General features: G+C 47.2%; 1 protein-coding gene across 8 annotated transcripts; it reads right to left on the reverse strand.

The window, feature by feature from the left end:
- Positions 1 to 4,838: 4,838 nt before the first annotated feature.
- LOC136518442 (uncharacterized) lies at positions 4,839 to 37,269 on the reverse strand. Of its 8 annotated transcripts, none has more exons than XR_010774495.1 (7): positions 36,891 to 37,269; positions 36,620 to 36,801; positions 35,823 to 35,901; positions 35,345 to 35,456; positions 34,762 to 34,826; positions 32,619 to 32,665; positions 4,839 to 5,817 (listed from the first exon to the last, which is right to left on the reverse strand). XR_010774495.1 is itself a non-coding variant. In XM_066512100.1 (5 exons), the coding sequence occupies exons 1-4, from the start codon at positions 36,246 to 36,248 to the stop codon at positions 34,804 to 34,806; spliced, it is 264 nt and encodes an 87-aa protein (XP_066368197.1). In that variant the 5' UTR covers positions 36,249 to 36,310; the 3' UTR covers positions 34,570 to 34,680; positions 34,762 to 34,803. The 8 variants fall into 8 exon arrangements, 1 of the variants encoding a protein (XP_066368197.1); XR_010774492.1 differs by lacking the exons at positions 36,620 to 36,801; positions 36,891 to 37,269 and adding an exon at positions 36,199 to 36,310 and having other exon boundaries at positions 4,839 to 5,205; positions 5,713 to 5,798; XR_010774493.1 differs by lacking the exons at positions 36,620 to 36,801; positions 36,891 to 37,269 and adding an exon at positions 36,199 to 36,310 and having other exon boundaries at positions 4,839 to 5,621; positions 5,713 to 5,798.
- Between the last annotated feature and the right edge of the window lie 34,820 nt (positions 37,270 to 72,089).

Here is a 72,089-nt window from a genome sequence, read left to right on the forward strand (position 1 = left end):
ATTGATGAAATGAAAATCTAGCATGCATAGGTTATCTAGTGATTTCGTTTCCAAGTGTTTCTAAGTGGTATCAAGCTAACCATGGTGCTAAGGATGGTATAATGGTGCACTCCGATTGATATCATGCTTCAAAGGTCCATCCTTTATACCTTAGCATCATTTGGTAGACATTGTCTCCTACATTTCCTATCTAAGGGCTGCTTTTGGAGGGTGCTTTTTCAGAAGCAGCTACTTTTCCGTAGTTCATTTTTGAAAGCTGGTTTGACCCTGCTTTTGGCTTTTGGCTTTCTGCTTTTCGAAATTGGTGGAATAAAAAGCTCTTCCATAGTTGTTTCAAGAGAGATAAAGATAAAAGGTATATTTTATACTTGTTTAACCAAACAACTTTCAGCTTTTCTACAGCTCACAGCCCACAGCAGCTTTTCCACAGCTCACAGCCCACAGCAGCTTTTTCCCACAGCCACAGCTCAACCAAACAGGGCCTAAGCATATGTGCAAGCTTCAATCCAAACTCTTAGCACATATGTAGGGGGAGAAATTGCTACCATATGGGATTCATGAAACATGTCCATATCCTTTTACACATGGTAAATATGCTTGGACAAGCAACATGGATTCAATAGAATTTCAATTCACATCTTTGTGAAAGGGTTGTCATCAATTACCAAAAAGGGAGAGATTGAAAGCTCTAGTTTGGTTTTGATGAATTGATGAAACCCTAAGTGCTAACCTAGTTCATCAAGTGATCCTGAAATAGGTAGCACATTCCAAGTGGTGAAGCAAATGAAGATCATGACATGATGATGGCGATGCCATGGTGATGATCAAGTGCTTGGACTTGAAAAGAAGAAAGAGAAAAACAAAAGGCTTAAGGCAAAGGTATAAATGGTAGGAGACATTTTGTTTTGGTGATCGAGACACTTAGCGAGTGTGATCACATTTAGGATCGATAGCCATACTATTAAGAGGGATGAAACTCGTATCGAAATGCGGTTATCAAAGTGCCACTAGATGCTCTAACTCATTGCATATGCATTTAGGATCTAGTGAAGTGCTAACACCCTTGAAAATGTTTATGAAAATATGCTAACACATGTGCACAAGGTGATACACTTTGTGGTTGGCACATTTGAGCAAGGGTTAGGAACTTCACTGGCGGAGTATCCGTCCATAGAGTGCGGACAGTCTGACGGTGCCACCGATGCCCTAGACAGAAAAGACAGATGTCACTGTAAGTGACCGGACGCTGGCCTTAGTTGGACCGGCGCGTCCAGTTAGTAGAAGCTACAAAGACACTGGCGTCGGTCTCTGACCGGATGCTGGGTCACTTAGTGATCGGACGCTGGAGGGGTGCGTCCGGTCCTGCTAACGTGGCAGCGCATAGAGGAGTCACCGAGTGACTGGACGCTGGGTGTGTCCGATCGAGCATGACCGGACGTGTCCGGTCGTGAAAAGTCGTCTCTGGATGCTTACTGGAAACAACCGGACGCTGGGGTTCAGTGTCCGGTCACTTTGAGCTGCTACGTCCGGTCATCACTTGACCATTGAGATCGGGTGATCGACATTTGAAGAGAAGGCACATGTGGCACGCATCGCGTGACCGGACGCTGAGGTCTAGCGTCCGGTCAATATGACCGGAGCGTCCGGTCACCCCGCATTGTGCCCAATGAAGGAGTACAACGGCTCTATTTTGTGGGGGCTTCTATTTAAGCCCCGTGGCCGGCTCAAGCTCACTCTCTTGGCCATTTTCATTGACATAGCAACCTTGTGAGCTTAGCCAAAGCCCTCCCACTCATCTCCATCATTGATTCATCATCTTTGTGAGATTGGAAGATAATCCAAGTGTATTGCTTGAGTGTTTGTATCTAGAGGCACTTGGTGTTCGTGTTTCGCTACGGGATTCGCTTGTTACTCTTGGTGGTTGCCGCCACCTAGACGGCTTGGAGCAACGAGGATCGTCGAGCGGAGGTTGGTGATTGTCTCCGGCTCCAATCGTGGTGATTGTGAGGGGTTCTTGACCTTTCCCCGGCGGAGAGCCAAAAGGTACTCTAGTGAATTGCTCGTGGCTTATGTGATCATTATCTTGTGTTGGTTGTGCGGCACCCTATTGAGGGTTTGGCGTGTGATGCTAATTAGCGCGTGAACCTTCGAGTGAGTGAATCGCCACAACGAGGAGTAGCTTGCCGGCAAGCAAGTGAACCTCGGTAAAAAATCATTGTGTTCATCATTTGATTCCGAGGTGATTGGTCTTCATTGATATTGATTCTTGTGATTGATTGGTTCACTCCTCGACACGGCGGTATAACTATCTTGCTCTCTCTCTTTACATTACCGCAAACTAGTTATCAAGCTCTTTAGTGTAGCTAGTTGTGAGAGCTTGTTAGTTTTGGTTAGTGTGGCTCTTTAGTTAGCTTTTGAGAGCACATTAACTTAGTGTGGTGTCATAGCCATTGTGTGGATAGAAACTATAGAAACTAAAATTGTGGTAGGTGGCTTGCATTTTTAGTAGGCTAGCGCAACACTTGCTTCGCCTCATAATTGTCTAACCAGTTTGTTAAGTGTTGTTGTATAATTTTTAATAGGCTGTTCACCCCCCCCTCTAGCCATTAGGACCTTTCACAAGGCTGAACATGTCACTCAGTTTATCAATAATATCATACGCACCTTGGTATTTCAAGCCTCTATGCCGCCAGAATATTGGGCTGAATCTCTTCGCACTGCAACTCATTTATTTAATCTTCACCCCCACCAAAACCCTTCAAAACCGCACTCCCCATCAAGCTCTTTTTGGAACCCCACCAACATATGATCACCTCCGTATCTTTGGGTGTCGTTGTTACCCTAATCTTTCCGCCACCATGCCCCATAAACTCGCACCGCGCTCTACGGAGTGTGTCCTTCTTAGCTTTCCCGATAACCACAAAGGATATCGTTGCCTTGACCTCTCCACCAATCATGTTATTATCTCCCGTCATGTGGTCTATGACGAGCAACAATTTCCTTTTTCGCGTAACTCACCGGCACCATTGAGTATGATTTTTTGGATAATACAGATGTTGATCAGTTGATACCTGCCCCCCTCCCCGCAGCGGTCTCTGGCTCCGCTGGTCCTTCAGTGGCACCCAGTCCGGGACAAGAGTTGGCCCCAAGCGCCCCTGTAGCTAGTCTGGGACATTAGTCCAGGGATTCTGCTAGAGGACTGCCCCACTATCGGCCTCCGGTTACGCAAGTATACACTCGCCGGCAGCAACCACCTGCGACGTTGCCGGCCATCGCAGCGCTGCCGGTTTCCGAGGCACCACCCGCTGCTGCTGCTCCACTAGCGCCATCACCTGCGTCCTCCGGCTCCACCACAACTATCATCCCAGCTGCTATGCGCTCATCCAAAGCGCCTATTGTGCCTATCCCTCCCACCATCAACCAGCATGCCATGCAAACTAGGGGCAAGTCTGGCATCAGCCAACCACAACAACATGACGGTAACGCATACTGCAATTTGTCCGTGGATTCCACAGATATTAGCTTGCTTCCAAAAACATATTGGGGTGCTCTTTCTGATCCGAATTGGAAGCGTGCCATGGAGGAGGAATATGGTGCCCTCATTGCTAATCAAACATGGGACCTTCTGCCACCGCCGCCACATGCTAATATCGTCTCAGGAAAATGGCTATACCATCACAAGCATGATGCTGATGGCTCTCTGGCTCGTTACAAGGCTCGTTGGGTTGTGCGAGGATTTTCACCCTTCCATAGAGTCACCAATTACTAGCTTAGACACTAATATATTGTTTTTGGATAATATATTGTTTTATTAGTGTGTAAACATACAAGGCTCGTTGGCTCGTTACACCCTTCCATAGAGTCTCAACAAACATTCATTTCAAAATCAAGTTGGGTCATTTCCTTCATAAAAATTAACGATTGTGTCTGTACTTGATACGTGTCTTTTATGTATGCTAACACTGAACAAAGTAGCATGCTCACAAGACATTTGAACTTGCAGGTGGCCTTGGCAGTGGGAAGGGCACTCAATGTTAGTTTTTTTTTGAAAAACTCACTCAATGTTAGTTTAGTTTCATCAATCTGAGTGCTAGTAATTTTGTGCTTGAATAAGCTAAATAGGATATTGAAAAAAGATGACATCTAACATTCTAACCCCTTCTTCCATAGTGTTCCATATTTTGTTATTTGATTAGCACATACATGTATGTATGCAGTATGTTTTGTGGAACCAACTTATTATCATTCTAACATATATGCATCTATTTCTGTCTCAGTACAATGATGGATAATCTTATGCATGAAAAGAAGCTTTGCAGTCTCAACTCATTGACAAGCATGGAAATAATAAGTTCCTTGCTGATGGATTTCATCAAAATGATGAGCACTGTAAGCCTGTTTTTGCTACTATCTGACTTGACGAATCGGACAAACCAGTTTACATATTTTTTGAGTCTGAACGCACAAATGCACAGTTCGATATGTATGAGTTTGTTGTGGTAAATAAATAGTGCTACTTAAGTCCCCTTGAGACCGATGGAGCAGCGTCTAGCAGGATGCGGGTCCAATCCCAAATAAATTAGAGCACATGAAACAATCTTGAAAAATCTTCGAGCCACAACTCGTCTATTAGATAACTGTACAAGTTATGATGTTTGCATTTTTTTTTTAAAAAAAAAGGAAAAAAAGGTATAGAGAGTCGGCCTTATATAAGATAACATGGGTTTAAAGTACACAATAAATTTCATTTAACATGCAAATACATTACACATACAGATTTGCAAATATATTACACATGCAGATTTGCATACACTAGCGAGCTGTTTGGTTCACGGATTTGTAACGTCATCCGATTACATTGGTATTAGATAACGTGTGATCGTGTTTGTTTCAGTCCAACCGTAATCCAATCACGCCATAATCAGATACCGCCCTATAGGAATTTGTTACCCCTGCTATAAGAGCGTCAATCGATACCCGTGGCGCGTCCACTCCGCTCCGCTTCTTCTGGACGAGGCGCATTCAAGCAAGAGATGCCGCGTGCATGCATTCATGAATGGAATGGAATGGACGTAGACTGGCTGCATGTCTTCTCCACTCCAGATCTTCCAGGACGCGGGCCCCGCTCCAGATCTTCCCTTTCCATTCCCGTTACCGTGGGGGAAAACAAACAAATCAAGTGATCTGTTACTTTATTAACGTTACCTGTGTTTTTTTTATTACGTTAGCGTTTACGTTTAGGTTTGTGAACCAAACAGCATGTAGATTCGGGTGTCTATCACATACACACACATATATTTAGATGTCTATCGCATACACACATGCATAATGAGAATGTACAAGCTGGAGAAACAAAGGATACAAATACTATCATCTCTTTTTACTAACTACTCCCTCCGTTCTAAATCATTAATTATTCTGGCTTTTCTACGTACACAAATTTTGCTATCCATCTAGATATACACTTATGTCTAGATACATAATTTTTATGTTGTATCTAAAAAGTCAGAATGATTTATAATTTAGAACAGAGAGACTTAGATGTTGAGCTGCCCCCTGTCTACTAACTCAGAGCACGACTGGCTGTAAATCGTCTCTATTTTCTTCACCCTTTTGACCACCTTCTATCCTTAAATGATGCAGAATTAAAACGCTGAGAGCTCAACAGAAGAATAAAATAAGTATTCTTTTTCAGATAAGAATTACACTCACCTGCGAACCTCATGATCACCTCTTCTTGTGGTCCTGTATATTCAGGATCAAATACAGCATAGAACACTTCATATCAGGCATTAGAGCTGGGGGCAAAGCAGCAACCTGTAAGTATCTTAGTGAAATGCAAATTTTAAACTGTAAGTATCTTAGTAATTTTACCCCAGCAATTGTATCTAAGATTCAAAAGCAGGACGAGGAGCTTGATGATGAAACCAGAAAACCGTGTGAATAGCAATCCGCAAGGATGAACGGGGATGCAAACACAAAGCTGTTCTAACTTCATGCTCGACACAGGACGAGGAAGAACCTAATTATGGTTGCAGATGGGCATATATATACCAATGAGGACAAAGCTAGAATTGTTGATGACTTCTATGAGGGCCTGCTTGGGACTTGCATGGATAGAGCGCACCTTTAATCTGACAGAGCTAGGTCTCAATGCTCTAGACTTGGCTGACCTTGAGCAGCCATTCACAGAAGAGGAAATTTGGGCAACAATTAAGCAACTCCCTTCAGACAAAGCTCGAGGGCCAGACGGGTTTACAGGTCGCTTTTACAATCCTGCTGGTCAATAATCAAGTCTGATATCATGGCTGCTGTTTCGGCGATTTGGAGCAGAAAATTCATGAATTTTGGGATTCTCAATACGGCCTATATAACTCTCCTCCCCAAAAAGGAAGCTGCTGACTTCCAGCCAATAAGCCTAGTTCACAGTTTTGCCAAGCTAATTACTAAATTACTAGCGAATCGTCTTGCAGGTTACCAAATGGTGTCAGCAAACCAAAGTGCCTTCATAAAAGGCCGTTTCATTCAAGATAATTTTATGCTGGTACAACAGACAGCAAGATTCCTGCATCAACAGAAGCAACCGCGTGTCCTCCTCAAGTTGGATATTTCTATAAGCTTTTGACTCGGTTTCCTGGCCCTTTCTCCTTGAGGTTTTGCAATCCTTCGGCTTTGGGCAGATCTGGAGGGACATAATTACTGGGTTACTATCTACTTCTACTCAAGTGCTTCTGAATGGGATTCCCGTGGAGCATATCCCTCACCGGCGTGGGTTAAGGCAAGGGGATCCATTATCCCCAATGCTATTCATCTTGGTGATGGATGTTCTGGGACAAATGATTTCTAAAGCTGCCAATGAAGGTTTGTTGCAGCCACTCTCGACACAGCCGTTACAATACAGGATTTCATTGTATGTGGACGATGTGGTTCTATTTCTTCGACCTGATGCCAATGATATTGCCATCATAATGGATTTGATAAAAATCTCTTTGGAGAAGCTTCTGGTCTTAGAACCAATTTCCAAAAGAGTAATGTTCTGTCCATCAGTTGTGGTGAACAGCATAGTTATTAAGGCGGTAAGGCGAGGTGTGGCGAGTCACCCCCTTCCAGACGCCTAGGCGTTTAAGGCGCACGGCGAGGCGAGGCGATGCCATACAAACTGAAAGGATCAAGATGCCCAAGAGGGGGTGAATTGGGCTAATTCTAAATTCTTGCAATAATTAAGTCCTACACTTAGCCAATTTCACCCCTTGTGCCTAGAATGTGTTTTTATTGTTCTCCCGCATAAAAATTTTACACCCTAGGTTCCAATCCTACTCTAGCATGGCAATTCTAGAAATGTAAAGACATGAAATAAATTGCTCAAATGTAAATGGTCAAAGTAAAGAGAGGGAAATGAACACGGCGATGTTTTCCTGAGGTATCGGAGAGTCGTCACTCCCCACTAGTCCTCGTTGGAGCACCCGCGCAAGGGTGTAGCTCCCCCTTGATCCACGCAAGGATCAAGTGCTCTCTACGGGTTGATTCTTTGACACTCTATCGCGGTGAATCGCCCACAACCGCTCATAGCATAACTTGGGTCATCCACAAGCTCCGTCGGATGATCACCAAGCTTCCAATTGCCACCGAGCCGTCTAGGTGATGGCGATCACCAAGAGTAACAAGCACAAACTTTCACTTGACCAAGACAAGCCTGATGAGAAGGGTGGATGCACACTTGCTACTCCCTATGCACTAATAAGGTCCTTAATCTTGGATTATCAAATCTCAATCACCTCACTAGGCTCTTGCTCTCCCTTGCACTCCAAAGGTGTTTCTCAGCTGAACAAATGGGCAAGAGACCTCCTATGGACGAGTGGAGTAAGTATTTATATCCCTCATTCAAAACATAACGTTTGGAGGCTGAGTCACCACTCTGCGGGCTGACCGGACGCTCCGGTCAGTTGTGCCTGCCACTGTCAGACAGAGCCGTTAAGCTCTGACTGGACTCTGACCAGCGTCCAGTCAGCACCAACCGGACGCGTCCAGTCAAGAAAAATCCTTTCTGGAACCTTATTGGAGTCGACCGGACGTAGGCACCCTAGCGTCCGGTGCTCCCCCACTCAACGTCCGATCAGTACCAGATGACTGCAGTTGATTAAATCAACTGACTTGACTCTCCCTCCAGCGTCCGATCACAACCAGACCAGCATCCGGTCAGTACCAGACGACTGCAGTTGATCAAATCAGCTGACCGGACTCACCCTCCAACGTCCGATCACAACCAGACCAGCGTCCGGTCAGTTATTTGACCCTCCATTCACTTTCAACTCGAGATCCTATATGAATGAAGTTGACTCCAATTGATCTTAGGGCTATTCCTGAGCTACCTAGTGCTAAGTTTGATAAGTGTGCACCACACTGTCGATGCGGGACCCACAGGATACCCCGCAAGGAAGAGAGAAGATCTAGTCTAACTAGAATTCTTTTCATGTAATCCTAGTAGTAATACTACCATGTAATCCTACTAGGACTCTACATTGTAAACCGATTAAGACTCTGGTCTCCTGACTATATAAAGGAGGGCAGGGCTCCTTGGATCGGGAGTTGAGAGAACAACAACTGTACGACACTTAATCAATCCAACGCAAAGGCTAAGGCCGACTGGACGTAGGGCTATTATTCGATCACAATCGAAGGCCCGAACCAGGATAAATCGACTGTCTCTTGCGTTTATCGTCGAGTTCAGCATACGCCAAAGCCCGAACATACTGCCCCGGGTACCCCTGTGGCAGGCTATCGGTGGTGAAACATCGACAGCTGGCGCGCCAGGTAGGGGCTTTCGGTGACTTTGCATCCGAGAGCTCGACGGACCTCGACAACATGATTTTTTCGAAGGGATCAACCTTCATCTTCGGTTCGTGGATCTGCGAGGCAGGCGACGATGGCAAGCTCCAAGGCCGTCTCCTCGAAAATTCGGATCATCATCAAGACCTTTCCATTTCGGCGACAACGACAGATCAGCTTGCCGGAAGATTCGCGCAGCTCGTGATGTCCAATCCAACTTTAGATTTCACGGCTTCACGCATCCGATTCAAACTCAGGCTCCGCTTCCGAGACGAAGTCTTATCCGAGTTCTTTTGGAAAACCGAGTTCTTTTCCGACAAGGCTCCGGAACACGACATCAACCTATCAAGAATACAACTCGGAGTACACTCAGAGTACTTTAAAGAAGACGGGTCCTTTTTCGTTCGGTCTCCGCAACATGGCAACGTCTTATCAGGCACAGCTCGAAAGATCTCTTAATCTAGTGCTTGGAATATCACTGACAGGAGCTCAGGAAGGTCTCGTACTAACCGTAATATCTCAAGACTACATCATCCACTGGCCAGGTTCTGTTCCTGAAGATAGCAGTACCCGGCTAGTTGACACAACAACGACAACAGCTCTACCCTACCAAGAAGGAGACTCGATCTGCGACCTTGAAGCCTCTACTGAAGTTATCAACAACTCTGACAGTACGGAAACCAACGCCGATGACAGAACAACTCACGCACGAGAAGTATTCATGGTTCGCCGTCCTCGATCACCATTAGCCCTCCCAGAAGCACCCAACATCAGGTCATCGGATGAATCTGAGTCCAACATATCACCCTTTATCCAAGGGCACGATGGTGAGACCGAAAATCAAAAGCAAGCCAGAGAAAGAAAAAACAAATTGAAACAAGAACGCCAACGTCGTGCTAGGCAGCGCAAGGAAGCATGGATCAGATATGAGTCAGATCTAGCTGAGTACGATAGAAGAAAATCAGAACAAGAAGTCGAAGAAAGACGCGCGGCAAATACACCCTACGACAGGATCCAAGAAGCACTAGAAGAACTCAGAGCAATCTCACATCCCAGTGAAAAACAGGAACAACTCCGGAACTATCTCCGGTCAACAGCCCTAAGGACGCACGACAGAAGAACCCGTTCAAAACTACCTGCCAGATCGACATCTCATGCGCAAGAAGATCAAAATCAAAAGAAGTCCGCTTTCGAGAGACTTGGACCAAGTGGAAGTCACAACGGGGAAAGTAGAAGAGACCATAATCAAAACTACCGAGTCGAACAACCAAGAAAGATCAGAAGCAAAGTACCCATTCAGACAGCCACGCAGAACTACTCTCGACAAGACGACAATTGGCTAGAAGGAGGTGGCGAATCAGAATACAAAGAAGCCGGAGCGCACGATAGATTCCCCCGTTTTGCGAATAGACTTGCTTCAATACGACTACCTCACAAGTTCAAGCCGTCCAACCACTCTAAGTATGATGGCAAGACCGAACCAAGGCAGTGGCTCAGGATCTACTCGCAATCAATCGAACTAGCCGGAGGAGACGACGACATCAAGACCTTATTCTTCCCAATGGCCCTAGAAACCATGCCCCTCCAATGGTTCGACAAATTGAATCCAGAGTCGATCAGAAATTGGGAAGACTTGCAAAGCTCTTTCTGTGAAAATTTCGCAGGTATCATTACGCACCCCATCACCCACGCAGAATTAAAAGACTCAAGCAAAAAGGAGGCGAAAGTCTCAGAAATTACTATCGACGATTTGGCGAACTACGTGCTCAAGTACACGACATCACTGAACGAGAAGTAATCGAAGCTTTCTCTCACGGAATCATGGCTAGGTGGCAATTTCAGGATTTTTGCAAAGAACACCCGAGAAACAATGAAGAATTCAGACGCACAGTGGAAAGAATGATTACTGCAGAGAAGACACGAGAAAGGTTCTCGGATAGAAACAACCAAGACAACCCGGATAAGCGAAATCATCGAAACAACAGACATCAGGAAAGAAAGTGTGGACCAGACAACACCGTAGCGACAGCTGACAAAGCAAGGAAGTTTTCCAAACACAGGAGGTATGACGACATTGAAAACATGCAGTGCATCTAGCACCCTAAATGAAATCATAGAATCAGAGAATGCTACACCTTCAAAAATCGATACACGGGAAAAGATAGTAAGGGGAACAATAAAGAAGGCAATCAGAAAAAAGATGAAGACAACCACGAAGACAAAGGATTCCAAAAATCCAGGGGAACAGTAGCAGTAATCTTCGCTGGGGCCCCAGATTCTAGAAGCAAACATCAAGAATGAAGAATTCAGACGCACAGTGGAAAGAATGATTACTGTAGAGGAGAAGACACAAGAAAGGTTCCCGGATAGAAACAACCAAGACAATCCGGACAAGCGAAATCATCGAAACAACAGACATCAAGAAAGAAAACGTGGACCAGACAACACCGTAGCGACAGCTGACAAAGCAAGGAAGTTTTCCAAACCCAGGAGGTATGACGACATTGAAAACATGCAGTGCATCTAGCACCCTAAATCAAATCATACAATCGGAGAGTGCTACACCTTCAAAGATCGATACACGAGAAAAGATAGTAAGGGGAACAATAAAGAAGGCAATCAGAAAAAAGATGAAGACAACCACGAAGACAAATGATTCCAAAAATCCAGGGGGACAGTAGCAGTAATCTTCGCTGGGGCCCCAGATTCCAGAAGCAAACATCAAGAAAAGCTAGCTCTACGAACCATCATGGTAGTGGAACCGACTACTACAAGATATCTCAATTGGTCACAGTATCCAATCCAGTTTTCAAGAGAAGACCAATAGACTAGCGTAGGAAACGCAGACCATTACCCACTGGTTCTAGATCCAACTATCGCCGGTATGACTGTCACAAAAGTACTAATCGATGGGGGAGCCGGACTCAACATCATATTTTCAGAAACACTAAGGATGATGGAACTACAACTCACCGGGATGATTACACCAACAAGCACCCCTTTTTATGGGATAGTACCCGGCAAGGTGGCCATGCCACTTGGGCAAATCACTCTACCGGTTACTTTTGGAACTCCCTCAAACTACCGTACAGAGTTCATCAAATTTGAAGTTGCAGACTTCGATTCATCATATCACGCAATCCTCGGGCGCCCAGCACTAGCAAAATTCATGGCAATACCGCATTACCCATACCTATTGTTTAAAATGCCAGGGCCTAATGGTGTTCTTTCCCTTCGAAGTGATTTGAAGCGCGCTTTTGACTGCGACATTCAAGCAATCCAAATTGCAGCAAAAGCACAAACCGCCAGTGGAAGAAAAGAAATAGCTACTATTGCCGCAGAAATAAGCCCAGAAGAACTAGAGATACCGGCTAAAAAGCCCAGCATCCTCGCACCACCAAAAGAAGCCGACGTTAAGCAAATCGACTTGAGCACTGGTGATCCCTCCAAAACGGCAACCATCAGCGCCCACCTCTTGACAAAATAGGAACTCGCGCTCACCAACTTTCTTCGAGACAACAAAGATATCTTTACCTGGAAGCCGGCCGACATGCCAGGTGTCCCAAGAGAGTTGGCTGAGCACGGAATCGATGTCAACGAAGGCTCCAAACCTGTGAAGCAACGGCTACGACGGTTTTCACCCGACAAGAAGGCAGCAATTAAAAAAGAAATCATAAAACTAATGGCAGCAGGATTCATCAGGGAAATCCTTCATCTAGATTGGCTAACAAACCCAGTTCTAGTACAGAAAAAGAACACGGATGAGTGGCGCATGTGCGTTGACTACATAGATCTCAACAAGCACTGCCCGAAAGATCCATTCGGACTACCACGTATTGATCAGATAGTTGATTCAACAGCAGGATCTGCCCTATTATCCTTTCTTGATTGCTATTCAGGATATCACCAGATCGTATTAAAGGAACAAGATCAGAGCAAGACATCCTTCATCACTCCTTTCGATACCTACTGCTACAAGACCATGTCGTTTGGACTCAAGAACGCTGGTGCCACTTACCAAAGAGCTATCTAAACATGCCTTGGTGAACAGATCGACGAAAACGTAGAAGCATACGTGGATGACGTAGTAGTAAAAACAAAGAACCCGGATACACTAATTGAAGACGTAAAGAAAACCTTCGAAAACCTGAAAAGATGGAGTTGGAAATTGAACCCAAACAAGTGTGTATTCGGAGTTCCATCAGAACAACTACTCGGATTCTTAGTCAGTCATCGGGGAATCGAAGCCAGCGCCAAGCAAATTCGAGCCATAACAGAGATGGAACCTCCTCGAAGTGTCAAAGATGTGCAGAAACTAACAGGCTGCATGACGACCCTCAATCGTTTCATATCAAGACTCGGCGAAAAAGGGCTACCTTTCTTTAAACTACTAAAGAAGACAGACAAGTTCGAGTGGACAGAAGAAACAGACCAAGCTTTCAAAAGACTTAAAGAATACCTCACCTCCTCGCCCATCCTCACACCTCCAAATAAAGACGAAGACATGATGCTGTATATTGCGGCTACTTCTACTGTGATCAGCACAGCAATAGTCATGGAAAGAGAAGAAGGGCGCGTATATAAAGTACAACGTCCCGTATACTACATCAGCGAAGTACTATCAGAATCAAAAATCCGGTACCCGCATGTGCAAAAACTACTCTACGCCCTACTGATCAGTTCACGCAAGCTTCGCCACCATTTTGAAAGCCACAAGATTACCGTGGTGACGGATTTCCCACTCGGAGACATCCTACACAATAAAGACGCAACAGGGCGCATATCTAAGTGGACAGTTGAACTTGGTGCTCTCAATATCAATTTCACACCACGGAAGACAATTAAATCTCAAGCCCTTGCCGATTTTGTTGCCGAGTGGACAGAAATTCAACAACCTATGTCAAATACCGTCCTTAACCATTGGAAGATGTACTTTGATGGATCACTCAAGTTAGGTGGCGCCGGCGCAGGCGTCCTCTTCATTTCTCCAGACGGAAAACAACTCAAGTATGTCCTTCAGATATTGTGGCAAGCTACAAACAATGAAGCAGAATATGAAGCTCTCATCCACGGACTCAAAGAGGCAATTACCCTCGGAATCTAGTGATTACTTGTATATGACGATTCGGCAGTAGTCATCAACCAAGTCAACAAAGATTGGGACTGCACCAAAGAAAACATGGGCGCTTATTGTGCTGAAATAAGAAAGCTCGAAAAACATTTTCAAGGATTAGAAATTCTACATGTCCTGCGTGACTCCAATATTGCAGCAGACATCCTCGCCAAACTCGGATCAGACAGGGCGAAGGTCCCACCAGGTGTGTTCATAGAGGAGTTGTTAGCTCCATCTATCAAACAACCCGATGAGATAACCCCTGAACTCCAAGCCAAAGGCGCACAGATTCTGGTGGTCACAGCATCATGGACCCAGGTCTTTATTGATTATATCAAAGAGAATAATGTAGAGAGATAATACAGCGCACACCCAATAAGGGGGGTGGCCTTTCATATATATAGCCGAGAAGGCTTGGAGTATAAGTAATATGAAGTACAATATAAGTTAGGCTATACATATCTATTTATATCTCTAATAGCCGCCCGCAGTCGCAGCGGGAGGATCTCGGACGCAAAGACTGGACCTAAAATCAGTAAACAACTGTACAGGCAAGCCTTTGGTCATAATGTCCGCGAACTGATGGGATGAAGGGACATGGAGGACCCGAACCTGTCCTAGAGCAACCTTGTCGCGAACAAAATGAATGTCAATCTCTATATGCTTCGTGCGGCGATGATGAACAGTATTACCCGTCATGTAGACTACACTGACATTGTCACAGTATACAATCGTCGCCGAAGTAAGAGGAGTGTGAAGCTCCTGAAGTAGCTGACGAAGCCAACAAGTCTCAGCAACAGCATGGGCGACAGCACGGTATTCAGCTTCCGCGCTGGAACAAGAAACTGTAGTCTACCGTTTGGAGGACCAAGACACTAGATTGTCACCAAGAAAGACAGTATCCAGACGTAGACCGCCGAGAATCCGGACAGCCAGCCCAATCAGCATCCGAGTATGTTGTGAGAGTGTCAAGAGACCCGGTACCGAGGTGAAGACCGGTAGACAATGTACCCTTGACGTATCGCAAAATCCGCTTGAGCAGCGCCAGATGAGGTTCACGCCGAGAATGCATAAAGAGACAGACCTGCTGAACTGCATAGGCAATGTCGGGACGAGTCAATGTGAGGTACTGTAAACCGCCGGCGAGACTCCGGTATTGTGTTGGATCGGCAACTGGTGAGCCATCAGTGGCTGACAGTTTGGCGCGTGCATCGACTGGGGTGGCTGTAGAGTGACACTCAATCATACCAGCCCGCTGGAGAAGATCAACTGCATACTGCCACTGTGACAGGAAAAGGCCGTCAGCAGAACGAGTGACAGAAATCCCGAGGAAATGATGAAGGTCCCCGAGATCAGTCATGGCGAACTCTGAGCTAAGGCGCTCAGTAATATGTCGAAGAAGAGCAAGCGAGGATGCTGTGAGGACAATGTCGTCGACGTAAAGCAACAGGTAAGCAACACTGGTGCCCTCCTTGAACACAAAAAGAGAAGTATCTGACACTGAAGCGACGAAGCCCAAGGTCTGAATGAAGGTAGCGAATCGCTGGTGCCATGCCCGAGGTGCCTGCTTGAGCCCATACAAAGACTTCTGTAACAAGCAGACATGGTCAGGTGCAGCCGGGTCGACGAATCCAGGTGGCTGCTGGCAGTAAACAATCTCATTTAGATGACCATGAAGAAAGGCATTCTTGACATCCAACTGATGAATTGGCCAGGCACGAGACGCAGCAATGCTGAGAACAACCCGAATCATTGTTGGCTTAACAACTGGACTGAAAGTCTCTTCGTAGTCGATGCCATACTGCTGAGAAAATCCTCGAACAACCCACCGAGCTTTGTGACAAGCAAGAGAGCCATCAGAGTGATACTTATGCTTGAAGATCCACTTGCCGGAAACAATGTTGGCACGAGGAGGCCGTGGTACGAGTCGCCAAGTGCCATTGTCAACAAGTGCCTTGTATTCATCCACCATCGCAGCCCGCCAATTTGGATCAGCAAGGGCGCTGCGATAATTGGCAGGAAGCGATGAGGCATGCGTGGCGGAGTAAGTCAGGCGTTCCGGCGGAGGCGGGAGCATTCCAGTCTGTTGCCGTGTCACACGGCGCAATGGAGCAGCAGGGACCGGCTCAGGTGCATGAGCCGGCTGAGGCGCCGGTGGAGGAGGCGTGACCTGTGCCTGGGGCACAGATGACGGTCGAGGACGCCGGCTGTACTGGAAGAGCACCGGCGGTCGTGATGCAGCAGGAGCCGGCAGACGTGCTGCTCCCTGAGCCGGTCGTGATGAAGCAGGAGCCGGCAGACGTGCTGCTCCCTGAGCAGCAAGCAGGATGTCAGCAGCAGAGGACGCGCCAGGGGCTGCCGGTGTAGGGCAGCAGTACCCTGAAGGACCGGACCATGTCAGAGGATGGCCGGGTCCAGTGCCAGGGTGTCGTCGTCGTCGAAAGTCGGCCGAGTAGAGAGCCGGACCGGAGCGCCAACAGGAGGAGCTGGCACAGGTGCAGGAAAACGATCCTGTAATAAAAAATCAAGTGACTCCGTAGGTGGTTTGGCAACCGCAAACAGAAAGTGAGTCATCAAAAATCACGTGACGGGAGACGATGACTTTGCGAGTGGAGAGATCGAGACAACGATAACCCTTTTGTGAAGAGGGGTACCCGATGAAGACGCAAGCGGATGAGCGAGGAACCAATTTATGAGGTGTCGTGGCACTAAGATTTGGGTAGCATAAGCAACCAAAGACTCGAAGCAAGGAGTAGTCAGGCATCTTGTGATAAAGGAGGTGATAGGGAATACCATTATTGATGGAGGAAGACGGGCGCCGATTGAGTAGAAGAACGGCGGTGGCTAAAGCTTCGGCCCAGTAAGCTGAAGGCATGGCGGCATGAATCAAGAGGGTGCGCACGATATTGTTTAGCGTGCGTAATATCCGTTCAGCTTTCCCATTTTGAGCAGACGTGTAAGGGCAAGAAGTGCGAAGAAGAATGCCGCGGCTAGCAAGAAAGGTAGACGTGGCATTGTTGATGAACTCAGTGCCGTTATCCGCCTGAAAACACTGGACAGGCAGGCTGAATTGGGTGTAAGCATAATTAGTAAAATCGACAATATGTGCATGAACCTCTGATTTATGCCGAAGAGGAAACGTCCAGCAATAATGACTATAATCATCAACAAGCACAAGATAATATTTAAATCCAGACACGCTAAGAACTAGAGACGTCCAGACATCACAATGAACAAGTTGAAAAGGTGCTGAACAGCGAGACGATGAACTAGTAAAGGGCAGCCATGTGTGTTTGCCAAGTTGACAGGCATGACAAATACCACGGGCTGCATTATTACAAGAGATAGCTGAAAGTTTATTAAGTGTGGCTATGGCTGCAGGTGCTGGATGACCAAGACGTGAATGCCACAATGAGGATGGCGGCGACATGACAGGCTGCAGCAGGTTGACTGGAATGTGGAAGGGTGTAGAGCTCCCCGCCACTATTGCAACGCAGAATCTCGGTCTTGGTCTGTAGATCCTTAACAGAGAAGCCAAAAGCGTCAAACTCAATGGAGCAGTTATTGTCGTGAGTAAACTGACGAACAGATAACAAATTTTGAACAAGATGTGGAGCGACAAGAACATTATTCAGTTGAAAAATATGATCAGCTATAGGAAGAATGGAAGTGCCACAACTAGAAATTGGAATGGAGGACCCATTGTCGACTGTGATGAAGGACGGTGAATGAGGTAGATGGGAAAGAAGTATACCGTCGTGGGAGGACATATGAGATGTAGCTCCTGTATCGAGGACCCAGGGGCTGGCGCCTCCCTGCAGTGCCATCTGGATGAGGGAGGCAATGAGAGCGCCCTGATCCCAGCCACCGGACGTAGAAGGCGGTGCGAAGGACGTGTGGGCCTGCGGCAGAGGTGCCATTGGAGGACGCCACTACGGCTGAGGAGCCCACGGAGAAGGACCAGCCCACGGGTTCATGTAGACCCAAGGACCAGTCGGCTGGACGCCGGGGCCGGGACGCCCGCCCAGGAGGCCAGGGGACGCCGCGGGTGGCTGTTGGTGGCGGCTGCCACCGCCGTTGTTGCCTCCACGCGCACCGTAGCCGCCCTTGCCCTTGCCCTTGCCCTTGCCGCCGCCTCCACGTGCACCATAGCCGCCGCCGTTGGGGTTGGTGCCGGAGGGCGAGGAGCGGCAGGAAGGGGAGGTGCAGGCCGTAGTCGCTGAAGTCGTGGACGGGGCGACGGCAGTAAGGGCGGTGTCGGAGGAGACCTTGGCATCGTTGGCGAGGTGGAGCTCCTTGAGCCGAAGGGTGTTGTGGGCGGAGATGAACGATGGAAGAACCGCCGCATTGGCGATGATGTCCGCCGTGTTGGTGAAGCGCGGATTGAGGCCGCGAAGAAGGTTGAGGACCAGCTGGGGCTCAGAGACGGTGTGGCCAACGTCACGGAGAGCGTCAGCCGTGTGCTTCATGCGCTGGGCGTAGGCGTCGATGGACAAATCACCCTGGGTCATAGAGTGGAACTCTTGACCTAGGACGACGGCGCGTGTCTCCTGGTTTGCCTGAAACAGATTGGTAATGGCAACAAAGAGATCACGGGCAGTCTGCTCAGGTTCCATGGCGAGGTCGAGGACGCTGTCGTCGATGCAGCCATACATCCAACTCCGGACGCAAGCATCTGGCTGGGACCATGTGCGATCAGTAGGGCGTGCCGGGATGGAGCCGTCGATGTGGCCAAGTAGGCCGAACTTGCCGCACATAGCGGTGAAGAAGGCAGACCACTTGGTGTAGTTCGGCAGCTTGAGATCAAGGGTGATCGGCACGTGCTGGCGCACGTTGATGGTCGCGTAGGAGAAGATCATAGGAGCAGGGGCGTCTGTCATGGCCGGCATGGATGGTGATCCAGACATCCCAGAGGTTGCGGTCGAGGAGGATCCATTGGTGGCCATAACAGGGGGGGCAGCGCCGAGGTGGTAGGGGGGCGGCGCCGGGAGAGGTAGGGCTAGGGCAGCGGAAGAGAGGAAACCCTAATTTGCCCGGTCTATGATACCATGTAGAGAGATAATACACCGCACACCTAATAAGCGGGGGTGGCCTTTCATATATATAGCCGAGAAGGCTTGGAGTACAAGTAATATGAAGTACAATACAAGTCAGGCTATACATATCTATTTATATCTCTAATAAATAAGTTGCCAGCAGAAAAAGAAGAGGCTACCCGAATTGTTCGCAGAAGCAAAAACTACGTCCTAGTAGGGGACAAGCTCTACAGAAGAGCGGCATCATCAGGAGTACTCCTAAAATGTGTCTCATTCGAAAAAGGCAAAGAGATCTTAGATGAAATACACTCAGGTTGCTGTGGGAATCATGCCGCTTCAAGAACATTAGTCGGCAAAGCATTCCGCACACTTTTTCTTCAAAAAAGCGCACGTCACAGAAAAGACTTCTTCAAGGCAGACCACATCAAGACCTTACGACAAAAAGAACCCGGACCGAGCCATATCCAAGTTCTTTTTGACCTTCAACGAAGAAACAGAGCAATTTCAAGACAAGATCCTCCAGCTCCTTGTTCCAAATAGCAAGAGGCTCGGGGGCTACACCCAGATGGATGAACTTTTTTCAAAAAGCACACACCACTCGAAGATCCAAAGAAGCACTACATGGTTTCACTCAAGAAAGCATTCGGACGACCCTTGTTCCTACTCGACAAGAGGAACAAGACGAGGCTTCCAGGTTTCAACCATGAAGTGCTCGAAGGCTTGTCGATGCGGGACCCACAGGATACCCCGCAAGGAAAAGAGAAGATCTAGTCTAACTAGGATTCTTCCCATGTAATCCTAGTAGTAATACTACCATGTAATCCTACTAGGACTCTATATAGTAAACCGACTAGGACTCTGGCCTTCTGACTATATAAAGGAGGGCAGGGCTCCTTGGATCGGGAGTTGAGAGAACAACAACTGTACGACACTTGATAATCAATCCAACGCAAAGGCTAAGGCTGACTAGACGTAGGGCTATTACTCGATCATAATCGAGGGCCCAAACTAGGATAAATCGACTGTCTCTTGCGTTTACCGTCGAGTTCAGCATACGCTGAAGCCCGAACATACTGCCCCGGGTACCCCCGTGGCAGGCTATCGGTGGTGAAACATCGACACATACCTAATCCATTAGACTCACCTAGGTTAAGCTACTAGTCCATACAACCCTTGATAGTATGGTCAAAGAAAAAACAAAGTACTAAACTACTCTAAGTGTCTCTCCAACACCAAACGACACTTAGAACTAGTCCGTCTTTAACCTTGTCGTCCATTCTTTGAAAACCAAAATGATTTCCATCGACAGGGGTATGACAACCATGATTGTCCAATCAATTTCCATTAATATGACCTAACTCAAATTGCCTCTGCAAAACACACGTTAATCATAGTAATCTCGTGTCGTCATTAATCACCGAAACCCAGCTAGGAGCCAAGATGCTTTCAATCTCCCTCTTTTTGGTGATTGATGACAACACAACCTCGAGTATGTAAAAGAGATGAGTGAGGTTTTCAACATGCTTGGTTCATATAAGCTTTTGACAATAAGAACAAATGGGTTATGCATGCTTATATGACTCAAGCCAACATGGTGTACTCAAAAGATATGAATTAAGCATGAGTACATAAAGTAAAACTCATTTGAATCGGAGTAAAATATGAAAGCAAAGCAAATGAGCATAACCAAGTGACATGACATATACATATATCAATGTAGAGAGCACACATGTCACATAAATCTCACCATCACATGTATATAATACTATGCATAAAAGTAAACATGAATGCACGAAGTCTCACACACAAAAGACCAAAAGAATCGAATCAAGAGACCAAAATAATCGAATCGAAACTATCTCACACGCTCCCCCTAAATCTAACATGCATGGCTTGCTACTGCCTCTAAAACTCATCCTGTCGAGCCTGAAGCTGAGCAAGTGCAGTTGCGGTCTCCTGTGCCTAGTAGGCCTAGTCCTGTCTCATCCGCTCAAGTATAGCGAGAAGTGCTGGGTCAGTCTGCGATGGCTGTGGTTGAGCAGAGCTGGAGCCACTATCCTCTCTGTCATGTGGTCGAGGATCCATCTGTGGAATCGGCTGATATTCATCATCTGACCTGTCACTCGAGTCGCTCTCCACCTTATCCTCCTCCTGTGCATCAAGCCGCTCCTCCTCTATCGCTGCAATGCCCCTGATGATCTCATCCTGCTGAGCTGTTGTCTCTGGTACCTCTGGGCGATGGCTCGGCTGGCGAGGAGTCCTCGCACGACTGTGACGTAGCATCTGGCTCATGTCATACGATGAAAACTCAGTAGTAGCACCTGTCCACTCTGCCATTGTCTCTGGGGACTTGTGTGTAACTACCTTTCAGAGTAGGAAAGTGATCCAATGAGCATAAGACAGCTAACGGTGACCTCTGAAGCCCTCTGCTAGTGTGTCCTCCATCTCTGAAAGCATCACATCCCAAATATCAAAGACAGTCTGAGACACCAGGTGATACACTAGCCATAGCTGAATATGAGTCAGGCCCTCGCGGTAGCCCATCCTCGGGAGCAGAGTCCTCCTCATAATAGCATCAAGGAGCCGAGCTATAGGTGTAAGGTCACGTGGTGCCCAGCTCGACCCCTTGCCAAACAGCTCTGTGAAGCATGGTCTGATAAGATTTGTAAGTGGCATAAGTCCGCCGTGAGGGCGTCTCGGAGGCTCTGTCTGTCCATAGCATACCTCATGAAGGCGAATAGGTGACTCAGGAATCCTCAGTATCTCTCTGACCCTCGAGCTCTGGAGCCTATAGTCACGGCCTCTGAAGGCAAAGTGAATAAATCTGTATCTCGGGTCAATCCATAGAGAGGAGTAGAACTCACGAACCCATGACGGAACATAGCGACCAGTTTGTCCAAGAAGATCTGTAAGCCTGGCAGATAAGAAAGGTGAGGACGGATCTGCTCGCCTACAGCTGCAACTAGAGACTCTATGGAGCAAACCTGCTGAGATCTGAAAGCAACACCGCTATTGAGATAAGCTTGATAGAAATCCTCCTGCAGCACGATGTAGAAGTGCTCTGACGCACGCTCATCCCTCCTCGGTGGAAACCAATCCTCAAACTATACAAACCGTAGCTGCTGCACCTGTCTGGCTGTGGTCTGGGAGGTGGACGAGAGCCTCACCTCTGTGTCTGAGGCCTCGGTGATACCTGAGTACGTGTACGACTGGAGCATCGAAGCTGTGGCTGTGCTGCCTGCTCTGCCTCCTCAACCTACTCTCCGTGCTGAGCGTCCTTTGTCTGCTCTGCTGACTGTGTCTGCTGCTGAAAGGTCCTTGTGTGGTTTTAGTAATTGAGTGACAACCTAGATGGACTAATTATATTTATGTGAGATACACAGGTGATTAGTCCACAGGTACATGTGTGTGAGCAACATATGCCATGAAGGTGAAAATGGCTTGGAGATGTTGCAAAGCTCACACATGTGATGATGAAGGAGCTCATTGCACATGAGTCATGACATTGAGTCATGTGATCAAGGTGGAGAAGATCAAGACAAGACTTGACTTGATGGATAGGTTGCAAGCGTGAAGGGCAAGTCGGAGGCTTTAGAGCGATGGACCACGTGGCGGTGAAGCTTGAGCAAGATTTGGCGTCGATGGACGAAGGCAACGATGAAAAGCAAGTGAAGTCAAGATCGATGAACCAATATGATCACGTGATGATATGAAATGGATCATATCATTGTTGATCATGTTAGTGCATGTGTTGCATCGACATTGGAGGAGATGAAATGGAATACGCAAGGCAAAGGTATAATCTAGGGCATTTCATTTCACTGGTCATAGGTGTGTAGAGAAGTTTATGACCGGGTTTAGGATAAATGGCCGTACTATCAAGAGGGGCAAACTTGTTTGTATATCAGTCATCTAGTGTCACTCGAGTGATCTAAATTTGCATCGCCGCTAGGATCGAGTGGCGTGGCAAGTTGAGTGGCTAATCCTTTAGAAAATAATTGTGAAAATGCTAACACACATACATATGATGGTGTACACTTGGTGGTGTTGGCACATTTACAAATGAGATGAAGTTGGAGTTGATGTGGATCAACTCGGTGATGAAACGGAGACGTGAAGGGTTTGAAACTTCACCGGCGGAGTGTCCGCCCGTAGAGTGCGGACAGTCCGATGGTGCCACCGACGACCTGTACAGAAAAGATAGTGTTTCACAGATTGCACCGGACGCTAGTCAAGCAGTGACCGGATGCAGGGGTCCTGCGTCTGGTCAGTGGCAGCAGTGAAGGCGCAGGCGTCGGTCTTCGACCGGACGTTGGGTCACTTCGTGACTGGACACTGGGTGGGTGCGTCTGGTCCTGCTGACGTGGCAACATAGAGAAGAGGAGAAGGACCGGACGCTGATGTTGCGTCCGATCATGACCGACCGGACATATCCGGTCGTGGTTGAGCAACTCTGGGAGCTTACTAGAAGTGACCAGACGCTGGAGTCCTGCGTCCGATCGTGATCAAACTGACGCGTCCGGTCGTGACTAGAACCTTACTGGAAGTGACCGGACGCTGGGGTCCTGCGTCCGGTCTTGGCACTGTGCTGCGTCCAGTCATCACTTGACCGCTGACATCAAACAACTGAGGTTGAACGGAGACGACACGTGGCGTGCATCCGTTGATCGGACACTGGCAGGGTGCGTCCGGTCGATCTGACCGGAGCGTCCGGTCACCCCGAGCTGTGCCCAGTGAAGGGGTATAACGGCTCTATTTTCATGAGGGCTATAAATAGAAAATCTCTCCAAGCTTCTTGGTGAATAGTATGGTATCGACCTTCCTAATGGTAAAGCCCTTCTCAATGAGGAAATCCCGAAGACCCTCATACCACGCTCTTGAGGCTTGCTTAAGCCCATATAGCGCCTTGGACAACCTATAGACATGATTATGATATCTAAGGTCTTCAAACCCGGGAAGTTGATCAATATAGACTGATTCATTTGTGAAACCATTTAAAAATGCACTTTTAACATCCATTTGATGTAATTTCATTTCATTATGGGATGCATATGCAAGAAGGATACGAATGGCTTCAAGTCTTGCAACCGATGCAAAGGTCTCTCTAAAATTCAACCCTTCAACTTGAGATAACCCCTTTGCAACTAGCCTTGCCTTGTTCCTCACAATGATGCCTTGATCATCTTGTTTGTTACGGAACACCCACTTTGTTTCAATGACTCTTGCATCTTGTGGTCGCTCTTCACGTGTCCAAACTTTATTTCGGATGAAGTTGTTCACTCTTTATGCATGGCATTTATCCAATCCGAATCTTGAAGAGCTTCTATATTTTTAGGCTCAATGCAAGAAACAAATGAGTGATGTTCAATAAATGAGGCAAGTTTTTTAGGGCGAGTCATTACACCCTTTGAAGAACTCCCTGTGATGAGATCTTATGGATGTGCTTGTTGTATGGGTGAATTTCTTCTATCAATCACTTGAGGAGGAGATTGTGGAGCATCAACATCTTGAGCTTGTGCCACCATTTGATCATGGGAGACATGAGTATCTTCATTTTCTACTCTTCCATCTTTATCATCATCTTGTGGCACATTTGATGAAGAGGTTGGATCAATCACTTGTACATCAACTTTATCATCTTTGGGCTTGATGTCTCCAACCGAAATGTTCTTCATAGCCTCTCTCAATGGTTCATCACCTATATCATCAAGATTCTCATGTGCTCCTTGGGAGCCGTTAGATTCATCAAATTCTACATCATGTTTCTTCAACCAAGCCGGTGGCATGATTAAATACTCAATATGCTTTGGACTTTGATTAGTAACCAACAAGAAAACCAATATCACATCTTTGAAACTTCCCTAGGTATTGCCGCTTCTTGTAGATGTAGCATTTGTAACCAAACACCCGAAAGAATGAGCCGTCCGGCTTCTTCCCATTTAGCAACTCATAAGGGGTCTTGTCAACAAACTTTTGAAGAAATAGGCGGTTGGATGCATAACATGTGGTGTTGATAGTTTCCACCCATAGAGCTTCGGATGTATTATACTCATCAAGCATTGTTCTTATAAGGGTGATAAGTGTTCGGTTCTTTCTCTCTACTGTACCATTTTGTTGAGGAGTTTATGTTGTGGAGACCTCATGCTTGAGTTCAACTTCATCACAATATGCTTCAATATTTGTGTTGTCAAATTCTTTTCCATTGTCACTTCTTATCTTCTTGAACTTCACTTCAAATTCATTTTGTGCTCTCTTGGCAAACTTCTTGAAACATGCGGCCACTTCGGTCTTGTCATGAAGAAAGAACACCGAATTATATCTAGAGTAGTCATCAACTATCACAAGACAATAGAGATTGCCTCCCAAACTCTTGTAAGTTGTACGTCCAAATAGATCCATGTGTAGAAGCTCTAGTACATTTGTTGTTGACATGTAAGCTTTGGTTGGATGAGTGTTTGTAACTTGCTTGCCGGCTTGACATGTACTACAAAGCTTGTCCTTCTCAAATTTCACATCCTTCAAACCTCTCACAAATTCATTCTTCATTAACTTCTTGAGTGAGCTCATCCCAACATATGCAAGTCTTCTATGCCAAAGCCACCCAAGTGATGTTTTGGTGAATAAGCATGTCTTCAAGTTTGCATTTTCGGAGGTAAAATTCACTAGATATAGGTTGTTGTATCTAAAATTCTTGAATATAACTTGATCATCATCTTTCTTTGACACGGCCACTTCCTTCTCGGTAAACAAACATTGAAAGCCAAGATCAGATAATTGACCAACGGATAGCAAATTGACCCTCAATAAAGCAACATATAGCCCATTTGATATTGAATGATCATTTGATATTGCAACTTTGCCCAATCCTTGAACTTTGCCCTTTAAATTATCACCAAATGTAACTCTTTCTTGACCATCTACTTCTTCATCTAGTGAGGTGAACATACGAGGATCACCGGTCATATGTTGAGTACAACTACTATTAATAACCAATTACTTCAACCGGTCTTGTAGTTCATCTACACACAAGAGATCAAGCTTATTGTTTAGGGACCCAAACTTGATGGGGGGCCTTAACTTTCTCAACTAGTGACTTTGCAACCCAAATTTGCTTAAGCATATTCTTGTTAGGTGGACTTAAGAACATGACTTTCATCTTTCCACTAGAATCATTTCTAAGCATATAGTGAGCATTGAAGACAAAGGGTTTAGCATGCTTAGGCAAGGGTTGTGGTGGTGGAGTTTGACACTCATGAGCAAAGTGACCTCGTCCATACTCAAAGCATCTCTTTGGCTTAGGCTTTGGCTTGTATTGTTGTTGATGGTGAGCTTGAGCTTTCTTCTCTTGATTTGTCAAGTACTCAATACCACTTCTATCTATCTTTATCACAATGTTCATGAGTAGCTCTCTTTGGAGATATTGGCCTCTTGTGAACTTGCTCAAATCGGTCTTGAGATGCTCTTTCTTCAACTTGAGCTTCTTGTTTTCTTCTCTAAGTTCATCATGATCTTTCTCAATCTTGAGTCTCTTGTTCTCTTCTTTGAGCATCTCATTCTCAAGAGCCATATCGTAATCTTTGTTAAGATTCTCTATCACAATTATGTTAGTGGTTGATAGCTTTTTCAGATCTTTCTTGAGCTTTTCATTCTCATTCTTGAGCTTGACATAATTATCATAGTTGTCAGACTCAACCACTTTCTTGCCTTTACTACGAGAACCTTGCTCAATGCTCTCAACAATCAAGTCATCACATTATGTAGCTATATCAATCTTAACAAGATTGTTAGTAGCATCATGTGGCTCATTGGATAATAACTCATGAGAAAGAACAAGATTGTCATGATTAATCTTGAGATTGATGTACTCTTCTTTTATTAAATTGTAACTAGTGGTGAGTTCATTATGTATCCCCTCAACTTTATCATGTTTTTCTTTAAGCTCATTTTTAGAGGTTTTGAGCTCCTTGAGTTTGGATGACATAATTTTATTTTCTTCTCTAAGCTCAACACTAGCTTTTTCGGCTGTCATATTTCGCTAAGAGTGAGTCCCCTTCTGACTTTTCATTTTTAGCTCTTATCTTTCTAATAATTTTAATGTATTGGTTTAGCAACTTGACAAGATCATCATAAGAAGGTGATTCAAATTCTTCGTCACTATCACTATCACTTTCATCATTGCTAGCATTATCATCACCACTACTATCATCATCATTTTGTACCTTTCGTTCACCCTTGGCCATAAGGCATAGTTATATAGAGGATGATGACGGCGGTGTCGGTGAAGATAGTGAAGAATTAATCACAAGAGCGGCCACCTTCTTTTCATTCTCACTTTCATCATCGGATGAGCCACTTGATGATTCAATGTCCGTGAGCCAATCACCAACAATGTATGCCTTACCATTCTTCTTCTTATGAAATTCCTTCTTGCCATCCTTCTTCTTGTATGGCTTATTCTTCTTCTTCTCATCATCATCTTTATCACTTGAGTCATCTTTCTTGCTCTTATGCTTATTCTTGTACTTGTCTTTCTTGGGTTTGGGGCATTGATGAGCTAGATGACCAAGTTCTTCACAAGTGTAACAATCCATTTCGGAGATAGGCTTCCTTCTATTACTAGTGAAGAATTTCTTCTTGCCATCAAACTTGACACCATTCTTAGTTAGCTTCTTGAGCATCTTAGCGGTTCTTCTCATCATGAGAGCAAGACTTGCATCATCAATCTCATCATCACTTGAGCTATCATGATCAACTCTTGCTTTGCCCCTCTTCTCTTGGCTAGCCTTGAATGCCAAATCTTTCTTCTTGGTGGAAGAAGAGTCATCTTGTGGAGTGATGTGCATGTACATCTCATGTGCATTGATCTTTCCCAATATTTGAGTTGGTGTAGCGGTAGAAAGATCACCTTGATGAAGCACCGTCACAATATGCCCATATTTGTCAATTGGGAGGATACTCAAGATTTTTCTCACAACATCGGAAGGTTGCATTTGTGTGAGTCTAAGCCCATTGACTTCCTCTACAAAAACATTCAAGTGTGAATACATCTCATTGGTACTTTCTCTAGGAAGCATCTCAAATAAATTAAGCTTTTTCATCACAAGATGATAGCGTTCCTCACGCTTACTCTTGGTTTTCTCATGAAGCGCACAAATGTCCGACCATAGTGCATGGACGTCTTTGTGGTTTCGCATACGGTTAAAAACATCCTTGCAAAGGCCTCTAAAGAGGGTGTTTCTAGCATTTGCATTCCACTTCTCGTAGTTAACCTCATCGCCTTTAAAGTTGGTGGGATCTTTAGGTTTTAGGAAGCCTTGTGTTGCGGCTCTAAGAACTCCAACATGTAAAGCCTCTTGATATGCCTCCATACGAATTTTTCAATAAGGAAAATAATCTCTCAAAGATAGGAAGGGGCCATCCCCGTGGGACATCTTGCTCTAGGCGGTTAAGCCTAATTTTGAGAGCATGAGGCTCCAATACCAATTGAAAGGATCAAGATGCCCAAGAGAAAGTGAATTGGGCTAATTCTAAATTTTTGCAATAATTAAGCCATACACTTAGCCAATTTCACCCATTGTGCCTAGAATATGTTTCTATTATTCTCCCGCACAAAAGTTTTACACCCTAGGTTTCAATCCTACTCTAGCATGGCAATTCTAGAAATATAAAGACATGAAATAAATTGCTCAAATGTAAATGCTCAAAGTAAAGAGAGGGAAACGAACACGGCGATGTTTTTCTGAGGTATCGGAGAGTCGCCACTCCCCACTAGTCCTCGTTGGAGCACCCGCGCAAGGGTGTAGCTCTCCCTTGATCCACGCAAGGATCAATTGCTCTCTACGGACTGATTCTTTAACACTCCGTCACGGTGAATCGCCCACAACCGCTCACAGCATGACTTGGGTCATCCACAAGCTCCGCCGGATGATCACCAAGCTTCCAATCGCCACCGAGCTGTCTAGGTGATGGTGATCACCAAGAGTAACAAGCACAAACTCTCACTTGACCAAGACAAGTCTAATGAGAAGGGTGGATGCACACTTACTACTCCCTATGCACTAATGAGGTCCTTAATCTTAGATTATCAAATCTCAATCACCTCACTAGGCTCTTACTCTTCCTTGCACTCTAAAGGTGTTTCTCGGCTGAACAAATGGGCAAGAAACCTCCTTTGAACGAGTGGAGTAAGTATTTATACCCCCCTCATTCAGAACATAACGTTTGGAGGCTGAGTCACCACTCTGCGGACTAACCGGACGTTCCAATCAGTTGTGCCCGCCATTGTATCAGAGAGAGCCGTTAAGCCCTAACCGGACTCTGATCAGCGTCCGGTCAGCACCAACCGGACGCGTCCGGTCAAGAAAAGTCATTTCTGGAACCTTACTGGAGTCGACCGGACACAAGCACCCCAGCGTCCGGTGCTCCTCCACTCAACGTCCAGTCAGTACCAGATGACTGTAGTTGATCAAATGAACTAATCGGACTCTCCCTCCAGCGTCCAGTCACAACCAGACTAGCGTCCGGTCAATACCAGATGACTGCAGTTGATCAAATGAGCTAACCGGACTCACCCTCCAACATTCGGTCACAACTAGACCAGCGTCCAGACAGTCATTTGACCATCCATTCACTTCCAACTCGAAATCCTATGTGAATTAAGTTGACTCCAATTGATCTTAGGGCTATTCCTGAGCTACCTAGTGCTAAGTTTGACAAGTGTGCACCACACCTAATCCATTAGACTGACCTAGGTCAAGCTACTAGTCCATACCCCCTTAATAGTACGGCCAAAGAAAAAACAAAGTCCTAAACTACTCTAAGTTTCTCTTCAACACCAAACGATACTTAAAACTAGTCCGTCCTTAACGTTGTCGTCCATCATTTGAAAACCGAAACGATTTCCATCGACAAGGGCATGACAACCATAATTGCCCAATCAATTTTCATTACTATGACCTAACTCAAATTGCCTCTGTAAAACACACGTTAGTCGTAGTAATCTCGTGTCGTCATTAATCACCGAAACCCAACTAGGGGCCTAGATGCTTTCACAGACATCTTAACATATAATGCAACTAGAATTTAGAAGCAAATTATACCTTAATATTGACAATTGTTAGCATATAATACCACTGTACCATATTAAGTAGTGCTATAAGTACTAGTGCAGAACTGCAGAATAGAGCAGCCTGAGTAGTGCAGAGGAAGGATGGAGCAGGAAGAGCAAAGGAGGGGGACAGAGACCAAAGAAGCAGAGCAGATCAACGGAAGGAGCAAAGCAGATGAAGGACGGGGAGGGAAGAGCAAACAGGGGAGAAAAGACGGACCTATGAGCGGGAAAGGAAGAGCAAACAGGGGAGAAAAGACAGACCTATGAGCAGAGACGGTGGAGGCATCGCGAATCGGAAGGGGGCGGGAGTCGCGGATGGAGGTCGTGAATCGAGAAGGGGACCGGAGTCGCAGGTGGAGGCCACCATCGCAAGTCGAGAAGGGGACGGGAGCCGCGGCTGGAGGCCGCCCTACCGCTAGGTTCCAGGTGCTCCGTCGCCTTCTTCTCTTTCCCTCTCCCCTCTCTTTCCCTCCCACTCTCAAATGGCGCGGATTCCAGATGGGGCACCTCCTCGCAGAGGTGTAGGTGTGTGAATCACTCTCGTTTCTCCCACGCGCGACCTCCCTTTTCCTTCCGTGTGCGGCGCCTTCTTCTCCTGCGTGCCCCTTTTGTTCCCGCACGCGACACCTTTTCCTCCAGCGCACGTTGCCTTTTCGCTCGTGCGACGTCCGTCTGACGCCTTGGCGAGTGAGGCGACGCCATACGCGTGGAAGCCATGGCAAGCTCGACACCTCAATTGGAAAATCGCCCAGACGCCTAGGCGACGCCTTAAGAACGTCAATAGAACTTACTGTCCTGCAGAATCTACTTCCATGTGCATTGGTTGCATTCCCTTGCAGATACTTGGGTTTGCCCCTTTCTCTAACAAAGCTCACAAAAGCGCAAGTCCAACCAATTATTGACATAATTGCAGACCAGCTACCTGGGTGGAAGGTGGACCTAATGATGCGTGCAGGTCGAAAAGTGCACGTTCAGTTCGTGCTGACAGCTATGCTTGTCTATCTCCTAATGGCCATTGACTGCCAGCCATGGGCCATCAAAGCTATAGACAAAATTCGGTGGGGCTTTCTTTGGCGTGGTCAAAAAGATGTACAGGGTGGGCACTGTCTAGTTGCATGGGAGAAAGTTTGCCGCCCCCCTGAGTTGGGTGGACTGGGAGACCTCACGACCCTTGGATGGGCTCTACGCATGAGGTAGATTTGGCTCCAGAAAACAGAACCCAATCGTCCCTTGGCCAAACTACCAATTCAAGTCCCTGACCACGTGCGCTCTATTTTCTCGGTGGCCATCATCTCTGAAGTTGGCAATGGCTCGCATACCCTCTTTTGGACGGACCGGTGGCTCCATGGACAGTGCATTGTGGACCTTGCACCTCGACTCTATCCTACTGTTCTGAAGAGAAGAATTAAAAAACACACTGTTCAGGAAGCTCTCACTGATCGGACTTAGGTTAAAGATATACAAGGTGCCCTCACAGTTGGGGCTATATATAGTGGATTTTCTACAACTTTGGGACCTCCTATCTGGTTTTGAGCTACATCCTGGAGTTGAGGAGTCGCATATTTGGCGACTCTCCTCTAGTGGGCAATACTCGGCCAAATCTGCATATGAGGGTTTTTTCTTCGGCTCCACGCTTTTTGTCCCCTATGAGCGGATCTGGAAAACATGGGCACCGGCCAAGTGGTGTTTCTTTTTGTGGCTGGTTGCACATAATAAGTGCTGTACTGCAGATCGTCTTGCGCGGGGAGGATTGCCTCACCCTGAACCTGAACAATGTCCTCTATGTGATCAGCATGATGAGACCATCAACCATATCCTAGTATCATTCATTTCCGCAAGGCAAGGCATTTCTGGTACATTCTCCTTCAGCAAGTCGGGCTCCATGTTCAAGCTCCACAACCTTCAGACAGTTCCTTTGATTGGTGGTGGGAGAAGACAAGTTCTGCTGTGAATGGTGAGACGAAGGGCTAAATTCGCCAATAATCCTTGGGGCCTGGACGTTGTGGAATCACCGAAACCGGTGTGTTTCTGATGGGGTAACGCCTAGTGTCGCCAGGGCCTTGGTCGCTGCAGGGGAGGAGCGCCGGTTATGGTGCATGGCAGGTGCTCGGGGGCTGTCCTTCCTGACTGCCCCACTCCCTGATAGTTAGCATGTATGGTTCGGTCGCCTCGGCAGCTAGTTCACGGGAGCGAATGTAATCAGTCAAACAGTGTGGTGTGTGGTGTGTGTTGTAAAGGGTTCTTAACCCATCTTTCTTCTTAATACAATGAAGCACAGCTCTCCTGCGTTTTTCGAGAAAAAAAAACTGAAAATGGCATGAATAAAATCAGAAAGGGTGAAAAATAGATAACAGTATTACCATGAGCTGAACTGGTTTGCAACCAGTTAGCCAGATAGTGTTCGGATTTGTAAAATGCACAGGATATATAGAGACTGATCTAATAATAAAGCAAAGACAAGGATAATATCAATAGACTGAGAACTGGACAAAACATTAATCCCAAGTGTAACAAGATCACATGAAGACCATACCATTGTTAGGTGTTGCTTGGCAGCATGTATCTTCCTGCTACTGGTCACTGTCATCGAGTTCATGTCAGGTATGCCAAAAGCAAATAAACAAGCTATAGTTAGTTAGTTACAGGATGACTCAAATGAACAATACATCAGCGCAATTACAAGCAGTCTGAAAGAAAAGAGACAAAACGGTCCTGTCATTAGGTATATCTTACACATGTTAACTACCACAATCCGATATCCGAAAAGCATGATTTTTGAGGCGTTGTGGCGAGGTGCGGCACCCTACCCACTTAAGTGTTTATGGGGACACTGGATGGGCATGAAGGCCTGGGTAAGAATCAAATTGCCACTAACAATTGAGCACGAAGATTATACTAATCAGAAGTTTACGATAGCAACAGCCCAAGACCATATATATTTAACACTCATCAGTCATCACCTTGTGCATTGTGTAATGTAAAAGTGTAAACAAAGTGCCAAGCAGACAATGGTCCATATGACAGGCCAGTCCATGAAGCAGAGAACACTACACATCAGACTCAAAACATAAATATACATATCAGAGTGTCCCACAACACAAAGCAATACAGTAAGCAGTAGCAGAGGCAAAATCAGGTGGCAAGGCACAGGCACAATCAGAGCAAATTAAAAGCACACAGCACGGACCACAACAGCACCTAACCCTAGGAGATGCATACCAACCATGTAAAAGAGATCCGCAGAGGAACAAGCAAATAGCAGGGGAGTTGGGGGAGGGGAACACCTGTGCTATGTGCCCCTAAATCAAAATCACATATACAGGCACAATCACAAGGAGTTGCAATGGACAGCAGGCAAGCATCGATGATATTCAGCGTGGGGCCTATATTCAATAAAATACAACAGCTCGACTTAACTACCATAAAAAAGGGCGTACCCGGTGCAGAGAGCTCCCGCTCTGTGCGGGGTCTGGGGAAGGGTGTCAGTGGCAAGCCTTACCCTCGCCTGAGCAATGCAAGGAGACCGCGACTCAAACCCGGGACCTTCCGGTCACAGGCGGTAAGACTCTACCGCTTGCACCAGGCCCGCCCTTCTTAACTGCCATCAAACAAACAAATAATATTATATTCATTAAGCAATTGAAGCTTCGATTCCTGCTTTCTCTAAATTAGCATCGGATGCTGCAGTGGAGAAAGCGATGCTCCAAACATGAGAGAAAAAACAAGCATCGCTTTTTACGTACATTGCGGCTGCTCTTAGTGTTTAGGGTCAGCAAACTTATCAGGATATCAGCCTTCTGGCACTTAACAGAACTACAAAGGAATAAAATAAAATTGCAACAATATGGTACATTTATGGCATCAAGCAACCGAAGCTCTATTTCCCAATGGGAAAAATGCAGTGGTGCACGCAACAGATTGCACAAAAAATTGTTCATGACCCCAGCTAAACCATCGACACTACACCTGAATGTCACTTGCATGTAATCTATCATGCAAATGCTACTGGTGCATCTACTGATCTGAACAGACAGTGAAGACTAAAGAGAGTTCAGCACTACACTTGAATGTCACTTGCATGTAAACTATAATTTTATCAAGATTGCATAAGGTAATAGTAAAGCTGCTAGTATAGTGGTCGCATAGCTAGTTGATTCTGAACCAAACTGCCATCATAAGGGATCTCACGTAATTGTAAGCAAGATTCTATCAAACACAAAGAATCATTCGGTTGCATGCGTAATTAAGGAAAGCCACATCATATGGAGCAGCTGAAAATAATTCATCCAAAGTAATTACGGGATCAGAAATCCATCAAAAAAATTGGGGGAAAGGGACATTGGTCATTGGTGATTATAATGATAACCTGGAACCACCCTTTCAGGGTTTACTAATTAAGAAAATTTATCAAATGAAACAAAATTCAGAGCAATGAATAGTCATCCTTGTCTACCAAAGCCAAACCCTCCTCCTCCTATCATTGTTAGAATACAAACAATGCAGACCACAAGCACCTTAGAATTCCAAATAAACATTAGCTTCCATGTATTCGAGCCATATTCAAAGTTTCTAGTATCCTAGATCGCCTGCACAAACTGCATGAAATTTGTAAAAAACGAATCACACCAGATGCTGACTATACCTGATTGTCCGTACCAAGAGGGAAGCAATCTAACCTGATTGTATTCTACCGCAGTAGTGTTTTGAATGCATTTTTGTTACCACTGCCAGCATGCAGTACCTACACAGTGGAGAAGGTTGATCATATACTTACATACCAACACGAAACATATCAAGATCCGGGATATCAGAAATAAAACTATTATTCTAATCAGCATCAGAGACTAGTAATGTTAAAAGCGTGGAATGCTGAAACTGATCAATATATGTGGCATGCTTGGACAACACTACCATACTAAAATTGATCACTTAGCAATAGGTACAGAGAAGATCATATCCTTCTCTGAAAATAAGAAATTCATTACACTGACAATACAAGGCCACACAATAACTAATGTCCAAAGACAGTCAACACAGGAGACTAGTTGGAACTTGGGTGTTGGACATTACCAGAATAGAATATCAGAGGACACCAAAGATTAAATTTACTAGCCAAGTAACCATTCAATAAAGGACCAGACACGTTCACAAACCAATATATATTCAGTTTTGCTAGCTGCCTGACTTTATTGAATAAACATTTATATTACACAGAGCATAGCAGGCAGGCTTTGCAACCTGAGACCCTCCTATTCTTACTTTTTGCTTGTAACTTGATTTGCTTCCCGTTAATCTCCAAGGTTGACACATCGACAACCTTTATGGAGCCTTTGAATGGACCGTGCGTTGAATCATACTTGAACATATAAGCCTGAAACAGTACAAATGTCATAAGGTTGATTACAGCTACAGTTTAGACAAGTCCCTTTTTTGTGATTATTGTACATAAGATTAAATTCAGTGGATCAAAAAGGAAATGCAACATACAGCACGACAACTGACATTAAGAAAAGTTTTGTAATAATTGTTTTGGTAATCATTCCTAACCGAGAAATACAAACTCAGCATTGTAGAAAGCAAGATACACTTCAAACATGTAATAATTAAAATAATTCCAAATTACATTGCTTTCAAGATTACTGATCATTAACAGACACGACTTCAATGTCATCTCTACTGTTTGTACAATTAACAAGTATGCACAGTCATCCTTTCGACATGAACACAAAGATCACACCTGAGCAGCATTGTAAGCATTCATGGTCCTCACTGCAGCATCCTTCCTCTCTGCACCTGACTTGAACTCAGCAAGGTACCTGACAAATCATCATGAGGAAAAATCAGATTCCAAGATATACGTGCAGCAGGGGATAAAAAATCCATGGATCACAAATTCATATCCCTCAAGCTTCTAGTATAAGAGACAGACAGCACATCATCATGTATCATATAGACAAATTTCGATGCCCAAAATCATAACTCCCAAGGTCCATATAACAAAGTCCCTAAACCAAATCATGCTGCCCACAAATAATCAGCAATAAATAAGGACTCATAGGTCACCAGGAAATGTACACATTTTTTAATGATAGCATGAAATACATAAATGATACCTGCTGATTAGAGACCTTTGGGAGAACAATCTACATGTATTGGCATTCATCCACTTAAGAGGGAACAAGGCAATGGAGTGAGCCAGTCGATTGATCAGTTCATAAAAATTACTCATTATAGTTGGATGGGACCTGTGAATTGAACTCATCAACAGAAAAAAACAATCATGGCAATGCAAGCACCTAAACAAACAACTTTTTGAATCCTATATATGCAGATAGTTTCAGATCAGAGGCAGCTAAAAATACTTATATTAGGCAAATTTTGCATAACTGCATTGTACAAACATATGCGGAACTCTAACTGATTATAACAGTTGGTCGGGCCCCTATCAATTTTGTTTGTCAACATTTGTCATCAAGTCAGAAACAGTTTCATCTTTAACAAGATCAATCCAACAGTACAAAACTAAAAACCCACCGCCATGAGCTTCATCTTCGGCCTTCCATCCCCTCCGTCAACTCCTTGGATGCAATCTCTGGCTCCGGGTAAAACGCTGATTTCTTCCTTTCTTCCTCTCCCCTTTGTTTTTTTTGGGAATGTATCACGCTAGATTCCATCTTTTAGATCTGTGTTGCTGTGCCATTTGCGCTGATTGCTAACTACAATATGTTTGACAGATTGATAGAAAGCTTGCACAACTGTAGACAAATTGAAACAGAAAAAAGAAAGAAAAAGGAAGAGAAGTCACCTTGTCGGTGACTATGCCGGAGAGGAGGCCTTGGGCGTCGGTGAGCAGCACAGCGTCGACCCGCCTCGCCGCCATCCGCTGGCACGCATTCGACACCGCCGTCCCCTCTGGTATCTACCGCCGGCTGCTCTTGGGGATGGAGGCGTGACGGCGCCCTGCGGGCGAGGCAGAGGCATAGCCTTGAGGCGTAGCGACGGCTTAGTCCAGGAGGAAGATGCGAGGCAGCGCCGGCGGGGAGAGGGACGAGCAGGCCGAGCGGACGCTGATAGGCAAGGGACGTTGCAGCTAACGGCGTCTTCGTGGAGGAGGATGCGAAGCAGGGCGGCGCCAGCGGGGTGCCGGGGTGAGGGGCGGCGCCAGCGCGGGACGCCGACGGCGATTTGGATGGAACTAACAAAAATGCCGTTGCATCGGGTAGTTATTTTCGCTCAGACGTTAAAACATGGTAAAATTGGTTGCCTAGCACGGAAAGATCGCTATTTACTAAAATACCATCAAAAGCTTGTGTCCTTGTAAAATACCACCAAAAAAATTAAACCGTGAACTAAAAATAATATTCCATTAAAATAAAGCGACAGAAGTAATTGAAAGTAGCCTCCGTCACACCATCGCACCCTTACGGGTTGTTCTCGAGGACGCTCGCCGCGAACAGGAACGGCTCCTGCGGCACCACCGGCACCACGTGCCGCAGCGCCCGTGCTAGCGCACGTCCTTGCCGTCCCGGCTCTCGCCCCGCCCGGTCCTGTCCCTCTCCTCGATCCTGATATGTGTGCCTGTAACCTGCGTGGGATGGAGGAGGAGGGCCTCTGCAACGAGACGTCCTCAACCGCATCCGCGACATCAAGGCGCTCGGCAGCTGCGCCCTCGTCTCGCGCCGCTTCCACGCGCTCATGCTGCTCGTCGACTCCGGCTTCGTCCGCGTCGACTGCGTCATCCCGACGACCCGCCACCCTCCTCCTCCTTCGCTGTACCGGGCTCCCCGCCGCACCAGGCACTAGCTGCGGGCGCGGCGCGTTCGTGCACAACGCGCGCATCCTGGTCGGCAGCATCGCCACACGCTCGGCCATATCCTGTCCCTCGTCGCGGACGTCTCCCACCAGTCCACCACTCACGCTCGGAGGTGCTCCGCTCAACTACGGCGCCTCCACATCGAGCTGGCACTGACGATGGCGTGCTCCTAAAGTGGAAGGCCGACTTCGGCTCCACCCTCGGCAGTTGCGTCATCCTCGGCGCCTCGTCGGTCTCGTCCAAGCCGCCGACAGGGCCATAGTCCCGCTGTGGCGAAAGCGATGCGTTGCTTCTGGTCGCTGGAACCTACTGCTGGACGTGTGCTTCTTCAACTCAGCAAGGACGCGTGCTTCTAGCCGCTGGAACCTGCTAGCGCTGGTGCAGCGGTTCTACGAGCCCACGTCCTGGCGCGTGCTCCTATAGTCCTATCTGGCAAGGACGTGCGCAAGCACAACATGCGGGCGCTGCACGTGGTGGCGGGGTGCCGCAGGAGCCGTTTCTGTTCGCGGCGAGCATCCGCGACAACATCACGTACCGGCGCGACGGAGGCTTCCGTCACTCCCTGAAATGTCCTAATGGCTAGAGGGGGGTTAATAGCCTATTAAAAATTTCTACAACAATACTTAGCAAACCGGTTAGACAATTATGAGGCGAATCAAGTGTTGCGCTAGCCTACTAAAATTGCAAGCCACCTACCACAATTCTAGTCTATATAGTCTTAATCCACACAATGGCTATGTCACTACACTAAGATAGTGTGCTCTCAAAGGCTAATTAAAGAGCCACACTAACCAAAGTAACAGGATCTCACGACTAGCTACACTGAAGAGCTTGACAACTAGTTTGTGGTAATATAAAGAGATAGAGTAAGATGGTTATACCGCCAAGTCGAGGAATAAACCAATCAATCACAAGAATGAATACCGATGAAGACCAATCACCTCAGAATCAAATGATGACACAATGATTTTTTACCGAGGTTCACTTGCTTGCCGGCAAGCTAGTCCTCGTTGTGGCGATTCACTCACTTGGAGGTTTACGCGCTAATTGGCATCACACGCCAAACCCTCAATATGGTGCCGCACAACCAACACAAGATGAGGATCACACAAGCCACGAGCAATTCACTAGAGTACCTTTTGTCTCTCCGCCGGGGAAAGGTCAAGAACCCCTCACAATCACCACGATAGGAGCCGGAGACAATCACCAATCTCCGCTCGATGATCCTCACTGCTCCAAGCCGTCTAGGTGGTGGCAACCACCAAGAGTAACAAAAGAATCCCACAGCGGAACACGAACACCAAGTGCCTCTAGATGCAAACACTCAAGCAATGCACTTGGATTCACTCCCAAACTCACAAAGATAAAGAATCAATGATGGAGAAGAGTGGAAGGGCTTTGACTAAGCTCACAAGGTTGCTATGTCAATGCAAATGGTTAAGAGAGTGAGCTTAAATAGAGAGTCCCCACGAATAGAGCCGTTGGCTCAATAATTGGGCTGACTGCGGGATGACTAGATGCACCGGTCGTGTGCACCGGACGCGTCCGGTCGCTGCCAGACCACCACGTGTCCCATTCAAATGAAGTAGCCATTGCTGCCATGAGTACCGCACTCAACTACGTCCGAACACGTCCGATGTGGACGACCGGACGTAGGAAACTCAGCGTCCGGTCAAGTCCAGAGAGCTCCCAGAGCCGCTCTAGGCTGACCGAACACGTCCAGTCACACCGGACTGGATGCGGGAGACACAGCATCCGGTCGAGTCTAGAGAGCTCCCATAGCTGCTCTGGGACGACCGAACGTGTCCGATCATACCGGACCGGACGCTCCCAGAGTCCGATCAATTTTAGCACTAACAACCCGAGACTCACTGGTTCACACCGGACGCGTTCGGTGTGGCGATCGGACACGTCCGATCACTTTCTGAAATCCAGTATCGAGCTACATCACTTTGACCGAATGCTGAACCACCGCGACTAACTCCTTTTCAACTCTATCTTCTTTACCCTTGCTCAAATGTGCCAACCACCAAGTGTATCACCTTGTGCACATATGTTAGCATATTTTCACAACCATTTTCAAGGGTGTTGCACTCCACTAGATCCTAAATACATATGCAATGAGTTAGAGAATCTAGTGGCACTTTGATAACCGTATTTTGATACGAGTTTCACCCCTCTTAATAGTACGGCTATCGAACCTAAATATGATCACACTCGCTAAGTGTCTTGATCACCGAAATGAAATGGCTCCTACCACTTATACCTTTGCCTTGAGCCTTTTAGTTTTCTCTTGCTTCTTTTCCAAGTCCAAGCACTCGATCATCATCATGGCATCACCATCATCAAGTCATGATCTTCAATTGCTTCACCACTTGGAGTAGTGCTACATATCTCATAATCACTTTGATAAACTAGGTTAGCACTTAGGGTTTCATCAATTCACCAAAACCAAACTAGAGCTTTCAATCTCCCCCTTTTTGGTAATTGATGACAACCCTTACACAAAGATATGAATTAAAATTTAATCGAATCAATGTTGCTTGCCCAAGCATATTTACCATGTGTAAAAGGATTTGGACAAGTTTCATGAATCCCATATGGTAGCAATTTCTCCCCCTAGATATGTGCTAAGAGTTTGGATTGTAGCTTGCACATATGCTTAGATAGGAAATATAGGAGACAATGTCTACCAAATGATGCTAAGGTATAAAAGATGGACCTTAGAAGCGTGATACCAATCGGAGTGCACCAATATACCATCCTTAGCACCATGAGTAACTAGACATACATAAAAACTAGAATACCCTGTGAGATCAACATTAGAAGCAAGGGTCTAGTTTTCATAATATGAGCATGAGTCTAGTTAATTAACCTTTGCATGCTAGATTTTCATTTTATTATTCAAACCTACAACTAGCATACACCACACAAGCATGGATATTTGAAATTTATAACTTGTGCCCTGCAAACAAATATATGAAAAGCACATTCAAATGCATCAATCAAGTTTATGAGCTTGCTCCCCCTACTTGTGTTCTCAAAATTTTAATTGATCCCTTTTCTTTATCATATCTCTCCCTTTATGTCAATTTCTCCCCCTTTGTTATCTTTTCACTATCTTTGTACACCATTTCTCCCCCTATCACTTATATCTTTGTTTTTCTCCCCCTTTGTCATTAATGTCCAAAAAGGTTTAAAATGTGGATAGGTTGAGATTATCAATGTCAATCAATGGGGTGAGGATCATTTTTCCAAATTTGGTCCAATCTAGATTATTTGCCAAAGATATTTAACTCGGATTGATCCAAGGACAAGCTTCTTCATACCTTCAAATAAGGGTTATCTTGTACCATGTTGAGTTAAACACTTATAGCTCATTTTTTAGATTAAACACTAGGTTTACAAAGTCCACAAACATGTCATATGCTACCACTAGACCAATTTAAGCATAGAAGCAATAGTGGTACCATACAAACATCAAAATCATTTGATTTTCATGAATGAGCCTATTAAATGTGAAAGCTGTCTAGATGCACTAAACATGTCCTTAGTAAGGATGTATGCTATGCCAATCAACTTTTATCTTGGATTGTTCGAAGGAGAGGCATGTCATATAAGTTGGGAGTGCATCAACACATATGTGAGAAATCCAATATGTTCAACTCATTCCTTAGCTTGCAAAACCTTTTCTCATCCAATGGCTTGGTGAATATATCGACAAGTTGATCTTCGATGCCTACACTCTCAATGCAAATGTCCCCTTTTTGTTGGTGATCTCTTATGAAATGGTGGCGGACATCAATGTGCTTTGTTCTTGCATGTTGAACTTGATTATTGGTTAACTTGATTGCACTCTCATTGTCATATAGCAATGGCACTTTCTTGAACTTGATTCCAAAGTCAATCAAGGTGGCCTTCATCCAAAGTATTTGTGCACAACAACTACCAGTGGATATGTATCTGGCTTCGGCGGTTGATAATGCAACACTATTTTGCTTCTTGGATGACCATGAAATAAGTGATCTTTCCAACAATTGACATGTGGCCGAGGTGCTCTTCCTTTCAACCTTGCATCCCGCATAATTCGAGTCGGAGTAACCAACTAGCTCAAACTTTGCTCCTTTGGGATACCACAAACCAACATTTTTGTGTATGTTTCAAGTACCTCAATATTCTTTTTGTAGCTTTTAAATGACTTTATTTTGGTGAGGCTTGAAATCTTGCACACATACATACACTAAACATGACATCCGGCCTTGATACGGTCACATAGAGTAGGCTTCCAATCATAGACTGATACAATTTTTGATCCACCATATTACCACTTGCATCACTATCCAAGTTGCCATTTGTTTACATTGGTGTACTAATGGCTTTGCTATCACTCATGCCAAACTTCTTGATCATGTCCTTGATATACTTGCCTTGACTCACAAATGTACCATTCTTCAATTGCTTGATTTGAGGACCAAGGAAGTAACTTAACTCTCCAATCATAGACATCTCAAACTCATTAGCCATCATCTTTCCAAATTCTTCACAAAAGTTTTGATTGGTTGATTCAAATATGATGTCATCAACATAGATTTACAACACAAATAAATCTTTTCCAATCTTCTTGATGAAAAGAGTGGTGTCAACCTTGCCCATCATGAACCCTTTAGAGAGTAGGAAGTCCCTCAATCTCTTATGGCATGCTCTAGGTGCTTGCTTTAAGCCATACAATGCCTTCTTCAACTTATACACATGGTCGGGCTTCTCTTCACCTTCAAAACCAGGAGGTTGCCCAACATATACTTCTTTATTTATGTAACCATTGAGAAATGCACTCTTAACATCCATTTGATAGAGTTTGATGTTGTGGACACAAGCATAGGCTAGCAAGATTCTAATTGCTTCCAATCTAGCACCCGGGGCATATGTTTCTCCAAAGTCAAGACCTTCAACTTGTGTATATCCTTGTGCTACCAATCTTGCTTTGTTCCTTACTACTATCCTATCTTGATCTTGCTTGTTTCTAAAGACCCATTTGGTTCCAATCACATTATGTCTCTTTGGTCTCTCTACTAATTCCCATACTTGATTTCTTGTGAAGTTATTTAATTCTTCATGCATAGCATTCACCCAATCAGCATCCTTCAATGCTTCATCTATCTTCTTTGGTTCAATGGATGACACAAATGAGAAGTGCTCACAAAATGAAGCCAATCTTGATCTAGTTTGTACACCTCTTGAAATATCACCAATGATAATGTCTAATGGATGATCCCTTGCAATATTGATTGGTTGGAGGATTGGAACTTGATTGCTTGTATTTACTTGATCATTGGGTTGAGATGATGCACTAGCCACTTGATTTTGTTCATTGTCATGAGAGCCACTTGTACTAGCTTGATTTGTATCATCTTGCACATTTGAGTTAGAGAGCACTTGCACTTAATCATCTTTATCATCATTCACTTGCCTAGGCCTCAATTCACCAACATCCATGTTCTTCATGGCATTTGAAAGTTGAATGCCTCTAACATCTTCTAAGTTCTCATTTTCTTCTTGTGAACCCTTGGTTTCATCAAATTCAATATCATAAACTTCCTCAAGAGTACCACTATTCAAATTCCAAACTTTATATGCTTTGCTAGTAGTTGAGTATCCAAGTAGGAATCATTTATCACATTTCTTGTCAAACTTGCCCAATCTAGTGCCTTTCTTCAAGATATAGCATTTGCAACCAAAGACCCAAAAATATGCAATGTTGGGTTTTCTATCATTCAAGAGCTCATATGGTGTTTTCTCTTTCAATGGGTGACAATAAAGGCGGTTGCTACAATAGCAAGTCGTGTTGATAGCTTCGGCCTAAAAAGATTGACTCACATTGTACTCACTAAGCATAGACCTTGCTATATCAATGAGTGTTCTATTCTTCCTCTCAACATGGCCATTTGATTATGGAGTGTACTTGGCCGAGAATTGATGTCTAATTCTAAATTCATCACACAACTCATCAATTCTAGTGTTCTTGAACTCACTACCATTGTCACTTCTAACTCTCTTGATGGTTGTTTCAAACTTATTGTGAATGCCCTTGACAAATGATTTGAATGTTGCAAACACATCACTTTTGTCCACTAGAAAGAATACCCAAGTATATCTAGTATAATCATCCACTATCACAAAGCCATATTTATTTTCACCGATGCTAGTGTATTGTGTTGACCCAAATAAATCCATGTGCAATAACTCAAATACTTTACTAGTGCTCATCATGCTTTTCTTAGGATGGGTGTTTCCAACTTGTTTGCCAGCTTGACAAGAGCTACAAAGCTTATCCTTCTCAAACACAACATCTTTCAAGCCTCTAACCAAGTCATGCTTAACCAATCTATTCAATTGTTTCATTCCAATATGACCAAGCCTTCTATGCCATAACCAACCCATGCTAGACTTAGTGAACAAACATGTAGATAATTTAGCTTCACTAGCATTAAAATCAACCAAGTATAGATTCTCATATCTAAAGCCTTTGAAGATCAAGTTAGAGCCATCTACACTTATGATCTTTACATCATCTACCCCAAATATGCATTTGAATCTAAGATCACATAATTGAGCCATGGATAGCAAATTGAAGTTCAAGCTCTCTACTAGCAATACATTGGATATGCTCATGTCATTGGATATTACAATATTACCAAGCCCTTTGACCTTGCCTTTGCCATTATCACTAAATGTAATACTATCATAACCTTCATTGTCATTGGTGTTGATTGAGTTGAATATTCTTGCATCACCGATCATGTGTTGAGTGCACCCACTATCAAGAACCCAATGCCTTCCTCCGGCTTTGTAATTGACCTATAAAAGAAGATCAATTCTTTTTAGGTACCCAAACTTGCTTGGGTCCTTGAAGGTTAGTCACTAAGCTCTTTGGTACCCAAATGGCTTTCTTCTTTGAGCCCATCCATGGTGCACCAATAAACTTAGCATTCACACCATTTGTACCCTTAGTAAGCACATAGAAAGAATTAATCTTGATTGAGGATATATTGGCATTTTTGCTCTTGTTCTTGCACTCATGCTCTTTATGACCAACTTACTTGCAACTAGTGCAAAATCGACCATTGTTCTTCACAAAACTAGTCTTGTGAGGAGCAAAGGCCGCCTTGCCTTTCTTGGGGGTATAGCCTAATCCCTCTTTGTAGAGAGAAGCTCTTTGGCTACCCAAGCACATAAGCAAGCGGTCCTCACCACGATAGGCCTTAGCTAAAGTGTGAGTGAGCTTATTAACCTCCTTCTTGAGGGTCTCATTCTCAACTATTAGTGAGGCATCACAAGTGAAAATCATCACTACTATATGATGTGGAAGTAGAAGTGCTACAAGAAGGGTTAGTGGGAGCAACAATAATAGGCTTATACAAAGATTCATCAATTATATCACAAGTTAAGCCTACATTACATGTCTCAACATGCTTCTTCATATTTTGCTCATCAAGCAAAGAGGAATGAGCTTTTTCAAGCTTCTTGTGAGCCTTGCCAAGCTTCTCATGGGCTTCCTCTAGCCTCTCATGAGATGCATTGAGCTCATCAAGGGCTTGCTTAAGGGCTTTTAGTTCCTTACGCAAGCTTTTGCATTCCCTTCTCTTCATGTCAAAGTGTTCTTTAGCATCTTCTAGCATGTCAAATAGTTCATCCTTAGTTGGTTCATCATCATCACTATCACTTTCAATTTCATTTTCATTATCATGTTCCTCATCACTTCCATCATCACAAATTTGTACCTTAGTGGCCTTAGCCATGAAGCATGATGGAGTGTCAAAGAGAGAAGGCTTTTCATTGATAACAAATGCTTGCAAGTGCCTTCTTTTTAGTTGTCTTGTCATCATCACTATCATCATCATCACTTGAGGAGCATCACTATCCCAAGTGACCACATATGAATCACCCTTCTTCTTCTTGAAGGTCATCTTGTCCTTCTCTTTCTTTTCCTTCTTGTCCTTCTTCTTGTTCTTCTTGTTGTCATCATCATTGTCGCTATTGTATGGACATTGAGCAACAAGATAATCTTTGCTTCCACACTTGAAGCACCTTCTTGATTCTTCTTTGTTCTTGGATGAAGACTTCTTTCTTCTAGCACGGTAGCCCTTCTTCATCATGAACTTGCCAAATTTCTTTACAAAGAGAGCCATCTTCTCATCATCATCATCATCCCATGAGCCATCATCTTCACTTGATGTTTCTTGCCTTGCCTTGCCCTTGGATGATGTGGCTTTGAATGCCACACTCTTCTTCTTCTCATCTTTCTTCTCCTTTTCTTCCTTCTCATCATCATCTCTATATGTATCATCGGTCATTATATCTCCCAACACTTGGTTTGGTGTCATGGTGTCCAAACCACTCCTCACTAGAATAGTGACCAATGTGCCAAATCTTGAAGGCAAGCATCTCAAGAACTTATGGGAGAAGTCATTGTCTTTCACCTCTTCTCCAAGTGCTTTGAGGTCATTGATAAGCACTTGAAGCCTATGGAACATCTCCGGCACACTCATCCTCCTTCATCTTGAAGCTTACAAACTTCTCTTTGAGAATGTATGCCTTTGCACTCTTTATGGCTTGAGTGCCCTCAAATGATTCCTCCAACTTCTTCCATGCCTCATGAGCTCTCTCAATGTTCTTGATTTGCTCAAATGTTCTCTCATCCAAAGCATCATGGATGGCACTAAGAGCAATGCCATTATTTTGGAGTAGCATTTCTTTAGCGGCGGTGGGAGCCTCTTCATCATCAATCTCAATCTTGGTCTCCACCACCTTCCAAACCTTCCTATTGATTGACTTGATATAAGTTGTCATCTTAACCTTCCAATAGGGATAGTTTGAGCTATCAAATTGGGGTGGCTTCTTGGTGTTGTTGATTTGAGCCATTTTTACACCGAAGGTTGTTAAGCCTCAAATCACGATGACCTCGGCTCCGATACCACTTGAAAGGTCCTAATGGCTAGAGGGGGGTGAATAGCCTATTAAAAATTTCTACAACAACACTTAGCAAACCGGTTAGATAATTATGAGGCGAAGCAAGTATTGCGCTAGCCTACTAAAATTGCAAGCCACCTACCATAATTCTAGTCTCTATAGTCTCTATCCACACAATAGCTATGTCACTACACTAAGTTAGTGTGCTCTCAAAGGCTAACTAAAGAGCCATACTAACCAAACTAACAAGCTCTCACGACTAGCTACACTAAAGAGCTTGACAACTAGTTTGCGGTAATGTAAAGAGATAGAGTAAGATGGTTATACTTGATTACTATGACTAACGTGTGTTTTGCAGAGGCAATTAAGTTAGGTCATGGTAATAGAGATCGATTGGGCTATCATGGTGGTCATGCCCCTACGATGGAAATCATTTTGGTTTTCAAAGGATGGACGACAAGGTTAAGGATGGACTAGTTCTAAGTGTCGATTGTAGTTGAAGAGACACTTAGAGTAGTTTAGGACTTTATTTTTCCTTTGGCTGTACTATTAAGGGAGGTATGGATGGGTAGCTTGACCTAGGTGAGTCTAGTGGGTTAGGTGTGGTGCACACTTGCTAAATCTAGCACTAGGTAGCTCCTAAAAGGCCCTTAGATCAATTGGAGCAAACTTCATTCACGTATGATCGAGAGTTGAAAGTGAATGGAGGGTCAAATACTAACTGGATGCTGGTTCCGATGTGATCGGATGCTGGTGCAGAGTCCGGTCAGTTCATTTGACCAAGGTGATTTTGTCTGGTGCGACCGAACATTGAGAGGTGAGTGATCGGACGCTGGGTCCCAGCGCTCGGTCGACTCCAGTAAGGTTCCAGAGAGGGAAAATTATGACCGGATGCGTCTAGTCAGTGCTGACCAGACGTTGTCTAGCGTCCGATCATAACTTAAACACTGGAGTTCGGGAAGAACTGACCGGAGCATCCGGTCAACATGACCGGAGCGTCCGGTCACCCCACAGAGGCACATAACGGTTCATTTTTCAACCAATATTATAAATACTTCCTCCATTCGTATGAGGGGATACTTTTGCTCATTCCAACAGCTGAGAAACACCTTTAAGAGTGTCAAGAGCAAGGTCCTAGTGAGGTGATTGAGATTTGAGAATCCCAAAGAGAGCCCTCATTAGTGAAAGTAAGAGTAGCAAAGTGTGCATCCACCCTTCTCATTAGGCTTGTCATGGTCAAGTGAGAGTCTGTGCTTGTTACTCTTGGTGATCGCCATCACCTAGATGGCTTGGTGGTGATTGGGAGTTTGGTGATCATCCGGCGGAGCTTGTGGATGACCCAACTCAAGTTGTGAGCGGTTGTGGGTGATTCACCACGACGGAGTGTCAAAGAATCAACCCATAGAGAGCACTTGATCCTTGCACGGATCAAGGGGGAGCTACACCCTTGCGCGGGGTGCTCCAACGAGGACTAGTGGGGAGTGGCGACTCTCCGATACCTCGACAAAACATCACCGTGTTCCTCCTTCTCTCTTTACTTTGAGCATTTACTTTGAGCAATTCAATTCTTATCATTTACATTCATAGAATTGCTATGCTAGAGTAGGATTGGAACATAGGTTGCTAAACTTTTGTGCGGTAGATCAATAGAAACACTCTCTAGGCACAAGGGGTTAATTGGGCTAACCGTAGGACTTAATTATTGTAAAAAAATTTAGAATTAGCCCAATTCACCCCCCTCTTGGGCATCTTGATCCTTTCAATTGGTATCAGAGCCTCGTGCTCATGTATTTAGACTTAACCATCTAGAGAAAGATGTCTCACGGGGATGGTCCTCCTCCTATCTTTGAGGGGGATGATTTTCCATATTAGAAAATCTGCATGGAGGCGTATTTAGAAGCTCTAGATGTTGGAATACTTAGAGCCACCTCACAAGGCTTCCCAAAACCTTGGGATGCTACACACCTACAAGGCGATAAGGTGAATTACGAGAAATGGAATGCAAAGGCTCGAAACACCATCTTTAGAGGCCTTTTCAAAGATGTGTTTAACCGGGCGAGGAACCACAAGGACGCCCATGCACTATGGTCGGACGTTTGTGCGCTCCATGAGGGAACAAAGAGTGAGCGTGAGGAACGCTATCATCTTGTCATGAAAAAGCTTAACTCTTTTGAGATGCTTCCTAAAGAATGTGCTAATGAGATGTACTCACATTTGAATGTTCTTGTAGAGGAAGTCAATGGGCTTGGACTCACTCAAATGCAACCATCCGATGTTGTAAGAAAAATCTTGAGTGTCCTCCCCATTGATAAATATGGGCATATTGTGACCATGCTTCATCAAAGTGATCTTTCCACCGCTACACCAACACAAATCTTGGGAAAGATCAATGCTCATGAGATGTACATGCACATCACACCACAAGATGGCTCATCCTCTACTAAGAAGAAAGAAAAAGACTTAGCATTCAAAGCTAGCCAAGAGAAGGGCAAAGCAAGGATTGAGTATGAGAGCTCAAGTGATGATAAAATTGATGATGCAAGTCTTGCTCTCATGGTGAGAAGAACCACCAAGATGCTAAAGAAGCTTAACAAGAGTGGCATCAAGTTTGATGGCAAGAAGAAGAAGTTGTTCACTAGCTCTAGAAGGAAGCCAATCTCTGAGATGGATTGCTACAATTGTGGAGAACTTGGTCATCTAGCACACCAATGCACCAAGCCCAAGAAAGACAAGTTCAAGAACAAGTACAAGGGCAAAAAAGATGACTCAAGCAATGAAGAAGAAGAAAAACAAGCCATACAAGAAGAGAGATGGCAAGAAGGACTTCCACAAGTAGAAGAAAAGTAGAAAGGCATACATCATCGGTGATTGGCTCACAGACATTGATTCATCTAGTGGCTCATCCGATGATGATAGTGACAACGAGAAGGTGGCCGTCATTGTTATTGACTCTTCATCATCTTCATCGCCACCACCGCCATCATCCTCTACACACCTATGCCTTATGGCCAAGGGTGATCGTAAGGTATCAAATGATGATAGTAGTGGTGATGAACATGCTGGCAATGATGATAACGATAGTGATGATGATGAATATGAATCACCTTCTTATGATGATCTTGTTAAATTGCTAAATCAATACACTAAGATCATTAGAAAGAGTAGAGCTAAGAATGAAAAACTAGAAGCTAAGAATGATTCTCTTTTAGCTAAATGTGATATAGCCGAAAAGGCTAGTGTTGAGCTTAGAGAAGCAAATGATGCTATATCATCCAAACTCAAGGAGCTCAAATCTTCTAAGAAAGAGCTTAAAGATAAACATGATAAACTTGAGAGGATATATAATGAGCTCATCACTAGCCACAACATGCTAAAAGAAGAATATACTACTTTTAAGATTAATCATGATAATCTTGTCATTGCTCAAGAATATTTATCCAATGAGCCACATTATGCTACTAACAATGTTGTTAAGATTGATATAGCTACATCATGTGATGATTTGATCATTGAGAGCATTGAGCAAAGTTCTAGTAGCAAGGGCAAGCAAGTGATTGAGACTGATAGTTATGATGAGTATGTCAAGCTCAAGAATGACAATGAAAAGCTCAAGAAAGATCTTGAAGAAATCAAAAGCCACAACACTATTGTGCTAGAAACTCTTAATTATGATGGTGATTTGATGCTTGAGAATGAGAAGCTCAAAGAAGAAAACAAGAAGCTCAAGGAAGAGAAAAATAATGATGCTCTCAAGGAAGAGAACAAGAAGCTCAAGTTGGAGAAAGAGCATCTCAAGATTGGTTTGAGCAAGTTCACAAGAGGCAAGCATCTTCAAAGTGAGCTACTAATGAACACCATCATGAAGATCGATAGAAGTGGCATTGGGTACATGGTAAACAAAGAGAAGAAGGCTCAAGCTCAACAACAACAAAAGCCAAAGCCAAAGAAGTGTTTTGAGTGTGGACAAGAATGCCACTTTGCCCATGAGTGCCAAACTCCACCACCACAACCCTTGCTCAAGCATGCTAGACCTTTATTTTTCAATGCTCATTACATGCTTACAAAGGATTCTAGTGGAAAGATGAAAGTCATGTTCTTAGGACCTCCCAACAAGAATAGGCCTAAGAAAATTTGGGTAGCAAAGTCACTTCTTGAGAAGGTGAAGGGCCCTCAACAAGTTTGGGTTCCTAAAGCTTGATCTCTTGTGTGTAGGTGAACTATAAGACCGGTGGAAGTCATTGGGTTATTGATAGTGGTTGCACACAACATATGACCGGTGATCCTCGTATATTCACCTCACTAGATGAAGAAGTAGATGGACAAGAAAGAATCACATTTGGAGATAATTCAAAGAGCAAGGTTAAAGGATTGGGCAAAGTGGCAATATCAAATGATCATTCTATCTCAAATGTGCTATATGTTGCTTCATTGAGCTTCAACTTGCTATCCGTTGGACAATTGTGTGATCTTGGCTTCCAATGTTTGTTTACCGAGAAGGAAGTTGTTGTATCTAAGAAGGATGATGATCAAGTGATATTCAAAGGATTTAGATACAACAACCTATATCTAGTGGACTTCACCTCCGAAGATGCTAATTTGAAGACTTGCCTATTCACCAAAACAACACTTGGGTGGCTATAGCATAGAAGACTTGCTCATGTTGGGATAAGCTCACTCAAGAAGCTAATGAAGAATGATTTGGTGAGAGGGTTGAAGGATGTGAAGTTTGAGAATGATAAGCTTTGTAGTGCATGTCAAGCTGGCAAGCAAGTTGCAAATACTCATCCAACAAAAGCTTTCATGTCAACCACAAGAGTGCTAGAACTCCTTCACTTGGACCTATTTGGACCAACAACATACAAGAGTTTGGGAGGAAATCTTTATTGTCTTGTGATTATTGATGACTATTCAAGATACACATGGGTATTCTTTATTCATGACAAATCCAAAGTTGCATCTTGCTTCAAGAAGTTTGCCAAGAGAGCACAAAATGAGTTTGAAGTAAAGCTCAAGAAGATTAGAAGTGACAACGGTAAAGAATTTGACAACACAAACATAGAAGCCTATTGTGATGAAGTTGGAATCAAGCATGAGGTCTCTGCAACATATACTCCTCAACAAAATAGTGTAGTTGAGAGAAAGAACCGGACATTGATCACTCTTGCAAGAACAATGCTAGATGAGTACAACACCCCTGAAGCTTTATGGGCAGAAGCTATCAACACCGCATGCTATGCATCCAGCCGTCTATTCCTTCAAAAGTTCCTTGGCAAGACACTTTATGAGTTGCTCAATGGAAAGAAGCCGAACGTCTCCTTCTTTAGGGTGTTTGGTTGCAAATGTTACATCTACAAGAAGTGGCAACACCTAGGGAAGTTTCAAAGATGTTGTGATATTGGTTTTCTTGTTGGTTACTCATCAAAGTCCAAAGCATATAAAGTATTTAATCATGCCACCGGCTTGGTTGAAGAAACATATGATGTGGAATTTGATGAATCTAACGGCTCCCAAGGAGCACATGAGAATCTTGATGATGTAGATGATGAACCATTGAGGGAGGCTATGAAGAACATTCTGGTTGGAGACATCAAGACTAATGATGATGAAGATGATGTACAAGTGAACAATCCTCCTTCATCAAGTGTGCCACAAGATGGTGAAAAAGATGGGAGAGTAGAAAATGAAGATACTCATGTCTCCCATGAGCAAATGGTGACACAAGCACAAGATGTTGATGCTCCACATCCTCCCCCTCAAGTGGTTGATAGAAGAAATTCACCTCTACTACAAGCTCATCCACAAGATCTCATCATAGGGAGTCCATCAAAGGGAGTAATGACTCAATCTTAAAAGCTTGCTTTATTTATTGAACATCACTCTTTTGTCTCTTGCTTTGAGCCTACTAAGGTAGAAGAAGCTCTTCAAGATCCGGATTGGATAAATGTCATGCATGAAGAGTTGAACAACTTCACCCGCAATGAAGTTTGGACTCTTGAAGAGCGATCAAAAGGTGCAAGAGTCATTGGAACAAAGTGGGTGTTCCGCAACAAGCAAGATGATCAAGGCGTTGTTGTGAGAAACAATGCAAGACTAGTTGCAAAGGGGTTCTCTCAAGTTGAAGGTTTGGATTTTGGAGAGACCTTTGCACCAGTTGCAAGACTAGAAGCCATTCATATCCTCCTTGCATATGCATCACATCATGAAATGAAACTATATCAAAAGGATGTGAAAAGTGCATTTTTAAATGGCTTTATTAATGAACTAATCTATGTTGATCAACCTCTCGGGTTTGAAGACCCTAGATATCCTAATCATGTTTATACGTTGTCCAAGGCGTTATATGGGCTTAAGCAAGCCCCAAGAGCTTAGTATGAGCGCCTTCGGGACTTCCTCATTGAGAAGGGCTTCACCATTAGGAAGGTCGACACCACACTATTCACCAAGAAGCTTGATGTACATATCTTCATTTGTCAAGTGTATGTTGATGATATCATCTTTGGATCATCAAATGAAGATTCTTGCAAAGAGTTTGGTAAATTGATGTCGAAGGAGTTCGAGATGTCAATGATTGGAGAGCTTACATTCTTTCTTGGTTTTCAAGTCAAGCAAATGAGAGAAGGGATTTTCATCTCTCAAGAGAGATATACAAATGATCTTCTCAAGAGATTCAAGATGGATGAATGTAAGCCAATCAAGACACCAATGTCAACTAATGGACATCTTGACCTAGATGAGGGAGGTAACACGGTTGATCAAACTCTCTACCGCTCTATGATTGGCAGCTTATTATATTTAACCACATCTAGGCCCGACATCATGTTTAGTGTGTGTATGTGTGCTAGATTTCAATCTAATCCTAAGGAAACTCATTTGATTGCCGTTAAAAGAATCCTTAGGTATCTTAAGTACACACCAAGCATTGGCCTTTGGTATCTCAAAGGAGCTATATTTGAATTAGTTGGCTATTCCGATTTAGATTATGCTAGTTGCAAAGTGGATAGAAAAAGCACATCCAGAGGGTGACATTTGCTTGGTAGATCACTTATATCTTGGTCCTCCAAGAAACAAAATAGTGTGGCTTTGTCCACCGCCGAAGCGGAATACATTGCCATGGGTGCTTGTTCTGCATAAATACTTTATATGAAACAAACTTTGCTAGACTATGGTGTAGTTCTAGAAAAAGTACCTATTTTGTGCAACAATGAAAGTGCGGTAAAACTTGTAAATAATCCGATTCAACACTCTCGCACCAAGCACATAGATATCCGCCATCACTTTCTTAGAGATCATGTTGCAAAGAAGGATATTTCATTAGAAGGTGTAAGGACCGAGGATTAATTGGCGGATATCTTCACTAAACCGCTAGATGAGGTGACTTTTTGTTGATTGCGGAATGAGCTCAATGTGCTTGATTTTAGTAACTTCACTAAAAAATGAGCTTGTGTTGTCCTTTGCATTGCATTGTAATATACAACATATTTACTTTATGGTAATGCACTTAGGGCTTGTCTAACATGGTTAAGATAACCGCCGTAAAGCGTGTGAAGAAGCTTAACCTTGGATCAAACTTGACAAGCAACTAGATTTACTTTCAAGTATTGCATTGCATATGCATGAATGTTGCTTTGTCGTTTATCTTCAATTGCCCTCTTATTGCCTATTTTTCTTAAAAAGAATTATAGCCTAAGGCAAAATATTTTGAAAAATTTGAGGGTTTGAGAGAGGTCACTCACATCAGTCCCAATTGGTGTTTATTTGGATCTTATTGAAATTGAGACTTGAATGGGAACATACAGCACAAAGGACTTTGAAGATTTGCTAGAAAAAGAGTGACCGAACGCTGCAACGGACTCTGATGTCCAATGTCCGGTCAGTTCACAGGAGGTGAACCTGCTGCAAGGGAGTGAATGGACTCTGCTATTTAGCGTCTAGTCAGATGGTGGTTCAGCGTCCGATCAAGCGAAGGCAATCAAGGCAGTGTGGACCGGACTCTGGCTACGTCCGGTCGGGGTTCACTGGACGCGTCCGGTCGTGACTTCGGAGGTTTTGGACCTCTCATGAGTTGACCAGACTCTGGGTGGCAGCGTCCGGTCGTTGCCACCGGAGCGTCCGGTCAGTAGAAATCGTATGGGATTCTAACTCTTATCTCGTTTCTTTTTCTATTTCATCGGGGGCCACCATATAATCATACAGCACCGTGTTTGACCTAATCCTCATCTCAGCCGCGCTGACATTGCTGCCCTGCTCCCGTGCCTAATTCGCCGCCATGCTCCTGTGCCCTAACTACGCTATCACGCCATCTTCTCTAGCACCACCTCCCGCACCGCCGTGCTGCTCCGCTCATGCCCACGCCACTGCTTAGCACCGCCCGCAGCACTCCCGCGCTGCCGCCTATGCCTCCCCTACCGGTCTGTGCCCTAGTGCCACCGTGCCCCTGCCCTGCTCCAGCACCACCGTGCTAGCAGTCCCAGTCACGTGCACGTGTTGCATTGCTCCTCGTCGGTGACCTAGCCACTTTCTCCGCATCTTCTCGATCGTCGAACTTCATCGAGCTAGAACCCTAACCCTAGCCGATTCGGTGGTTCCCCACGTGTCATTTCTCTTCTCTTTGGAATGCCGGTTCATCAGGTAGCAAGCCCTCGGTTCTAATTTTGTACTTAATGCTTGCTTCTTAGGGTTTCATATCTCTAGATATGTTTTAATTATTTATAAATCTGATCTATTCTAACGTGCAGCAAGTCGGTGTTTTTGAGGTCTCTGTGGTAGTTGATAGTCAACTTGGGGCCAAGCTCACGAGTATGGAACGAGGCCAAGCCTCGGAAGTGACAATTGGCAGTTGATCTTTGTCAGCGACAGTTGTTCTTTTTAGCTCCATCAGATGGCTCATGTCAAGAATGTCGGAGGAGGTCCCGGTGATGAGGATCCGAAGCCCTCGCCTCGCTAGCCTACAGATACAAAAGGCAAGGTGACGAAGAAGCTAGTGATGAAGAAGTGCAAGTATCCTGATGCAGATACAATGAGAGTAGCCACAGTTGCAGAGGCCGCAGAGCGCACAGAGAGAGGAGGTACTCGAAGTGGTGTTATTATTGCAGATCAGCTTTCTCCAACTATGAGGGCTGCACTTGAGCATGTTGAGCGCCATCATGGTGGTCCAGCTAGGACTGTCATGGTTGGAGGATGACATGTGGCTATTGATGAGAGTCAGCCTCAGGGGAAGTCATTGCAGTAGCCACAGCCAGCAGAGCAGACTCAGGAGGGAGAGCAGGCCAAGGAGACAGAGCAGGCACCTCAGCCATAGCTTCGCCGCTTTGGTCATACCCGTGCTCTAGTCACATCGTGGCCAAAGACATAGCGGAGGGGTTCTCGTCTACCGCCTAGATCACAGGGTCCGCCTCCAATGACTCATCTAGATTTGAGGGCCGCCACGGCCAAGCAGGTGCAGCAACTCAGATTTGTAGACTTTGAGCAGTGGTTCCTGCCGAGGAGAGATGACTGAGCTTCAGAGGGTTTCTACACACCACTATAGGAACATTTTTATAATGCATATCTTAACAGTGGGGTAGTATTCAGATCTCAGAGGGTGTGCAACATTGGGTACATTATAGCAATAGCAGGAGACCATATTCGCCCTTACCTATCTTACTTGCTAGGGCTAACAGACTTACTTGGATGAATAGGCTTATATGTTCCATCTTGGGTCCGTGAGTTCTATGCTACACTCTAGATTGACCCGTAGCATAGATTTATACACTTTACATTCAGAGGCAGAGATTACAGGCTGATGAGCTCTAGGGTTAGAGAGATACTCAGGCTTTAGGAGCAGCCTATCTGGCTTCATGAGGTTTGCTATGGATAGACAGCGCCTCCCAGACGCCCTCACGGCGGTCTTGTGCCCCCTACAGATCTAGTCCGCCATTGCTTCACAGAGCCTTTCGGCGAGGGGTCAAGCAGGACACCCAGTGATCTCACTCCTACTGCTAGAGTGCTTGATGCTATTATGAGGAGGACACTACTTCCAAGGATGGGGTATCGCAAGGGCTTGACTCGCATACAGTTATGGCTACTGAACTCTCTGATGCAGCAGACTGTGTTTGACATTTGGGATCTCCTTCTATCAGAGATGTAGGATACTATTATAGAGGGGTTCAGGGGTCACAGGTAGCTGCCATATGTTCACTAGATTACTTTCCTGATCCACAGGGTAGCTACTGTGAGGCCACCTAAGATGCTAGTAGAGTACAGTGGTGCTACTATAGAGTTCCCTGCATACAACATGACTCAGATGATCCGCCATAGTGCAGTGAGGACACCTAGCCAGCCGCGCCGTCATCCAAAGGTGCCAGAGACTGTAGCCCAGTAGGATGAGACCATCAGGGGCATAGCAGCTACCGAGGAGGAGCAGCTTGATGCTCAGCAGGAGGGGATGGTTGAGAGTGACCCCAGCGACAGCTCAAATGATGACTACAGGGATATCCCTTAGATGCCTCCACGACGACATGACCATGAGGCTGGTAGCTCCAATTCAGCTCCACCTGCACCACAGACAGACCCCGCTCTACTTGCTATACTTGAGCGGATGAGGTAGGATTAGGCTCGCCAGGCTCAGGAGACCACTGCTACATTTGCACAGTTTTAGACTCGGCAGGATGAGTTCCAACAACAGCAGCAGACGATCTAGCAGCAGCAGCAGGCTATATAACAGCAGCAACAAGCCATGCATTAGTAGCAGCTTCTCATGCAGCAGCAGCTACTTGGATTTATGCAGCATGTAGTCACTGCTATTGGGGCTCCACCGCCACAGCCTTCACCTCAGCTTGGTTAGCCTGCCACCACTTTTATGACTCTAGCTTTCCAGCCCAGTGGGCTTCAGAGTCTAGGACAGCCAGCACCACAGTTTCCTTCACCTATAGAGCAGGTGTCCCAGTGGTTTGTTTTGCTAGTGCCAGCCCCGTAGTTCACACCTCTTCATACGGGCTTCACTTCGCCCAGTGGGCTCACCCTAGTCTCTAGGAGCCTTGGTGCTTCATTTAGTGAGTTGACAGGGTAGCCTACACTGCCAGAGCTATATGTCCTAGGTCCTTCCACAATTGCACATATTACTGGGACTACAGAGATGCTCCCTTCTTCAGTTGCATCATCAGAGCAGGCAGTGCCAGTTCTAGATCTAACCTAGACCGCTTTAGCATCGCTTCCAGCTATAGAGGGTCAGACTGCTCAGAGCTCAGGTTCAGATGATGATGGCACACAGTTCCAGCTTGCTCCTCATACCTTAGTGCCCGACTCGTCCGCTGCAGCCCCGCCGACCGACCCTTAGGTTTTGGTGTTTGACGCCAAAGGGGGAGAGGGATCGAGTATGTTAGTCTTAGGAGGAGCGATTCATTTAGGGGGAGTCTATCTATTAGCTTATCTATTACATTTGGAATTTTATGTGTGATACATTATGCATTCATGTTTACTATTATGCATTGAACTACTTAAGTGTGATCATAATCGTGATATTAATGTGATCATGATATTTATGTGATATGTGACATGTGTGCTCTCTACTTTGAATTATTTATATGTCATATCACCTGTGTTATGCTCATTTGCTTTGCTTCCGCGTTTTACTCCGATGCAAATGAGCTTTATTACTTGTACTCATGCTTATTTCATATCTTTGGAGTACATTAATGTTGGCTTGGGTCATATAAGCTTGCCTAACTCTTTTGTTCTTATTGCTAAAAGCTTATATGATCCAAGCATGTTAAAAACCTCAACTCTTTCATATACTCGAGGTTGAATTGTCATCAATCACCAAAAAGGGGGAGATTGAAAGCATCTAGGCCCCTAGTTGGGTTTCGATGATTAATGACAATACATGATTACTATGAATAACGTGTGTTTTGCAGAGGCAATTAAGTTAGGTCATGGTAATAGAGATCGATTGGGCTATCATGGTGGTCATGTCCCTACGATGGAAATCGTTTCAGTTTTCAAAGGATGGACGACAAGGTTAAGGATGGACTAGTTCTAAGTGTCGATTGGAGTTGAAGAGACACTTAGAGTAGTTTAGGACTTTGTTTTTCCTTTGGCCATACAATTAAGAGGGGTATGGACGGATAGCTTGACCTAGGTGAGTCTAGTGGGTTAGGTGTGGTGCACACTTGCTAAATCTAGCACTAGGTAGCTCCTAAAAAGCTCTTAGATCAATTGGAGCAAACTTCATTCACGTATGATCGAGAGTTGAAAGTGAATGGAGGGTCAAATACTGACCGGACGCTGGTTCCGGTGTGACCGGACACTGGCGCAGAGTCCGGTCAGTTCATTTGACCAAGGTGATTTCGTCTAGTGTGACCGGACGCTGAGAGGTGAGTGACCAGATGCTAGGTCCCAGCATCCGGTCAACTCCAGTAAGTTTCCAGAGAGGGAAAATCATGACCGGACGCTATCCAGCGTCCGGTCACAACTTAAACACTGGAGTTCGGGGAGAACTGACCGGAGCGTCTGGTCAACATGATCGGTCACCCAGCAGAGGCACATAACGGTTCATTTTTCAACCAAGGTTATAAATACTTCCTCCATTCGTGTGAGGGGATACTTTTGCTCATTCCAACAGCTAAGAAACACCTTTAAGAGTGCCAAGAAGAGCAAGGTCCTAGTGAGGTGATTGGGATTTGAGAATCCCAAAGAGAGCCCTCATTAGTGAAAGCAAGAGTAGCAAAGTGTGCATCCACCCTTCTCATTAGGCTTGTCATGGTCAAGTGAGAGTTCGTGCTTGTTACTCTTGGTGATCGTCATCACCTAGATGGCTTGGTGGTGATTGGGAGTTTGGTGATCATCCGGCGGAGCTTGTGGATGACCCAACTCAAGTTGTGAGCGGTTGTGGGTGATTCACCACGATGGAGTGTCAAAGAATCAACCTATAGAGAGCACTTGATCCTTGCACGGATCAAGGGGGAGCTACACCCTTGCGTGGGTGCTCCAACGAGGACTAGTGGGGAGCGGTGACTCTCCGATACCTCGGCAAAACATCGCCGTGTTCTTCCTTCTCTCTTTACTTTGAGCATTTACTTTGAGAAATTCAAATTCTTGTCATTTACATTCATAGAATTGCCATACTAGAGTAGGATTGGAACATAGGTTGCTAAACTTTTGTGCAGTAGATCAATAGAAACATTTTCTAGGCACAAGGGGTTAATTGGGCTAACCGTAGGACTTAATTATTACAAAGAAATTTAGAATTAGCCCAATTCACCCCCCTCTTGGGCATCTTGATCCTTTCAATACCGCCAAGTTGAGAAATGAACCAATTAATCACAAGAATGAATACTAATGAAGACCAATAACCTCGAAATCAAATGATGACACAATGATTTTTTACCGAGGTTCACTTGCTTGCCAGCAAGCTAGTCCTCGTTGTGGCGATTCACTCACTTGGAGGTTCACGCGCTAATTGGCATCACACGCCAAACCCTCAATAGGGTGCCGCACAACTAACACAAGATGCCGCACAACTGACTGTGGGATGACCGGACGCACCTGTTGGGTACCACGAGAAGGGGTCCCCTAAGCAACAATCGTAAAAAAATTGCTTAGACTCCGTCAAACTCAAAGCCAAGGGACAACTATTGGCCAAACCTCGGCCATGTCCGAAGCCACCTACTCTCTGCCTCGCTAGAGGCCTCGCATGGAAGGCCTCGGCCGGCCTACTGAATCTCCGCCTTGCTAGAGGCCTCGCGAGAAAGGCCTCGGCCGAGGAACCGATTTTCCGTCTCGCTCGAGGCCTCGGCCGAGGAACCAATTCTCCGTCTCACCCGAGGCCCCGCGCGTACGGCCTCGGACGAGACACCGATTCTCTGCCTCGCTCAAGGCTGACTCGGCAAAACAACCCCATCGCTTCCACCTTGACCAACTTCCTGGACAAGACGTCACGTCCGACCGGCATGTTTGACTGCTCCCGCAATATCAGCCGAACGATGGCTCGACATAGCGGCATGGCCGACTGGACGCCAGTCACATCGAAGCCATGCCGCCCAAGATAGGACTGGACAGGGGTTACCAACCACTGTGCTCGGTACTATACCCATGACCGACGCCTGTACTGCATTGTGCTACCTAACCCCTGCTCTAGAAACAACGCGGTGTGCGGAGTCAAGTCTAGGTTACTATAGCCTTGGAATCAGTGCGTAGAACCAACTCCTCCCTCGGCGCCTCGACATTCTACTTCAGGGTCTCGGCAACCTCAAGATGCATGCCTGCCGAGCCTCCAACAATGGCTCGGCCTCGGCACCAACTGGGCCTCGGCTCCTCACGCAGTCAACGCACAGCAACCAGCACGTTGCTCGCCAGGCCCTGCGTCCAACAATCACTAGAGCCCCCACACCGCAAAGTTCGGATGTGACTGGCGCGTTGCTCCAGCACTTCAAGGGCAGGACCACTCCATCAACCATACCGCCATAGTAATAGGCTATAGGGCTCGGACATGCCACCTCTGTTTGCACGACGTCGCATAACTAACACATGTATCACCCCTGTCTCCCCTTCAACTATAAAAGGGAGGGATCGGGGCCGTTTCTGGGGGGGACCCAAGGGTACGAGATAGACAAACACATATAGGAGGATAGACCTACTCTCACACAGGCACACACCCAAGCATAGATGGGTTCATGAGGTCGACGAACACACGCTCGACACTCTGTAACACACACGCTTCCCTGCTGCCTGAGATCAACATCTCAAGCAATCCACGCCGCTCCACGCAAAGACCTGGGACTAGCTCCCTCTCTTGCCCTGCTTGTAACCCCGTACTACGAGCATTTCAGTGCAAGGATTACAAGATCGATCTCTCAGACTAGATGTAGGGCACCCATTGCCTGAACCAGTATAAATCTTGTGTCTCTTTGCATCACCATCCGGGATTAGGGGCACGCAGTACGTTTTTACTAGTTGGTTGAGGGCCCGCCGGTCCAAAATACCGACAGTTGGTGCGCCAGGTAGGGGCTCTGTGTGTCAGCTTCATCTCCCTAACAAGTTCTGGATGGCAGATCCTGTACGACCACTGTGTCTCGGCACGGTGATCTAGTTCGGGAGCCTAGAGTTCATGTCTCTAGGATGTGAGTACGATATGGTACTTCTCACACCCCGAGCCCCACCGACCGATGACGACGTCATGCACCCACAGCCTAGGCGTAGGCGGCACCTGGGCGGCTGCTCTCGTCGTGCTCGCCAGGCACGATGCGAGCGGGGCCACCCCGACACCATGCGAACTCAGGGTGACACGCCGCTCTCCACCGGTATCCCACGCCCAGTTATTGGCACAAGGTCCCTGGTTGGGGACCTGTCTAGCCTGAGCCTGGACAGGGGAAAAATGTCGGTGGCGCACGACGACGCCTCAGCATCAAGCTCTGCCCCACCATGTCCTGAGGAGTCAACTTTGGTGGAGCAAGGCTCGGCGATGGCACCATCCCCATATCCCTTCGGGTTGAGAAATGCCACTGCCACCTATGCATCCGCCTACGCTTCTACTCACACAGAGCCCTCAGGACGCCACCAACGCTTCGCCCTCGATTTCGGCACCACGACCTCGACTCACTCCCACTCCGACTCCTCGGAGGAGGATGAGGCATGGGCTGGAGCGGACTTCTTCGGACTTCATGACCCTGAAGCCATGTGCCGTTTCCTGGCCGCGAGCGACTATTGCTTCGGCTACTCCGACTCTAACGACGAAGGTACTTACGATCCCACTCATGAGTGCTTCCACGTCGAACTCAGGATGCCAAGCATGGGCGATGAGGACGAGGGGGCAGGCAACCGTACCCCGCTTCGCCAGGGAGTGGGCGATGCCACGCCCTCACACATTGTCCCACCAGCAGCGCAGAATGAGAACCTTGCCCTTGGACGACTTTGACGCCCGGACCTGGAGCAGCTCCGTGAGCTTCAGGCCAAGGTCAAGCAAGATCGACTCCTTCTGCAACAGCTCTGAGACACTCTCGAGCAGGAGCAGCAGGGTCACGGTGATAGCGGAGGAGCCCGGCGGAGGGCCCGCGACATCCACCACCGCATCAACGACGACAAAGGGGGTGAGCAACCCCTGATCTTCAATCACGCTAGCCAGAACGTCGCGGCTGCGGCAATGCTAGTCTGAACGATGCTCGAACCCTCTACTACGGAGGGGCAACGGGTCCGCGGCGAGCTCCGGGACCTCCTCAAGACCGCCGTGGTATAGCATGCCGAGAGTTCCACCTCCCGACGACGTGGGGGTGCCTCGGACCTTCCCACGGCACTACCTTAGCAGGACAGGGATGCCTCGTCTTGTCCCGAGCCTGCTCGCACAACAACGATCAATAGGGTCCCCCTGTTGCATGACCGCCTTGGCAACCAACGCGAGGCACAGGGCGACCACGAGGTGATCAGCAGGCGACGACGACACGACAATGAAGGGCCCGCCCGGGGCTATCATCCACATCGAGGCGGCCGCTACGATAGCGGGGAAGACCACAGTCCTTCCTCTGAGCTGCCTGGCCCTTGAGTTTTTAGCAGAGCCATCCGTGTTGCTCATTTTTCGGCTCGGTTTCAGCAACCGGTCAACCTCACAAAGTACAGTGGCGAAACCAATCCTGAACTTTGGCTGGCCAATTACCGCCTAGCTTGTCAACTAGGTGGTGCGGACGATGACCTGCTCATCATCCACAACCTCCCGTTGTTCCTGTCAGACTCGGCGTGAGCCTGGCTTGAACACCTCCCTCCCTCACAGATCCACGACTAGCGCGACTTAGTAACGGTCTTCGTCGGGAACTTTTAGGGCACATACGTGTGCCCTGGGAACTCCTAGGACCTCAAAAGTTGTCGCCAGGGCCCAGACGAGTCTCTCCGAGACTTCATCCGGCGCTTCTCCAAGAAATGCATTGAGTTGCCAAGCGTCGGCGACTCAGAAATCGTCCAGGCTTTCCTTTCCGGCACCACCTGCCGAGACCTGGTCTGAGAATTGGGCCAAAACATACCAACCTCGGCGGCTGCACTCCTCGACATCGCCACCAACTTCACCTCAGGCGAAGAGGCCGTTGGGGCCATCTTCCCCGACAACGACACCAAGGGGAAGTGGAGGGATGAGGCCCCTAGGGCCTTGGCTCCCCACCTCCCCAAGAAAAAGAAAAAGGATCGCCATGGGAAGCAGGAGGTCCTCGAAGCCAGCCTAGTCGCGGCCACAGAGCGAAAAAATCCTCGAGGCCCCAGAGGCCCTGGGCTCTTCGACGACATGCTCAAGAAACCCTGCCCTTACCACCAGGGTCCGGTGAAGCATGCCCTCGAAGAGTGCACCATGCTCCGGCGCAACTACGCCAAGCTCGGGCTCCCCGACGACGATGCCAAGAGGAAGGGCACCGACGACAAGGATGACAACAAGGACGACGGATTCCCTGAAGTACACAATGCCTTCATGATCTTCGACGGGCCTTCAGCGAGCCTCACAGCACGCCAGTAGAAGAGGGAACATCGGGAGGTCTTCTTGGTGAAGGTGGCCGCTCCCCGGTACCTCAACTGGTCTCGGGAAGCAATCACCTTTGACCGGGATGACCATCCCGATTATGTCCTGAATCCCGGGCAGTACCCACTTGTTGTCGACCCCATCATCGGCAACACTCGGCTCACTAAGGTATTGATGGACGGAGGTAGCGGCCTCAACATCCTCTATGCCAACACCCTGGAGTTCCTGGATCTTGACCAGTCATAGCTCTAGGGAGGCGCCGCGCCTTTCCATGGCATTGTGCCGAGGAAACGCACATGGCCCCTCGGGCGCATTGACCTACCCGTCTGCTTCGGTACTCCCTCCAACTACCGCAAGGAGGTCCTCACCTTTGAGGTGGTTGGGTTCAAGGGAACCTACCATGCCATCCTGGGGCGGCCGTGCTACGCCAAGTTCATGGCGGTCCCCAACTACACGTACCTCAAGCTTAAGATGTCGAGCCCCAACGGCGTCATCACTATCGAGTCGGCATACGAGCATGCATACGACTGCGACATCGAGTGCATCGAGTACGCCGAGGCTATTGTGGAGGTCGAGACACTCATCGTCAACCTCGACCACCTCGGCAGCGAAGTGCCCGACTCCATGCGTCACGCTGGGACTTTCGAGCCCACGGAGGTCGTCAAACTCGTCCCGGTTAACCCCACTTGCCCCGACGACCGGGCGCTGAGGATCAGTGCCACCCTCGACATCAAATAGGAAGCCATGCTCGTCGACTTTCTCCGTGCGAATGCCGATATGTTCGCATGGAGTCCCTCAGACATGCCAGGCATATCGAGGGAGGTCGCCGAGCACGCCTTAGACATCCGGGCCGGCTCCAGGCCAGTGAAGCAGCGCCTGCGCCGATTCGACGAGGAAAAGCGCAGAGCCATCGGCGAGGAGGTGCAGAAGCTTTTGGCGGCCAGATTCATCAAGCTAGTATCCCATCCAGAGTGGTTAGCTAACCCTGTGTTAGTCAAAAAGAAAAATGGGAAGTGGAGGATGTGTGTAGACTACACCGGTTTGAATAAAGCCTGTCCGAAAGTCCCTTTCCCATTACCTCAGATCGACCAAATCGTTGACTCCACTGTAGGATGCGAAACTTTGTCTTTCCTTGATGCGTATTCCGGTTACCATCAAATCAAGATGAAAGAGTCCGACCAGCTCACGACTTCTTTTATCACGCCGTTCGACATGTACTGCTATGTAACTATGCCATTCGGCCTTAGAAACGCAGGGGCCACATACCAGCGGTGCATGACCTAGGTCTTTGGTGAGCACATCGGGCAAACCATCGAGGCCTATGTGGACGACATCGTGGTCAAGTCCAGAAAGGCCGAGGATCTCATCGATGACCTAGAGATAGCCTTCAAGTGCCTCAAAGAAAAGGGCATCAAGCTCAACCCCAAGAAGTGTGTGTTCGGGGTTCCCCGAGGCATGCTCTTGGGATTCATAGTCTCGGAACGTGGCATCGAGGCAAACACAGAGAAGGTCTCGGCCATGACCAACATGGGACTAATCCGAGACCTCAAGGGAGTACAAAAGGTTATGGGATGCCTTGCAGCTCTGAGCCGCTTCATCTCGCGCCTTGGCGAAAAAGGCTTGCCTCTGTACCGCCTCTTGAGGAAATCGGAACACTTTTCGTGGACCCCCGAGGCCGAAGAAGCCCTCGCCAAACTCAAGGCATTGCTCACTAATCCTCCCGTCCTGGTACCGCCAGCCAAGGGCGAGGCTCTCTTACTTTACATCGCCGCGACGACCCAAGTGGTCAGCTCAGCCGTAGTAGTCGAGAGGCAGGAAGAGGGGCATGCTCTACCCGTCCAACAACCTGTTTACTTCATCAGCGAAGTGCTCTCCTAGACCAAGATGCGCTATCCCCACATCTAGAAACTAATCTACGCCGTAGTCTTGGCTCGACGCAAGCTGCGTCACTACTTCGAATCCCACCCGGTAACCGTGGTGTCGTCTTTCCCCCTAGGGGAGATAATCCATAACCGGGAGGCCTCGGGTAGGATAGCCAAGTGGGCCATCGAACTCATGGGGGAGGCTCTGTCCTTTGCGCCTCGAAAAGCGATCAAATCCTAGGTCTTGGCCGATTTCGTGGCAGAATGGACCGACACCCAACCGCCACCTGCCCCAGTCCAGGCGGAATGCTGAACCATGTACTTTGATGGGTCCTTGATGAAGACCGGGGTAGGCACGGGTCTGCTCTTCATCTTGCCCCTCGGAGTACACATGCGCTACATGATTCAGCTCCACTTCGCCGCCTCCAACAACGTAGCCAAATACGAAGCCCTCGTCAACGGCTTGCAGATCACCGTCGAACTCGGAGTACGGCGCCTCGACATGCGGGGCGACTCGCAGCTTGTCATCGATTAGGTGATGAAGGAGTCGAACTGCCACGACCCCAAGATGGAGGCGTACTGCAAGCTGGTACGTCGCCTCGAAGACAAGTTCGACGGTCTCGAACTCAACCACATCGTGCGTAAATTCAACAAGGCCGCGGACGAACTGGCAAAGATGGCGTCGGCGCAGGCCCTGGTCCCCCCGAATGTTTTCACCAGAGACCTCCACAAGCCTTCCATCGACCACATCTCGGCAGCGGGAGAGGGCCCAACGGTCGAGCTCACCGCAGGGCTCGAGGACCCCCCCATCGCCGAGACCCCCTCAGCCGAGCCCGAGGTTATGGAAGTAGACGCAGAGCCTCCTAAGGCCAACCCGGGCATGGCCGGGTCCCGTTCCTTGATTGCCTCGTCCAAGGAGAGCTCCCTGCAGACAAGACCGAAGCCCGATGGCTTGCGCGACGAGTCAAGACTTACGTCCTTAGCAATGGCGAGTTGTACCGACGAAGCCCATCTGGCGTCCTCCAGCGATGCATCACCACCGAGGCAGGCCAAGCCCTACTTTGGGACTTGCACGTAGGGGCCTGCGGGCACCATGCGGCTCCTCGAATGCTCGTCGGAAATGCCTTCCGCCAAGGGTTTTACTGGCCGACGGCGGTTGCTGACGCCACCAAGCTAGTACGCTCCTGCGAGGGATGCCAGTACTATGCGCGGCAAACGCACCTCCTGGCCCAAGCCCTCCAAACCATCCCCGTTACATGGCCCTTCACCGTGTGGGGGCTGGACATGGTTGGGCCTCTACAAAAAGCCCCCGGGGGCTACACCCATCTATTGGTAGCAATCGATAAGTTCTCCAAGTGGATCGAGGCTCGTTCGATCAATCAAATCAAATCCGAACAAGCGGTGCTGTTCTTCACTGATATCACCCACAGGTTTGGGGTTCCGAACACCATCATCACTGACAATGGGACGCAATTCACCGGCCGCAAGTTCCTGACGTTCTGCGACGACCACCACATCCGTGTGGCATGGTCGGCCGTGGGACACCCTAGGACAAATGGCCAAGTAGAACGTGCCAATGGCATGATCCTACAAGGCCTCAAGCCGAGAATATACAATCGGTTAAAGAAGTTTGGCAAGAAATGGCTTGCCGAACTCCCATCAGTCATCTGGAGCCTGAGGAATTCCTCGAGCCGAGCCACAGGATTTACACCATTCTTCCTAGTCTATGGGGCCGAGGCCATCCTCCCCACTGACTTGGAGTACGGTTCCCCGAGGCTTCGAGCTTACAACAAGCAGAGCAACCACACTACCCGCGAGGACACCCTCGACCAACTGGAGGAAGCCCGAGACGTTGCGTTGCTACATTCGGCCAAATACCAGCAAGCTCTATGGTGCTATCAAGCCCGGCATGTTCGAAGCCAAGACCTGAAGGTGGGCGACCTGGTGCTGAGGATGAGGCAGAGCAACAAGGGCCGCCACAAGCTGACCCCGCCATGGGAAGGACCGTACATCGTCGCTCAAGTGTTGAAGCTCGGGACCTACAAGCTAGCCAACGAGAAAGGCGAAATCCTCAACAACGCTTGGAACATAGAACAGCTACGTCGCTTTTACCCTTAGAATTTCCAAGCATTGTATACATTGTTTCTTGGAATACAATTAAGAAGCGTTCTTTAGTTGTTCTAATTTTTCGAGAAACCCGCCGAGCCCGTCATGGGCCTCGGCATTACGATAACACTATAAGGAAGACTCAGCTCTGCCTCTGTAGAACTGAGCCTCCCTTGGGGGCTAGAAAGGGGACCCCCCCTAAGTCCCATGCACCATTTTTAGTCGTTTTTCAAAAAAATTCCTACGCCAACCTCTCTAGCGTGCTCTGACAAGTCGATTATGAAAAAACCTAAGGACCAAAAGACTGTCTCAAGGCCAGAAGGTCGGTTGAGTCATGAGACGGCCTATGCCTCCGGGCTATGGTGCTCCCTCACCACCTTTTGCCCGAGGGGCAGCTTGTGCTCCGATGAATTTTTTGCAAGAAACTTGTTCAGGAACGAGACAGAGGGCAGAGGCTTGAAAATACAATGAAAAACGATTAAAAAAGCGTAGACGCACGATTACTTTAGAAAGGCCTCGATGGCCATCAACGTTATGATAGGGTAACATAATCCCTAATCTAATTACATGGCCTCTTGGGCCCAGGTCAAGCCTCAGGGTCTCCAGCATCGGCGGACGGCGTAGGAGGGACCACCTCCTCTTCGAACAGCTTGGCCAACGCTGTGCCGGGGTCCTCCGCCGCCTCCATCAGCTTCACCACCTCCTCGTCTGCCTCCCTGTCATCATCAGGCAGGACGTAGCCATCGCTGATAGCCTTGAGGTCGACGCCGATGTAGTGCGAGGCGATGACGGCCAGGGCGCGCTTAACGCCCATGTGCAGCGCCCCTCAAAGTCGCTCATGCACTTGGCCGCTCAACGCAATCAGGCGGCTCCCGAGGGAGCTTCCTGACTGGACCCCCTCGACCTCCAGGGCCTCATAGGCAGTACGGGCAGCACTCTTCAGCGCATCGTGCTCTCCGATCTCGGTCTCAAGCACCGCCTGCACTGCGACGGAGGCCTCGGCTGCCCGGGTGACCTCCTTCTCCAGCTCTGCGCCAAAAGCAATGGAATGGGGTTGAGCGCAAAGGAAAACAAGCCAAATAGGGGCGGAAGCCTACGGGACTCACCCTCGGCCTTCTCCTCCTAGTGTCGGGCCTCGACCCGGGAGGCCTCGGCTTTCTCATTCCAGCGCTGGGCCTCGACCCGAGAAGCCTCGGCCTTCTCCTTTAGGCGCTGGACCTCGACCCGGGAAGCCTCGGCCGCCCTGGAAGCCTCTCCCTCTAGCTCTGTATCACACCAAGGAGTTAGGGGCCAAACACAAGAAAAACAAAAAAAACAAGGGGAATAAGACTCACCCTCGGCCTTTCCCCTCCAGACCACAACCTCGGTCCGGGAAGCCTCAGCCGCCTTGAGGGCCTCATCCAAGGCACCTTTCGTCAGCTAGTGCGCACCCTGCTCTGTCCCCAGCTGTCCAGCAAGGGCCTTGACAGAGGCCATGGCTTCTCTAGCCCGGGACCTAAAGGCGTCCCGATCACCGGCCACGCGGGTCAGCTCCTGCTCCAACTCCTTGACCCACGCCGCCAAGGGGGCGACCTACTCCTAGGCCACCGTCGCCGTAGCCTCCATATCGGTACTGCGTAGGCGGAGGTCCTCCACCTCCGTGCTCCGCGCCGATAGAAGCTCGTTGGCGTGAGCAAGCAGGTCCTTCTGCCGCTAGAGCTAGTCCCAGATGTCCCTCTCCCATTGGAGGAACACTGACTTCCCAAGGGACCGGGTCTCGAGCTCCTAGATAGGCAAAACAGGGGTCATTTACTACAAGAAAACGCGGAAAAAGACGACACCACATAAGAAAAGAAGGCGCGAACCTGGGCGACCCTGGGCAGATCGTCGGCCACCATGGACAACACCATCCGCAGTGACCGCTCCGCCAGCTGGCGGTATTGCTCGAAGGTGTCCCAGCACCCGCCCTCGGCCACGTCCTCAAGGGTGAACAGAGGCTCCCCCTCAGGGTCATCCCGGCTCTGCCACAGGACACGTGGGTGATCCCACCCGCGGGACTCGGGTCGTACCCGCACGAGGGCCGAGCTATCCTCGCCCAGGGTCGGAGCCGGCTGTTCCACGGTGCCGGCCACCACGGCGTCGACCACCTCCTGCGCCCAGGAAGTATCGTCGGAGGAGATCGGATAGACCTCCGCCTCCTAGGCGCTCTCCCATGACAGCGGCAGGCCTTGGACCAGGGGCACCACCGAGGCCTCCGCCGCTTTCATCTCCACTTCCTAGGCCGATGGCTTCACCGCGATCACGACGGCCTCAGTGGTCCCAGGGGCTCTGGCCTCCGCCATCATGGCCTCGGTAGTCCCGGGGGCTCTGGCCCCCACCGCTACGGCCTCGGTAGTCCTAGGTACCCTAGCCTCCATCGCCTCGGCCTCAGAGGCCCGGGGGCCTCAACTTCGGTGGCCTCAGCAACTAAGGGCGCCTCGGCCCCATCTGACTCATGAGCCTCGGCCTCGTGGGGTAGAGGCGCTCCCTCCCCCATCTGTGTCAGGGTCACCTCAGCAGCCCCTCCTTGGGTGACCGGCTCCTTCAGGTCGGCCCTCGCCGACGCTGCGCCCCGTTGTATGGCGGCTTGCGCCTCCACCACCCAGTGGGCGATGGAGCTAGGGCTCACCTTGAGCGCCTTAAGTGGCGCCAAGGTGGGCACCTCCATAGGACGCTTTCGGCTGAAGAAGAGATACTTATGGGGTCAGCATGAGACCAAAGAACGAACGGAAAATGCTGCAACTCTGCTGAAAATATGCTTACCTTGAGCGGGGCTGCAACCACTTCGGCATGGCGACCCTCCTCTGCGAAGGCGGTGGCGGCGGTAGAGGCACGGCCTCTGTATCCACCGGCGTCGGCTGATCCTCGACGGACCCCGGCGCCCCCTCGGTCCTCTGCGGGGGCAGTTGCATCGCCCCCGCCGCCACCTACTCCACCACTGCCGTCGAGCCCACCGGGCTAACAGCACGCTTTCCCAACGCCCGCGGCTCGAGCGTGTCGGCCTCGGCCCCGGGGCGGGCGATCGCTGTCCCCGAGGCATCTCCTCCTCCTCCTAGGAGCGCCGGGCTGCTTGCCGACGCCTCGGGCACCGTCTCCCCGACGTCAGGGAGATGGTCCAGGGGACCCCGCCCCACCTCGCCCTCGTCATCTCCATCCGAAGCGTCCGTCGACAGTGACGGTGACGGGGACGCCTCCAACGGGAGACCGTCCTGCCTTTGCTGCCGGCAGTGCTTCTCTAGTCTCTCGCGCGCGAGGATTTTCCTCGTACGCTTAGCCTCCTTGGCGTCCTTCTGCCTCTTCTAAGCCTCGGCGTGCGCCTGGTTCACCGCCCGCCGCGCTACGTCCTCACGAACGGGCGGCGGGGAGGCTCGCACATCCCTCATGCCCTATAGGAACGGTGAATGCAAATAAAGGACCAGAAAACGGTAAGGAACGAGGAGGCATCGGGGGCCGCAGCAGCGTGTGACTTACTAAAGAAAAGTACCCCAGCGATGGACGCATCGCGATAGGGGCCAGACCACCGCCCCTCAGCTTCCCATCCACTGTCTCCCTCACCCGACATAGAATCTCCTCATCGGGGAGGGCGGAGGCGGACAGCCAGATGCCTTCGATTGGCTCATCTGGCCTCATCTCGAACAGGCGCCACCGCCGAGCCATCAGCGGCAGCACCCTCCGACGGTGGAAGGCTGCCATGACCATAGCTGCCGTGAGGCCACGACCACGCAGCCTCTCCAGTCCCTCTAGGAGCGGTTGTAGCTTCGGTTGATCCTCCTT

This window comes from Miscanthus floridulus, chromosome 17 (assembly GCF_019320115.1).
Source record: "Miscanthus floridulus cultivar M001 chromosome 17, ASM1932011v1, whole genome shotgun sequence".
Taxonomy (NCBI): Eukaryota; Viridiplantae; Streptophyta; class Magnoliopsida; order Poales; family Poaceae; genus Miscanthus; species Miscanthus floridulus.

Bases quoted from the DNA above. Each gene is read 5' to 3' on its own strand.
- LOC136518442 (XM_066512100.1), bottom strand. From the start codon at position 36,248: ATGAATGCCAATACATGTAGATTGTTCTCCCAAAGGTCTCTAATCAGC. The intron at 35,902-36,198 runs GTATCATTTATG...ATGATTTGTCAG, and splicing joins CAAAGGTCTCTAATCAGCAG to GTACCTTGCTGAGTTCAAGT. The intron at 35,457-35,822 runs GTGTGATCTTTG...GTACTGTTTCAG, and splicing joins ATGCTTACAATGCTGCTCAG to GCTTATATGTTCAAGTATGA.